This window comes from Arachis stenosperma, chromosome 1 (genome assembly GCF_014773155.1).
Source record: "Arachis stenosperma cultivar V10309 chromosome 1, arast.V10309.gnm1.PFL2, whole genome shotgun sequence".
Taxonomy (NCBI): domain Eukaryota; kingdom Viridiplantae; phylum Streptophyta; class Magnoliopsida; order Fabales; family Fabaceae; genus Arachis; species Arachis stenosperma.
The window spans coordinates 11,424,610-11,496,698 of NC_080377.1; the positions used below are offsets into that span (position 1 = coordinate 11,424,610).

At 31.7% G+C, this 72,089-nt stretch overlaps 2 protein-coding genes across 2 annotated transcripts; one reads left to right on the forward strand and one right to left on the reverse strand.

Annotated features, from left to right (window-relative positions):
* The first annotated feature begins 31,156 nt into the window (after positions 1-31,156).
* LOC130967997 (uncharacterized) lies at positions 31,157-36,610 on the forward strand. The gene is made up of 21 exons (XM_057893072.1): positions 31,157-31,420; positions 31,585-31,664; positions 31,914-32,000; positions 32,573-32,623; positions 32,713-32,830; positions 32,944-33,000; positions 33,233-33,297; positions 33,416-33,499; positions 33,873-33,923; positions 34,027-34,089; positions 34,180-34,226; positions 34,347-34,416; positions 34,500-34,562; positions 34,695-34,784; positions 34,884-34,922; positions 35,014-35,241; positions 35,328-35,413; positions 35,574-35,622; positions 35,707-35,787; positions 35,877-35,970; positions 36,120-36,610. The coding sequence occupies exons 1-21, from the start codon at positions 31,303-31,305 to the stop codon at positions 36,296-36,298; spliced, it is 1,800 nt and encodes a 599-aa protein (XP_057749055.1). The 5' UTR covers positions 31,157-31,302; the 3' UTR covers positions 36,299-36,610.
* An 11,715-nt stretch (positions 36,611-48,325) lies between these two features.
* On the reverse strand, positions 48,326-58,236 carry LOC130965113 (phototropin-2). The gene is made up of 23 exons (XM_057889922.1): positions 58,121-58,236; positions 57,080-57,778; positions 56,676-56,858; positions 56,340-56,431; positions 55,973-56,258; positions 55,551-55,764; positions 55,100-55,170; positions 54,528-54,634; positions 54,282-54,331; positions 54,080-54,184; positions 53,681-53,740; positions 53,483-53,572; positions 53,120-53,196; positions 52,598-52,682; positions 52,290-52,370; positions 51,772-51,875; positions 51,291-51,340; positions 50,803-50,909; positions 50,498-50,620; positions 50,262-50,313; positions 49,921-50,033; positions 49,513-49,653; positions 48,326-48,846 (listed from the first exon to the last, which is right to left on the reverse strand). Exons 2-23 carry the CDS (start codon positions 57,730-57,732, stop codon positions 48,727-48,729), a joined length of 2,964 nt encoding a protein of 987 aa, XP_057745905.1. The 5' UTR covers positions 57,733-57,778; positions 58,121-58,236; the 3' UTR covers positions 48,326-48,726.
* Positions 58,237-72,089: the final 13,853 nt, after the last annotated feature.

The window sequence follows — 72,089 nt, forward strand, 5'->3', positions numbered from 1 at the left end:
GGTTGAGGAGTTAGAGGGGAGGATTCTTATTTATGAAAAGCATGAGAAGGAGTTGAAGGAGGAGAGGGATAAATTGAGGAAGGAGAGGGATCACCTGAAGGAGGAGGAGGGTAAGCTGCGGGCCCAATGCACTTTGGAGGCGAATCTGAGGAAAACGGCGCAAGAAAGCTACCACAGCTTATTTCAAGATATTGTGGCCGTGAGGAAGGATTTGCTGAATTCTCGGAACGCCTACGCCGAGTTGGAGGACTCTATCGCCGATGGTGCCGAGGAGTCTTGGAGAATTTTCTTGGAACAAGTCAGAGTTATTGCTCCCGACTTGGACCTTTCTCCACTACATCCTGACAAAGTAGTTATTGATGGCGCCATTGTTGATCCTCCTGTTCCCGAGGTCGTTTCCGAATCAGACCTGAAGACTCGGGGACAGAGGATTATTGCGTCTCCTCCTCGTCCCCAAGATGCTCCGAGTTCTTCAATCCTCACTCTGACTTCCTCTTTAGCTCCTCCTCCCGGTCCTGGTGGTGTTCCTCCTGGTGATTCCTCTACTCCGTCCAAGAAATGACTTTTTTATTTTTGTGGCTATATGGGGGCCCGGCCTGTGGGTCCCCCCTTTTTTAAACTTCTATTTATTTGCTGGTGGTTGTGAACAATTTGCTTCTGGCCTTTCAAGGCCGTAAACAAAATATTCTGTTTGTTGCCCTTTTTTGGATAAGGGTTTTAAACAAAATAAATGCCTTTTTTGGATAAGGGTTTTCTAATCGAAGTAGGTGCCCTTTTTTGGATAAGGGTTTAAGTTACTTTGCGCGTGCACATGCTTTTCTATTTTGAAATATGTTTGATCTTTTTCGAAAAACCTTCTGCTAGCCTGCATTATTTTCTCGAGCCTTTTTCGTGGAAAGGCTTGTATGCAAGCTTTAAACTTTTCAGGTTGTCATATCTCTTTTGTTATCCTTTATACTCGACTTTGCTTTAGTGAGTTTTTATGACTTAGGTTATTTCTGCGATGCGTTTTTCTTCTACTCGGTGTTATACTCCGATCTGTGGATCAAAGTTTTCCAAGTTTTCCTACTCGGGATCTCTTTCCGACTTATGAGTCGGGTTGGTTCCCGAGTTTTTACGATCGACTTGTATAACCTCTTTACACCGACTTGTACCTCGTCGTTTTATCCTGACGACCATCTAGGTCGATTCATGGGATTTTCACGCTTTGTCGAGCTTAAGTCGGCGCGTTTCGTAGAAAGACTTATATAAAAATAGAGAAGGATATTTAAGAGAAATATATTAATGAAAAAGATCTTTATTAATCGGGAAGGTACCTTTTTGCTACTAAGGGTCTTGACAGTATATTTCCCTTAGCCTCTACTACGATGCCTCGTTAAAAACCCCTCTCCAGAAAAACCCTTTTTTGGGAAAAATCATGAAGCTGGGAAAAGAGTACATCAGGGAGTAGAGTTCGCTTCTAGCTGTAGTACCTTTTCATATTACAAGCATGCCACGACCTTGGTAACTCAGTGCCATCCAGGTCGGTTACTTTATAATAACCTTTCCCTAACACTTCTTTGATTTTGTATGGCCCTTTCCAATTGGCGGCGAGCTTTCCTTCCCCCGACTTGTTGACTCCAATGTCGTTTCTGATTAGGACCAAGTCGTCTTTAGCAAATGTTCTTCGAATGACTTTTTTGTTGTATCTGGTAGCCATTCTTTGCTTTAATGCTGCTTCTCTTATCTGGGCGTTCTCTCGGACTTCGGGGAGCAAGTCGAGCTACTCTTTGTGCCCCTGTACATTTCCGACCTCATCATGGAGAATTACTCTTGGGCTTTGCTCACTGATTTCTATAGGAATCATGGCTTCTACGCCGTAGACTAGTCGGAAGGGTGTTTCTCCTGTGGCGGATTGGGGGGTCGTCCTATAAGCCCATAGCACTTGGGGGAGCTCGTCCGCCCAAGCTCCCTTTGCTTCCTGTAATCTCTTCTTCAGTCCTGCCAGTATGACTTTGTTAGCTGCCTCGGCTTGCCCATTAGCTTGTGGGTGTTCTACCGAGGTGAACTGGTGTTTGATTTTCATACTGGCTACCAAACTTCTGAAGGAGGCGTCGGTGAACTGAGTCCCATTATCTGTGGTGATGGAATAAGGTATTCCATACCTTGTGATAATGTTTTTGTAGAGGAACCTGCGACTTCTTTGAGCGGTGATAGTAGCTAGTGGTTCTGCTTCTATCCACTTTGTGAAGTAATCTATTCCCACGATCAGGTATTTGACTTGCCCTGGTGCTTGGGGAAAAGGACCTAACAGATCCATTCCCCATTTTGTAAAAGGCCAGGGGGAAGTTATACTAATGAGCTCTTCTGGTGGAGCCACGTGGAAATTTGCATGCATCTGACATGGCTGGCATTTTTTCACAAAGTCTATTGCATCTTTCTGCAAGGTCGGCCAATAGAATCCTGCTCGGATCACTTTTCTGGCCAATGACCTCGCTCCGAGATGGTTTCCGCAGATCCCACTATGTACTTCCTCCAACACCTCGGTGGTTCTTGAGGTCGGTACGCACTTTAGTAATGGCGTTGATATTCCTCTTCTGTAAAGGACATTTCTCACCAAAGTATAATGTTGTGCTTCCCTTCGGATCTTTTTAGCCTCTTTCTCCTCTTTGGGGAGGATGTCGAACTTCAGGTATTCGACGAGGGGGTTCATCCATCCGAGGTTTAGGCCGACTACCTCAAGTACCTTTTGTTGATCCTCTGTTTTTGATACCGAGGGCTCTTGGAGGGTTTCCTGGATCAGGCTTCTATTGTTCCCTCCGGGTTTGGTACTTGCTAATTTGGATAGGGCGTCAGCTCTGCTATTTAGGTCCCGAGTTATGTGCTTAACCTCGGTTTCCGCAAAGCGCCCGAGGTGTTCCAAGGTTTTTTCCAAGTATTTCTTCATATTGGGGTCCTTTGCCTGATACTCTCCACTTATTTGGGAAGTCACCACTTGTGAGTCGCTGTAGATCATCACCTTTGTAGCGCCAACTTCTTCTGCTAATTTTAATCCGGCAATCAAGGCTTCATATTCTGCCTGATTGTTTGAGGCCGGAAATTCAAATTTTAAGGAGACCTCTATCTGGGTCCCTTTTCCATCTACCAATATTATGCCTGCGCCGCTCCCTGTCTTGTTGGAGGATCCGTCTATATAGAGTTCCCATGTAGTCAGTTTTTCCTCTTGTTCACCGGCGTATTCTGCGATGAAGTCGGCGAGGCACTGGGCTTTAATTGCAGTCCGAGCTTCGTATCTCAAATCGAACTCGGAGAGCTCTATCGCCCATTGAACCATTCTCCCTGCAACATCCGTCTTTTGAAGGATTTGCTTCATGGGCTGGTTCGTACGGACTCTTATCGTGTGAGCCTGGAAGTAAGGTCTTAGCCTTCTTGAGGCTATTACTAAGGAGTAAGCAAACTTCTCTAGTTTGTGGTACCTTAGTTCAGGACCTTGTAGAACCTTGCTGGTAAAATAGACCGGGTGTTGCCCGACCTCGTCTTCTCTGATCAGGGCTGATGAGACAGCCCTGTTTGCGACGGATAAGTATAGGACGAGGTCTTTTCCCGGTATTGGTCGGGTCAAGATAGGAGGTTGGCTCAAGAATTTTTTGAATTCTTGGAACGCCTCCTCACATTCCGGAGTCCATTCAAACTGACATCCCTTCCTTAACAGGGAGAATAGTGGAAGGGATTTTAGTGCCGATCCTGCCATAAATCTGGAGAGGGCTGCAAGTCGGCCATTGAGCTGTTGGACCTCTCTTAAACAAGTCGGGCTCTTCATTTCTAGGATGGCTCTGCACTTGTCGGGATTGGCCTCAATCCCTCTTTGTGTTAGCATGAAGCCTAGAAATTTCCCTGCTTCTACTGCGAAGGCGCATTTTGCGGGATTTAATCTCATCCCATGCAACCTTATAGTGTCGAAGACTTGTGAGAGGTCGGTTAAGGGGTCGACTTCTTGCTTGGTTTTTACTAACATGTCGTCGACGTATACCTCCATTAGGCTCCCTAAATGGGAGGAAAACATTTTGTTCATCAGCCTTTGGTACGTGGCTCCTGCATTCTTTAGTCCGAATGGCATGACCACGTAGCAATAGTTGGCTTTTGGTGTGATGAACGATGTTTTCTTGGTCGGGTTCATGCATCGGGATTTGGTTATATCCCGAGTAGGCGTCCATGAATGATAGGTATTGGTACCCTGAGCTGGAGTCCACCAGGGTATCAATACTTGGTAAGGGATAAGGGTCCTTAGGACAGGCCTTATTCAGGTCGGTATAGTCGACGCACATCCTCCATTTACCATTTTGTTTTTTGACTAGCACTACATTGGCTAGCCATGTTGGGTATTTGACCTCTCTGATAAAGCCGGCTTCCAGGAGCGCCTGTACTTGCTCTTCTACTATGGAGGCCCTCTCTGGGCCGAGCTTGCGTCTTCTTTGCTGTACAGGTCGGGACCCTGTGTAAACCGAGAGCCTGTGAGACATGAGCTCGGGATCAATCCCGGGCATGTCGGAAGCCTTCCAGGCGAAGAGGTCGGAATTATCTCTTAGGAGTTCACCCAACCTTTGTTTCAGGGCTTCCCCTAGGTTGGCTCCTATGTAAGTGTTTTTTCCTTCCTCCTCGCCGACTTGTATCCCCTCGGTTTTTCCACCCGGCTGGGGTCGTAGCTCTTCTCTGGTTCTTGCTCCACCCAACTCTATGGTGTGGACTTCTTTGCCCTTTCCTCTCAGATTTAGGCTTTCGTTATAGCACTTCCTTGCCAATTTTTGATCTCCTCTCACCGTTGCTATTCCTCCTGGAGTCGGGAATTTCATGCAGAGGTGAGGAGTTGATACCACTGCTCCGAGTCGATTAAGGGTAGTCCTGCCAATTAAGGCATTATAGGCTGACCCTTCATCGATGACTATGAAATCTATGCTCAGAGTCCTCGATTTTCCCCCTTTTCCGAAAGTTGTGTGAAGGGGTAAAAATCCCAGTGGTTTTATTGGCGTATCCCCTAACCCGTATAGGGTGTCGGGGTAAGCTCTCAACTCTTTTTCATCTAACCCTAGTTTGTCGAAGGCGGGCTTGAAAAGGATGTCCGCCGAGCTTCCCTGGTCTACTAGGGTTCTGTGGAGATGGGCGTTAGCTAGGATCATGGTTATTACCACGGGATCATCATGCCCGGGGATTATTCCTTGCCCATCTTCTTTGGTGAATGAGATAGTGGGGAGGTCGGGCGTCTCATCCCCGACCTGATAGACTCTTTTGAGATGTCTTTTGCGAGAAGATTTGGTGATTCCACCTCCCGCAAAACCTCCTGAGATCATGTGAATGTGTCTCTCAGGGGTCTGTGGTGGAGGATCTTTCCTGTCCGTATCATCTCGCTTCCTCTTTCCATGGGTGTCCGACCTCTCCATGAGATATCTGTTAAGCCGACCTTCTCTAGCCAGCTTTTCTATCACATTTTTGAGGTCGTAACAGTCGTTGGTGGAGTGACCATATATTTTATGGTACTCGCAATACTCGCTGCGACTTCCCCCTTTTTTATTTTTAATGGGTCTTGGGGGCGGCAGTCTTTCAGTGTTGCAAATTTCTCTGTATACGTCCACTATAGAAGTCCTTAGAGGAGTATAAGAGTGATACTTTCTGGGCCTTTCGAGACCGGGTTCTTCCTTCTTCCTGACTTCCCTTTCCCTTTCCCTAGAGGAGGAAGTAGGTCGTGAACTCAGGTCTCTTAATTTGGCATTCTCTTCCATGTTGATGTACTTTTCGGCCCTTTCTTGTACATCACTTAGAGAAACGGGGTGCCTTTTAGATATGGACTGTGAGAAGGGGCCTTCTCTAAGTCCGTTGACTAACCCCATTATTACTGCCTCTGTGGGCAGGTCTTGGATCTCTAAACATGCCTTATTGAACCTTTCCATGTAGGCTCGTAGAGACTCTCCGACCTCCTGTTTTACTCCCAGGAGGCTCGGTGCATGTTTTACTTTATCCTTCTGAATTGAGAACCTCATCAAGAATTTCCTGGAGAGGTCTTCAAAACTAGTAATGGATCTCGGGGGAGGCTATCGAACCACTTCATCGCTGCTTTCGATAAAGTGGTCGGGAAAGCCTTGCATCTCGTAGCGTCGGAGGCATCAGCTAGATACATCCGGCTTTTGAAGTTGCTAAGATGATGCTTTGGATCCGTAGTTCCATCATAGAGGTCCATATCAGGGCTTTTGAAGTTCGTTGGAACTTTTGCCCTCATTATGTCCTCGCTGAAAGGATCTTCTCCGCCTGGGAGTTGATCTTCTCCTTCGTCGCGGGAGTTCTTGAGAGAGGATTCTAGCTGCAAGAGTTTTCTTTCTAACTCTTTTCGCCGTTCCATCTCTTCCTTAAGGTACCTTTCGGTTTTCTTTTGCCTCTCCCGCTCTTGTTCCAATTGCTCCAGGCGGCTATGGACTAGTCCCATCAATTCAGTTACGTGGGATGGTCCACCCTTTTCTGATTCACGACCATCTGAGGAGTTTACCTTTGGATTCTTCATTCCAGAGGTACCCTCTCTGTGTTGGTCATTATCTTGATGTTGGGCTGTGTCTTCATTGTCATTGCCCATGCCTAGATTCTCTTGCTCAGAATCTGTTTCGACATGGCCTTCTTCATGGGATCTTTCTGCCATCGAGGGATGATCTCTCGGGTCCCCGGCAACGGCGCCAATGTTACGGTGGGTAACCGGAGATTAGTCCAATGGATGGCGTTCGGCGGCCCAAGTGAGTGATGGAGGAGGACTTCAGGTAGGTCCGCAACTTGGGAGACTCCGTCCGACTTGTGCTCGCGTGTGAATGGGGGGTGGTACCTGCAAAGACACTCCGATGCCTAAGTTAGCAAGAGTGTAAGCAGGTCTTAGAGAGTATTGGACTTAGAGATACCTGAGGGGATGTCAGTGTATTTATAGAGGTGAGCCAATAACCACCGTTGGTGTAGTGCCGTATCTTTAGGGTGATAACCGTCCCCATTATCTTGGGGAGGTTAAGATATGGCTTTATGAGGTGGTTAGAGAGATTTTAGGGGCGGTTACTCATTTGAATGAGTATTTATCTGCCAGCTAATTTCACATCCGACCTCTTCATACCAAGTCGTGGTTGACACCGACTTCTTATGTGAAAGTCAGTATTTTGTAAGGCTTATCCTATTGGATTAGGCCTTTCGGTTGGACCTGGGCCCTTATCATTGGGCCAGGGTATGAACAACTATAAATGTCAAAAATGATATTCAAAATTAATTTATTGGAGTTTCTCTAACTAATAATACAAGTAAAAATTCACATAAAAAAAGGAAAAAATGTTACATACATAAAAAATCAACCAACATATATTTATATTATTTAATTTATTTTAAATTTATATTTTATATTTCTACATATATTTTATATAAATAACTAATTTTTAATATACACTACCAAAATTTAAAAAGAAAGCATAAGAAAAGAACTTCGATTTTATTTTATTTTGTTGATTTTTTAGTTTTTATCGTCCTTTCATGCACCCTTCTAGGTGCATTATTGCATTTTATTAATACATGCTTTATTTATTAATAAAATATTAAATTTCGCTAATATATATCTTAATAACATATATTCAGATTATCAGTTAAAATAATTTTTATATAAAAATATAAAATTTAAGTTTTCAAGTTATTATATTTTTATTAAAATAAAAAATTTAAAATTTTTTATTAATAATAATTATATATAATTATGTGAAATATATACTAAAATTAATTATATAGTATAAAATATAAAATATATATTAAAAAATTAATTAAATAATACATATATAGTAATTGATTAGATGACTAACTTTAATGTATAAATAATATTATATATATGTGTAATTGTGTATGTATGTATAAAATCCATTATTTATGCTAGATGAACCCAAAAATAAGAGCAAAATACACGTCTCTCATACTTTAGAAAATTTGAGAGTAGTTATCAATGTAGCATTGTCACATAAAAACAAAGGCGTATATGATTTGTTTATAATTAATCACATTAAATATCCTATAATCCCTAAAAATAAAAGCCGAGTTGTCCCATCGGAGCTTCTAAAAGCTTGTGAAACAATTTTTATTTATTTGTATAAAACATGGTGTACAAAAGATTATATTATCATTATTTTATTCATAAAAATTCAAAATGCCTGATAAATTATATAAATGAACCAATTAATTTTGTATCGATTAAAATTGCAGTTTTTGTTTAACAAAAATATTCAAATTTTGGTTTCATTTATAGATAAATTTGCCAATATTTTAAATTTTTGTAAATAAAAATATTTATACTTTACAAAATTTATTTTATTCATTTATGACTAAATTTATCTGTATTTTAAATTTTTATAAATAAAAAGAATCAGTTATTTTTCTTTTTATTGCAAATGAACGATCTAAACCTAAAGGTTAGGGAAGATCTTGGTTCGTGTGACAAGATTTCGTTATTAGATTATTATTGTTATCATAGCTAGATTTGTCTAGAAATTCAATCTTTGACGTGACTATGATGAACATATATCTTGATATTAAGAATGAAAGTTTGTTATGGACTATACAACTTAATTAATTAATTAGGATATTGTTACTTCATTTTTGTTTATAAGCTAAGGTTATATCTCACTTCTTAGATTAAGACAATTGTCTTCTTTTATACGGTTGCAAGTTATAATAAGTGACCAAAACCATGAACAGATGGAAGAGACAAAAGACATACAATTAGTTAATAATAAGGTAAGTGTTGGTTAAAAAGTTTGGATAAATTTATAGAAAGGTACGTAATTCATAAACTTTAGTGTGATATGCTGAGGTGTGTATGTATATACTGATGTACACTTGTATTGCACTACAAAAACGTATATTTATTGGATGTTCATAAAATAGTTTTTCTAAAATTATGTTAAATTATTTAATTTTTTCTTATAACATATATATATATATATATATATATATATATATATGTATATATAATATAATATTAAATATATTTTTTTATTCACGATAATTGATAGTATATATAACACAGCTATATTTTATTAAACTCAAGAGAAAATAATAGATAAATTACTAATTTTTAATTCAAAAATACATAAATTTCTGATTAATTAAAAATACAAAAATGTTTATGATTTTTTAAAATATGAGCATTTAAATTTTTTATCTAAAATATATATTATATAAGAATAAATCGATTTTTCATAAAGAGTTAGATGTTAGATGTCTCACATTTTAAAAAGTGAAATATACTTTTATATTTTTAATTAATTTAAGATTCATTTACACAGTTAATTAGGTTGTTTGGATATATAAGACAGTTTTGTTTTAAAAAAAAAATGGTTTACGAACTGAATTAAAATAATACTTTTTTTAGTATCTTTTATAAAAAATTTATTTTTTTAATTGTAAGTGTAATGGACGCGGATAATAATCTTTATTATTTTTTTAAAAATAAAAATGATTTATATAATAATTTAATGTTAAATTACGTTGTAGGCAGTTGGTTGGTCGTTAGGTGGTTTGCTTTCGGTTGAAGGATTCTTTCTTTGTTTTCGTCGGTTGCTTGACTGACTTATTCATATCTCTCTTTGGTCCCTTTCCTCTCTCTCAGGTTTGACCAATAATTATATTATCTCCTTCTTTTTTCTTTTTATCTTTTGTTCTTAATTATATCCTATTTTCAAGAACTTTCTGAAAAGAAGCCAAATGAATCACACCCCTTTTTGTGAATACCATTTGCTTCAACATGGAATATCCTTTTCTTCCACACCACACTTTGAACAATTGCTGTGGGGAGAGATATCTAGTCATCCCCACTTCTATTCATGCTTCATATATTATTATTACGATAAAAATTCAGCTGGAGTCAACTTAATGTAAAATTTATATTTAAAAATAGTTAAATAATTTAATTAATTTAATTAAATTTTTATTTAATAATTTTTTATTATTAATTTTATATAAAATTAATTGTACTTAAATTTTTATCTATTATTATTATTATTATTATTATTATTATTATTATTATTATTATTATTATTTGATGTGTATTGTTATTGTGAAAATTGTATAAATATGAAGTTGTTTGAATAAATTTATTATTTTAAAAGTATTATAAAAGACAAAAATTAAATGTAAAAATTTATGCACAATTATTTTCATGTGAAATTAATATTTAATAACTGTCAGATAATTTGACAAATTTAATTAAATTATTATCTAATAATTTTTAATTATTAGTTTTACTTTTACATAAAAACAACTGTACGCGTATTTTTGCAAAAATTAAATTATTATTAGATCAACTATATTATATATTATATAAATTGAAAAAATCAACAATCAATTAGTCACCGTATAAAAAAATATTAAATATTTATGAAAAAGTTTGATTATTATGAAATGATATATATAGGTTTGATTATTGTTATATATGACGGATTTCATTAAGAAAAAATGTGTAAAACATATATAAAAATGGTAATTGATCGATTTATTGATAGATATTTTTTTGTTCTTGGAGATTTTTGTTATTCGGTAACATGTTATATTATATATATATATTATATATATATATATATATATATATATATATATATATATATATATATATATTATATATATATATAGGTTACATTTGTGTCCTTTGGTTTGCTTAAAGCATTTAAATTAACTTGTTTAGTTTGCTTAATTTAATTGGGTTGATTAGTAATATATTATTATATTACTACTATTATACATATACGATTTTTCACACAAAAACGAAATAATGATAATAAAAAAACATTAGTAACGGTGACATTTGCTGCATTCGAGTTTTAGTTAAAAGAATGTTGAAATAAAATATTAAAATGATATAATATTTGAAAGTATATGTATATGTGAGATCTGAAAGCTAAAGGTCACAAACCACATTGAAAAGTAGTCAACTTAAGGGGAAAAAAAAAAGAATACATGATTTTAATATTTATTTTATTTAAATTAATTATATCAAATATTTATTAGATTTTGTCTATTTGACGTTTTAAGTGAAGAGTAGCCAGCAATGGAAATAAAAGTCTCTTTCAATATATTTTTTAATTAGTAGCAAAAAATAAATAAATGAATAATTAGATATTAGAAAAATAACTTCTTCCTCTTTATTCATTTTTTTATTTATTGTCAAATAAACTTAATAATAGTTATTTGATTAGATATACAAATATTAATGGTGTATGTATTTGGTTATTGTATTTATATTTTTTTTTATTTTTAATATTTTTTAGTTTTAGAATTTTTTGAAAAGAAAATGAAGATAGATAACATGATTATATTATTTTTTACTATTTCTCTTTTTTTCAAGGTTTTAAAAATTGAACCAATGATCGAACTAGTACAATTAATGGTTCAAAGATTTAAATTTCAATTAAAATTTAAGAATTGAATTAAATATAATAAAATAATATATTCATGTATAAAATATATAATTTTTAAAAAAATTGATTTTTTAGTATTTTATTATTTTAAATAGGTTAATTACTAAAAAATTAACCGATTATTTGATCGATTTTTTCAGTTTTTAACTGATTTATTATTGATCGGTTTTTATTTTAAACCGAACTGATGATCCAATAATTAATTCTCAATCAAATTTTTAAAACTGTATTTTTTTTATTATAAAATTTAAAAATATTAAAAATAAAAATACAAACTAAATACATTCCAGCTCGTCCCCTTCAAATCAAATGGAGTGGAAAACATTTAAAAAACAGAAATGAATTATTGAAAAAATAAAATAAAAAATGGTGGTTTGTGATAGGTAGAGATGGAGCATATGAATATGTTGTGATGATGCATGTTGAAGTTGGGGAAGTGAGGGACCGCATGTGTATCAATGTTCATAAAATAAATAGAAAGTGGGGTCCCTTTCTTATTCACAAGTTGTTGGGTGGTTAATTTGGCTGAAAAGAGGTTGTTGGGTAGTTAGATCTCATAAAACAAACAAACAACACATCACAACATCATATATAATGGATTATTATTATTTCTTCCGAAATCTTGAGGATGTGAGATAAGCTATATAGGAATCCATATTAATTAGAGTATCTACTTAATAAAAAAATTTAAGAAATTAAAATGTTGTCCTATATATATTTCATAAAATAAAAATATTACGTGTAACATAAAAAATATCCACAAATTTAATTATCATGTATTTATATATATAAAAATATATATTATTTTATATATTTTGAAGGAAAAGTCTAGGAAACCAGCAATTTTTATTAAATTCTGGGCAGCATGTAACCAGCAAAAAAAAAGTGAACCATTGGATAAAATCTCACACCATTAAAATTATCATTGATGACTATTTAATGGCTACAAGTCACAAAAGTTACTAGCCTCTAATATTCCTCTATTTTTAATATATATTTTATACGTATAATTAATTTAATAATTAATTTTTTATATACGTGTAACATTATTACTATAAAAAAATTAGATGAAATATATGGTAAAGATGTTGTTTTAAAGATATGCTTATGTGGCAAAATCTAAACCACACATTCTAAAACCACACTTTTAACTTAAAACCGTAACCCTTCACAAAGAAAAGCGTCACCTAATGGAAAAAAGTAAATTAGAAGATTTAAGAGAAGAAATAATTAATTATCAAAACTAATAGATCAAAAATAATGATTTTAACCAATGTTAATTGTAATGACACTGAATTCTTTAAATCAATACAAAATGATTTTCTCAAAATCTTTATTTACTATAAGTTTTATTGAGGGACTTCAAAACCTGAAAAACTTATTTTCACATGGAATTTCTAAAAAATGCTACCATGGAAATGATTCCCCCATCTTCATCATACTTTTAACCCACAATTAAATTCTATAGTAGATATGCTTGAAGAAATATTAGTATCTATAAAATTTAAAGAATAAGGAAAAGAGATCCCAAAGAAAAATTCAAATATAATCAACATAACAGACTTAAAAGTAAAACCACCATGAAATTATGAATATTGAAGAAAAATTAGAAGAAGTTACAATGCTTTTTAAACAATTAAAAATGGCTCAAGAAAATATTATGGAACATGGTTTTCAAATAGAAAAAGAATTAGTAAATGATGAAAATATAGAAAATGAAGAACATATTCTAGACTATTCAAGTGACGAAGAACCAGCAATTCCAATACAAGTAAAAAATGAAGCTGGAACACTAAGGATAATCAATCTCAATTTAAATGGGAAACAGGTTTTGATAATTATGCTTTTAAAAAGGATTTATAAATAAAGATTCAAAATATACAAAAATACCATCAAAATACGTTCCTAAAATCCAGGAAATGGAAGGAGAAAGAATGCTCGATTTAGACTGCAAAAGAACGAAAAGAAATTTTCGAAAACTGGTTGAATTCCTTCTTATTAGAAGCCTTTACTAATCCAAAACTTAGTGAATATCTGGAAGAGACATTTGGAATTACATAGGATTTCATACTAAAGGAACTATAAGAGATTATATGACATCATAGAAAACCAAATAATAGAAAACTAGAACAAAAACAACAGCTTATGATAAGATATTATATAATGATGATTCTATATAAAGAATTTTTGGAAAAAATTATAGATCATAGACAGAAGTCTATAATAAGGAATCAAGAAAAAAAACCATTTAGCTAATATTCAGATATATTAATGGAGTCTTATATGATATAGAATACATTATTACAAATTAAAAGAAGAAGATAAAAATCATTATCTCAGTATGTATATAACAAAACTTCATATCCTAATGAATTTATAATGGGAAGATTTATAGAGAAATAAATAGAGGAACAATTGAAAATAATTTTGGTGGAGCAACCTCTGCAATAAGAGAGGAATAAAAGAACGTTGTATGCAAGAAGCAACTCAAAAAGATTTGCAAATATAATTAGAATTTGCTGTCAGGATAATGAAGATACCTCAAAAATATGGTATTAATAAAAATTTTCAAAGAAAAGAAAATATCAATTTAGAAGAAGAAAATACTATCCAAACTGGAGAAAAAAGAGATATTTTAGGAAAGAAAATAACAATAAAAATAAAAGACAAAGAAATAACTATTGCCCGAATAAAAAGAAAATTGTAAATGTTGGTATTGCCAAGAAGAAGGACACTACACAATGAATGCCCAAAAAAGAAGGATAAAAAGGATCTTACTAAACAAATAGAAATTGCTAAGTCTTGTTTCATGGAACCATTAGAAGAATCTGATGATAACTTAGACTATATTTTTGAATATGTCTCAGAAACAGACTCAGAGACTGAGTAAATAATGCTACATTTATTACTATAAAAATAACAGAAAAATTTATAAATGCTTTCATAGATTCTGGAGCAACACAATGCTTTGCTAGTTCAAATATAAAACTTGATTGGAAAAAATTAAAGAAACCATTAAGAGTTAGAATAGCTGACAAATCAATACAAAATTGACCAAAAGCAGAGATGGTTGAAATTTTTATTCAAAATTATAGATTCATTGTTCCATCTATATATATGTTAGATTCTGGAATGGATTTTATCATAGGAAATAACTTTTAAAGCTATCATCCATTCATTCAAAAATTAACATATATAGTTTTAAAAGCTCACACGATTCTTCAATAAATCAAAAATCAAAACGTATAAAAATACCAACTACTACTATAGATAAGATCTTAAAATTTAAATATTTTCTATATTAGAAACATGTTATTTAAATCTATACTTTCAGATAAATATTCCAAAAAATAATCTTGAAATAAAGATAGAAGAACTTTTGAATGAAATTTGTGCTGAAAATCCTTTAGATATTAAAAATACAAATAACGAATTAGTAAGCATTAAATTAAAAGATCCCACAAAAGAGATAAATGTTCCAAATAAAATTCCTTATTCCGCAAGAGATAGAGAAGAGTTCTCACTAGAATGTAAAGATCTTTTGGAAAAAGGAATTATAAGATTAAGTAAAAGTCCTCATGCGGCTCCAGCTTTTTACGTTGAAAACAATAATGAAATTAAAAGGAGAAAACGAAGAATGGTAATAAGCTATAAGAAAATAAATGAAGCAACTATTGGTGATGCTCATAAACTTCCAAGAAAAGATTCTATTTTAGAAAAAATCAAAGGAGCAACTTGGTTTTCATCTCTTGATGCAAAATCAGGATATTGGCAACTTCGTTTAGACGAAGAAACAAAGAAATTAACTGATTTTACTTGCCCAACAAAAGAATCAACAAGTGTGTTGCTCTATGAATGGAATGTATTACCATTCGGATTAAAACAAGCCCCATGTATTTATCAAAGATTTATGGAAGAAAATCTAAAGGAGTTAAATGAATTTGTTTTAGTGTACATTGATGATATACTAATTTTTACAAAACAGGATAAAGAAGATCATCTTCAAAAATTATTAATAGTTTTAGAAAGATGTAAAGAAAAAGGATTAGTTCTTAGCAAAAAGAAAGTAAGAATAGCAAAACAAGAAATAGAGTTTCTTGGATTAATTCTATCCACTGAAGGAAAGCTAAAACTACAACCAAATGTTCTAGAAAAAGTAAATTTATTTCCTAATAAAATAGAAGATAGAAAACAATTACAAAGATTTTTAGGGTGTATAAATTATATTTCTGATCAAGATTTTTAAAGAATATAACAGAATACACTAAAAGCTTATTTCCAAAAATAAGTACTAAAAAAGAATGGAAATGGGATGAAAAGATAGTATGCAAATTCAAAGAATTAAAGAATTATGTGAAAAACTTCCAGAACTTTATATTCCAGAAGAAAATGACTACTTAATAGTAGAAACAGATGCCTCAGATATAACCTGGTCAGGATGTCTAAAAGCTAAGAAAGCTATAAAAAGCTTAGAACAAGAAAAAGAATCACTAGATTCTAAATATCCCCCAAAGGAATTACTTTGCAGGTATATTTCAGGAACTTTACTCCAACAGAACAGAGATATACCACTCATGAAAAGGAAACTCTGGCAGCAATTAAATCTCTTAAGAAATGGAAAATCGATTTACTACCCAAAGAATTTACATTAAGGACAGATTCAAGTTACCTAACAGGTTTTATACGATATAATTTAAAAGTTGATTATAATCATGGACGATTGGTAAGAATCATGGACGATTGGTAAGATGGCAATTATTTTGTTACAATATCCAATAAAATTGAATATATTAAGGGTGACAAAAATGTTATTGCAGATACATTAACAAGAGAATGGACTTCGTCTACAACGCATTAGATCAAGAAATTCAAAAATACGAACAGAACTCGAAAAATGCAAGCATGTCAGCAAATAAGGATACAGATCCAATCCTTCAAGAAGGCCATCGAAGCAATGAAATCAACACAACAACCAAACCATCAGAGTTCAGCCAGCTAAGCGTGGTGGACAAATTAGGTGAAGAAAAAATTCCAGAAAACAAACAATTGCTGAAATTATCAAAAATCCATCTAAGAAAAATATTATGTAATTTATAATGGCTCCATGAAAGGAGTATGATGCCTAGGAAAAAGCAGCACCATTTACACATCAATCAAGGATAATTCATAAGAGGGTTTTTAACACTGGAAGAAGCAAAAGAATCCTTCAGGGAATATGAAGCTCTTCATCCAGAGCAAACCCTAAAAGAGCAGATAAAGCTCCAATTCAAACCCAGAGAACAGGGATAATAAGAAACATTCCTACAAGGGTTGAAATCAAGGAAAAGAAAAGGGTCTGTAGATCAAATCTCAGAGAAACCCTTAACATAGTCCTAAATTGGACTGAAAAAAGGGCAATCTTGGGATATTATCCTATTGCCAAAGAACAGCTAACAAAGCTGGTTATATTTCCAGATGCTTCCCCATCTGACACCTATCAGTTTTTCCAGTATGGATTAATTGATACAATTTTAATTTTTAATGATTTAAAAATTATTAGTGAGTTTCCTGCAGGATTCGTTGATGCAGTAAAAAGATTTAAAAATATGATTGACAACGTAAATCCAAGGGATATATCTCTAAAATTTACGAATAGTCAACCTATTTTTAATGAAGAAGAAGAATGCTTGGTTCCAGCACATCAAGTAATCTTCATGTCCGTATTCCCAGAAAATTTTCAACCAATTGATCAAGTTCAAGATTTAACAATCTACAGTCATGAAGGAAGACTAGCCAGCACACTAGCAAGGGTCTTCGAAAGAACTCAAAGGATAACAAGAGAATCTCACACAAGAATCAATTATAAAAGCAGAAATACTTTGCTTGTATCCAGTAAAAGGAATGAAATTGAAGAAAGAGAGATGAGACTCTTAGTGGAATTTGAATCAACATTCTACAACTTATCTGGGCTCTTAGAAAAGCTCCCCGAAGGGATAAAAAGGAATCTCTGCTATTTGATAAAAGACAGAGAAGACCACAAGTGCCAGCTATGTGTCTCAGAGTTATCTGAAAAAAGCAATAATGAAACGGAATCAACCCACATGATAAAGGAGGAGACACGCATCTGAAGGCCACATAATGAAAGAGGAGGACAGCACATCTGAAGCATCTCTCAACATTATTGCATAATGACGTAAGCGCTTAGGTCATAGAGCACCAACAATGTAGCTGGTGCAAGATAAAAACAAGACGTAAGCAATGACGTCATAAGAAGGGTAAGGATGGGAATTGTCCATCAGACCCAACCATTATAAATAGGTTGCTTAGGCAATTGTAGAGATCATCAAACCATAGAAAGCAGGAGGCTAAGAGTCATATGCTAGGAGAGCAAGGAGGAAGCTGCCGAGGCGATTCTATAGTTTGAAGAAGAATTTCCTTAGGAAAAACCAATTCTAAACTCCCCTCTGGAGTTAGTATCTACAATCTCCCCTCTGGAGAAGAAAAACATCTTATGTAAAATATTCTAAATAAAAGAAGTTTTTCTCCAGAAAGGTACGCCTTTATCCTAATCTCTTAGTTATGAATTATTTAGAAAGTTTAGAATTAACGGAAGAATCTGACTATTATAGATTATCTGCATTATTAGATAATGAAAAACAGGCTGTTCTAAAAACAGAATTAAATCTCAAATCAAATGAAAATTTTAATAAACAAAATCTTTTAAAAGAAGTTTTTAATAGGAAAAATATAATATACTATGAAAAAATTCAACTTGAAGCCCCTATAAAGATAAAATCTGCCAATGGAGAACTTGAAATAGCTTTGATAAATGATGAAGAATTGAGTAAACAGATTGAGAAAATTAAGGATCAACAAAAAAGATCTAAAATTAGATGGATCCATATTAGTACTATACAAGTCTTAATCAAATCTACATATATGAAAGGAATTAATTCACCAATAAGCTTAGCAATCTGTGACAAAAGGATTACTGATGACCCAATAGATCAAATAATTGGAATTGTTCATGGAAACTTGGCAAATGTAAATGTTAAATTCAATGCCCATCTTGGATATGCTATACCTTTGTCAACTGAAAATCTTGGAAGATCTATAAGTTTGGCTTATAAATTTCACAGAAAGAATCTAATGGAACAAGATGATGAACCATTTTCAATTACATATGCAATAAATTATGCTTTAACAAATAGCCATCATAGTATAATATTTAAAAACAGAGAAAGAATTTATGTTGATGAATTATTTCAGAAAATTGTAAAGACAGAAATACCAAAATATAAAGCTATTGAAAACCCAGTTCTTTTACTAAAAGAACCATCAGGAAAATTAGTTTCATCGAATTTTCAAATAAGAGAATCCAAAATTAATAGCCCTTTAAGTTTATCCAAGTTAAAGTCTAAAGAAGAATTCTGAAATAAAGAATTAACAAAAAAGGTCGAAAAATTAAATGAAACCCTAAACACTAAGTTATGACAATAAATAAAGAAAAAATATATGTAACCTATCAAGACAAGAAACAAGAGCTCTTTGAAAGAGAAAATCGGTTGAATTATTTACAGTTTTCTGATATAAATCAAGGAGCATTTAAAGCTCTAAAAATAATCTATGACAATTTAAAAGGAGAAGTTGAAGAGTTAGAAAAAATAATAGAATCTCTAGAAAATAGTGATGAATCGATGATAGAATTTGCAGAAATTCTAAGATAAATAATGAAGTTTACAAAGATTGAAAAACCAGAAAACAAAATAAAAAGAAAAAGAGCGAAAAAATTAAAAAGTAAAATAAAGGAGTATAAAAAGGAATTAAATAATCTTCAATTCGAAATTAATGACCTTATAATAAAAAGGATAGAAATAAGAACAAATATAAACAAGTTAGAGCTAAACTTAAAAAAATTATAAATGCCCGGAAAACCATATTATGACTTAAAAGAATTAAAGCTGTTGAAAGAAAAAATGGAAAATGAAGTTGAAAAATTAAAAAGATATTTAGAAACAACAGAAAGTGTAGAAATAAAAGAAGTTTTTGAGGATTTGAAAAATTATATTAAAGAAAAGGACAAACAGATAAAAGATCTTATATACAATAATCCATGCAAAAAAGAATATTATAAATTAAAACAAGATTGAAAAACTATAAAAATCAGAATTAGTAATAGTAGAAATGGTCAATACTTTTGATTATGAAACTGCAAATTATAAAGTACCACCAACCAAATCTATACAAATTATAAAAGCAAAATACGAAGAGTTAATAGAAATTTTGAAAAAAAAATTACATTTTAAAATTTTACGAAAATTTAATAGAAATTACATTTTAAAAATTGGTATCAGAACCAAGTTAATGATTAAGGGTAACACTTTCTCTTTAAGCAACACTTTTAGTGATACGCTTTTAAAAACAACAAATAACCATAAAAGACAAACATCTTTACAAATGCATCTGTACACTAGATGCCCCAAAAAATTAACATATGCAATTACAATTTATATTTATTAGATAAGTCAAATTAACAAACCAACTTTTGGTATCCAATTTCAGTTAAACTTTTTGTGAAATTTATTTATATTTTTTATTCGCAATCTCTCTTGTTATTTTTTTCTATTAATGCCACTCTCGACAACAACTTCATTTCTTGTTATCATCCGTAATTTTAAATCATAAATTTTAAATTTTAAATCATAAATTTTAAATTCTAAACCTAAAATTTTAATATTATTTTAAGGTATTATTTGAAACGAAAGTAAATTTAGATTCGAACGTACAGTTCAAGTGTCTTTGGATGAGCTTCGATTTGTTTATCGGGCCGACAGAAGATTTCGACAACCTCGCCTAAAAGGTGATAAAAGTATTTTGCAAAAAAATTTTGATACATAAGTTAATAAGAATTTAAGTAAGATTGGATTAGAAAAAATATTTGAGTGTTGAGTTATTAACTGTTTATAAAATAATATCAATATAGAATTGAAGTATTTATAGAACATCAATGTAAGATTTAGTCTTTTTTTGGAGATGGTTATTCTTGGAGAGAGTGGGAGTTAATCCCTGTTCAGGTTAGTTATTAGTATCACCTAAGTGATAATGACAATAATAGGAGAGTATCTGACTTATTTCTTAAGTCGGGTTAATTACATTATTACAGGTCTCACAGACATGTATCTAAGCTAATCCGATCTATGCGGATAAGACCGTCCGGGTTGTATTTGATCCTATTAGGTTGATTTTGTGTGGCTTGTTTTTAAATATAACTTGACTGTTGGTCGATCAATGTGGATAAAGACAAATAGGTTAAATTTGATCTTTAGGTTAATTTTGTGTGACCCATTTTTAAATATAATTTGTCTATTGATATAAACAGATATTAAATTCTAAACTTTTTAAAAAATGAGAGTTAAAAAGTAATGTTAACACAGACAAAAATTGACTAATGCCGATTAACATATAAATTAATTAGTTTCCAATATATTTTTTTATTTATTTTTTTCTGGTGGAACAAATTAAATCGAAAATTAAGAAGGGTGTTGTAACTGCTTGTTCGGCTGTGCTATGCCAAACTAAGAAAAGCTATCATTACGTATAGTATTTAAGTTTGTAGCTTATAGATAGAAAGAGTTAAATTATTTACTTTGGAGACTATATATGCATGGCAAAAGAGGAACAAATTTTGATTTCTTAATAAAAATGGTTTTCAGAGATTGAATGTTAATCTATTTTATAATAATCATAGTTAAGGAGGTACCTTTTTATTTTCACAAAAAAGTCATGTTTTAAATAAAAGATTACTAACATGAATTGATATAATAGTTTAGATGCTATATTTTGTTGGTTATTCTCTCATTAATTAGAAAATAATAATAATAATAATAATAATAATAAAAAGTATACATGAATGTAACAAGGTGATAAACTACTTTTTAATAATAGTGTTATACATGGATGTAATATTTCTTATACCCCATAAAAAATAATTAATAAAAACTTGTGACGGTTTTATTTTATTTGCTACAACAAAAACTTAGTATGTACAATTATATCATCAATAAATATAATTTTTATTCAAATACAATAAAAAAATTTGACAGAAAGAATTAAATTAGTTAAAGTGATTTTTTTTATTGTACCAAAAAGTTTCATAGCCAAAAAAAAATATTATATACACTCTAAAGCTTATTTATACAATATTATAGTAAAGTTTAGAGGAGTTTAATTACATAATTTCTCCATTTTAATATTATAGTATTCTCGTATTTATATGGTATGGTATATTTACATCTATCTACATACACATACAATTATTTTAAAAAAAAATATCTATCTACACATACATTCCTACTGTAAATATGCTTTTAAGCAAAGGAAAAATGCATATATTGAAAGTTTGATAATTATATTTTTAGAATCATCATTATTGTCGGGAAAAAAAAAAGCATTAGCATTATTGATGATGACTCTCCCCTGAAAAATTTAAATAACTGTTTATTTCTTTCTAATTTCACTATCTTAATTAAAAAAAATATTTTTTATGAAAAAATATTTAATTTTCACAAAACTCTATTCTACTCGATGTTATTTGTGTTATTTATATGAAATCTTAAATAATAATAATAATACCATGACCCAAAAGAATAAAATAATTAAAAATAAAAAATTTTGGTTATTTCATATATAGTTGTGTATGCTCCTTTGGAAATGGAAAATTTTGGTTATCAGAGGCCATTATTAACTTTTTTTTGTAAAATTTCGTTAAATTAGTTAAATTCTAATTATACTATCAAATAATAACCTTTGTGCTGATAGTGAAATAAACACAAATTCCTTACAAAAACGAAAAATCAGTTAGTTGATGTCGATGCAATATGCGAGATTAATATTAAATGAATTAACATATAATTAGTGGGTATGTAGTGTATTATAATTAATCTTAATAATTTTTCACTTTTAGAATATAATTAAAAAATATTGTGTACACTACTGATCGATATACATACTAGATGATGTATCTTGTACGATACAACATGATATTTAATAATGGTCTCTTCAATATAAAGAAAATCCTCAAATTAAAGTAGTTCTTCTCTAATTTTGTACTTTTAACTTTAGCCTTTTCGGTGTTTCCAAAAAAACCATATGACTTAAAAGTTAAAATAGTAGTTATCCTTAAATTAAGAAACAAAATTTATAATCATTCCCCACTTATTTTCTTTATCAATTTTTTTTTAGCTCTATACTACTTAGAAGAATATATAAGGAGAATGAAAGAAGTAATCATTATAATATTTATTTAATTAATTACAATTTATCTCTTTTAAAATATTGAGTAAAACCATATAAATGTTGAGGGTCCTATAATTATGAGTAAATATCTTTTTCACCTCTTGATTATTTGTTTAAAAAATAAAATGCGTCTTCACAATTAAAAAATTAACTTATTTCTAATTATCCAAAAAATTAGTCTAAGCAATTTTTGTTATTGGGTTTACCGATTTAATGACCTCTATTACTAGATTAAGTAATTCTTGACAAATCAATAATTTATCATTTAAACCAATCACTTAAATTATTAAGAGTAAAGTATCGTTTTTATCTCTAACGTTTGAGGATAAGTTTCAAAGTTGTCCCTAACGTTTTAATAGTTTTATTTAAGTCCCTAACGTTTTAAAATTGACTCAATGTTATCTTGCCATTAGGATTCCGTTAACAAAATTGACGACGAAACAAAATTGAGATAATTTTAAAACTTTAGGGACTTAAACAGAACGAAAACGTTGGGGACAAAAACGATATATAGAAATAAATTATAGTTTTATCCTTCAATAATATCAATTTTTTATTGTACACAGTATTCAATTATTTTTTAATCACATGTAAGTAAATTACACTTAATCACATTATTTTCATTCTAAATAAATTTATTTTTTTATAATTTTACACTTAAAGTTATAAGTTAATATAAAAATATAAAAAAATTTATTTAGAATAAAAGTAGTGTGATTAAGTGTAATTTACTTAGATGTGATTAAAAAATAATTGAATATTATATACAGTAAAAAATTGATATTATTGAAGGTTAAAATTAAAATGTATTTCTATGTATCGTTTTTGTTCCCAATATTTTTGTTCTATTTAAGTCCCAAACGTTTCAAAATCGTCTCAATTTTGTCATGCCTTTAATTCGGTTTACGGATCCCTAATGGTAGGATAACATTGAGTCAATTTTAAAATATTAGAGACTTAAATAAGACGATTAAAACGTTAGGAACAACTTTAAGACTTACTTAAACGTTAATGACAAAAATAATACTTTACTTAATTATTAAAAATTAATTATACATTTTCAAATTCTATAAAAATATTTTATCTTTTAAATAAATAGTCAAAAATAAAAAAGAGTATTTACTCATACTATTAGTACCGGTCAAATATATATGTATAATATGAAAAAACATATGTTTGGAAAAATATTTGGATAAAATGTATGTGTGTATAACACATATTATTGGGTGGAACATTGAGATTGCAATGAGCCCCAAAAATTTGACAAATTAGCAGAATGGCCCCACCAACATTGGAGTCCTTTTTTGCTGCCGCCCTCCACACCAACCAAGTTTTAGAAATTCTTATGAATCAGTGTTTTAAAACAAACATCTAGATAAATAAAAAATAAAATATGAGTAAACATGAATACTTTTAGACAATTGATGAGTTCATAATTTATTGATTAAGTTCTTCACATCTCTCATTTAAATTAATAATTATGTTTTTGATTCATCCTTTTTTTTTCCCTTCATTACCTTTGATGATAAACATATATATATAGAACATGTATTAAATAAATTTAAATAACCTACAAAAATTTATATGGCAGGTATGTCTTGTGGTCCTAAAAATTTCGTTTTCTCTTTCCTAATTTCCTACATGGAGCTGACACGATGATATGTTTGAGTTTCAAGGGCAAGATTTCATTTTCTATAATAATAAAATATCAATTTTAGATGAATTTGTCATCTATTATCACTTCATTGGTCAGAGTTTTCTCTCAAATTAATATTTTTAGATTGTCTAATACTGGAATTAATATAATATTTTTATGAAATATTGCTAAAAACAAGAGATTAAATTGGAAAAAAAATTTGTATATTATTGAGTGTATTTAAGTTGTCTGCTTGAATTATCTAAAATGATTCAATATAAAATGATATTTATAAGTACTAAGAGAATCGTAATAATAAAGACATAATCTCCCATAATAAATATTCAGATATACCAAATAATACTAATTGATCCTAATTATATTCTAACATCCCCTCTCAAACTCAAGTGACAACTTGAGTTTGAAACTTATTTAAAACAACGAAATAAAGAGAAAAAAACTGCATAAACTGATAAAATGGGTGCAGACGGAACTGCTGGAAGAAAGCACAGATGAAATTGCCGCTTGTCTGAAGGAAGCGCAAATGGAACTGCTGCTTGTCTGAAGGAAGCGCAGATAGAACTGCCTCTAGTCTGAAGGAAGCACAAACGAAACCGCCGCTTGTCTAAAGGAAGCGCAGACGGAACTGCTACTTGTCTAAAGGAAGCGCAGACGGAACTGCCGCTTGTCTGAAGGAAGTGCAGATGGAACTGCCGCTATCTGAAGGAAGTGCAGACGAAATTTTCGGAAAGAAATGCAGACGGAACTGCCACAAGAAAACACAGACGAAACGCAGACGAAAACTACCACGAGAAAATGCAGACGGAAATGTCACGAGAGAACGCAAACTGAACTGTCACGAGAGAGCGTTTAACTGCCACGAGAGAGCGCAAACGGAACTGCCATGAAAGAACGCAGACGGAACTGCCACGAAAGAACGCAAACGGAATTACCGAAAGAGAGCAAAAACTATATGATTTCTTCATGAGAATAGGTAAGCAGCGGATGACAATGGTGTTTGATCATTCAACTCAAAATAGGCTAGTCGGTGATGTGAAAGAGTATCAAAGGAGTGACAAAAGAGAAAGAAGAATGACATCGAAAAAAAGTGCAAAAACTACGGTGATTTCACCGCAAGGAAAACAACCTATCCTATTCAACGAGGATACTATGTTAGAAACAAGAGATTAAACTGAAGAAAGAATTTATGTATTATTGAGTGTATTCAAGTTGTCTGCTCAAGTTGTCTGGAATAATACAATATAAAAGGGTATTTATATGTACTAAAAAAATCGTAATAATAAAGACGTAATCTCTTATAATAAATATCCAGATATACTAAATAATACTAATTGATCCTAATTATATTCTAACAAATATGTTTCGGTCTTTATCACTTTGTATCGTATTTGACATATATTTTTTTCAATCACAATTAATATTTATTTGTGTTCTATACGGAATATTTTTGAATTTTTTAAATAAAAATATGCATAGTATTTTTTATTATAATTTTTTTTAAAGTTAATTAAATTTAAAATTTAGCTATGTTAATATTGAAAGTAATGAAAACAATGAGTAATAATTATACTTGTTTTTTAAGATATAACAATTATTTATTAATAATAATATATAGTTTGTAATTAAATTATAATAGTTATATTAGAAATCTATTTTTTAAGATTTTTCTTTAAAAAACATTAGTGATTGAATTTATAGATATTTTTTATAATTTATGAATAAAATTTTTAAATATTCTCAATCTTATATTAAATTTGATTTGAAGAAGTAAAATCTAATATGAAACAAAATTTGTCTTTAAATTACTTTATTTTTTTAATATCATAGCAAAAGAAAATATATATTATAATTTTTTTTATTAAAATTTATCTAGAACTGTTTTATATTTTAATATTATATTCATTTTTGAAATCAAAGTAATATGACCAATGTTATTACCTAATGAACTTTATCAAAATAATATTTTATTTATTCTTGAGTTAAAATAGTTATATTTGTACTTAAAAATGATTTTATATCTTTTTATTAGTCTAAACACCTATTAAAACTACTAAAAATAAGATGAATGTACAATTCAATGCATAATATATTATCACAACCATAACAAATTTATTGGTTGAAAATAATTTACAATGTTTTTCCTATTTTAAGATAGATAATAAAAATTTTACCAAGATAAGATATGATATAAGTTATACTTATCATTTGTGCATATATAAGCACCATTGTATATAAATTACTCATGATGCCTAAAACAAAGAGATAAGCTAAAAAGACAAAGAAGAGGAGGCACGAACATTCATCCATGTTATTTTATCACTTAATCTTTTGATTAAAAATAAAATTAAACATATAAAGAATATAATTTAAATATTGAGAATTTTCAGTATGTAAAGAATTATGATAAATTACTTTATATAGATAAAAATGATAAAACCTATAATGAAAAATAGAATAATTTAAATAAATAAAAATAAAATAAAAAAATAGAAGAGATAGAGTGTAATAACGATTGATAATGATTTATAGTTTACAAAAAAAAATATAGAGTAAAAATAATGAATTGTAGGAGGAAAAAAATATTATCGAATAGAAAAATAATTAATAAAAAAAATATTTTTTTAGTATAAATAACTTTTTATATTGAATAAGTTATGAAATATAGAAATAAGTAAAATAAAAGAAAACGAATGAAATTATATTTTTTTAATAAATTGAATAAATATTTATGACCATATATTGATGGTGGGCATATAATGATTATACAATAATTGTAAGAAAACACTAATAAAAATATTAGATTTGATATTAAAATAAATTATAAAAAAATATAGACGATGAATAAAAATCTGAAAATATATAAAAATATTTAAAATTAAAGAAGGAAATAAAAATAACTTTTAATAAATAACGACTCAAACATTAACGTGACAATCAATTAAATAAAATAATATATATTTAAATTAAATAAATTAAATAATTGATATAATAAATTAATTATAATTATTTGTCTTAATGAAATAAATTAAATAAATAAAAAATATTTTATAAATATGTCATGTAAAAATTATAACAATTTTAATAATCATCAATCAAAATACATAAGATAAAAAAATCAATACAAATTAAAACAAAATAAATTTATTTATCTCAGTCAAATCAAATAATTAATATAATTAATTAGTTATAGTTAATGTAATCAAGTAAAATATTAAATAATCTGACATCTAACTCAATTAAATTAAATAAATAATTAATTATAATACTCTTAAAAATTATTAATCAAATTACACAAAATAAGAAATTGATGTAAATTAAAATAAAATCAAATTATTTATTTCAATCAATTCAAATAATTTATGTAATTAATTAATTATAATTAATATGGTAAAAAAATATTAAATAATTGATATATTTTTTTCAATCACAATTGCATTTATCGGTGTGGACCGTTCTTGTTTAACAAAAACATTTTGAGATGGGGTTTTAGAGTATATTTTTTATTTTTATTTTTAAAAGAAAGACAGTTTTACAACTATTCTAGTAAGATTATTTAATTTAAGTAGGATTCCTTTTAATAATAATAAAAAAGTAGACATGATTTGAAAAATAAATAAATAAAAAGAAAAAAAACTATTTTCTCCATACAGAAAGTGTGATCATCCAGATGTTTATAATAACTAATGAAATCTAAATTGAGTACATAAAACTAAAAGATATCTTCGTCATCAGTTTTTGTTGTTATTTCATTATAACTTATAAGATCATGCATGCATGTCGCTTGTTTATTAATTAAAAATGGAGAGTTGAGAATAGAATAGTGATGTTGTTTAATTTATTTATTTTCTTCTTTATGGAGCATAAATTAAACTATTCTTATTTGGTAGCTGAATCCTGCATGGATCTGATGATGAGCTGAGTCAGTTTAATTCAGCCAAAATACTTGGATCCAACTTTGGAACAACCAATTTTGGTCCTCACTCTCATTCAATTTTATACCAAATTAAAGATTAAATTCGTCTGTGACCACAATTTTTACCTAATTAAACCAGCTTGATGTTGATTTTTTTTACAAAAATATTTTATATATGCTAAAAATTATTAATTATTAAATTATTTATTATATAATTATATATTTTATATTTATATATAAATATATTTTTAATATATATTATTTTTAATATATTATATATTAATATAATTGTTTTTTTTAATTTTAAGATAAGATAACTTATTGAATTTGAATATACATTAATTAATTTGTGAGGCAGAAGCATTCTACATTCAAAAATATTTAATAACAAAAAATATTAACTAAAAATAGTCAAAATTTATTTTATTTAGTATTTATTAATTACTGTATCAATTAATAAATAATAAATAAAACATATTTTAAGATTTTTATTGTCTCCCTAATATTTCTGTTTTACATTATATATACATATTAATCTTAATAAGTAATGTTAGTAAGAATTAGAATAATATTATACATCTAAATTTTTTTATTAACCAAATTTAATTAAATTAACATAATATAACAAAAATTAATTATGATTAGCATTATTTTAAGTCCTATTGTTTAATTTAGTTAGACTTTATTCATAAAAAAAATTATATTTATAACACTACTTTTTTTTTTTTTATAATGCTTTATAGTTTCTAACACGTGAGATTTATTATTTACCAGAATAGAATTCAGATATCATTAAATTAGGTAGTTGTACTCTTGTAAGATCTTATATATTGTAGCTATAAAATCTATCTAGATTAATCTATATATATATATATATATATATATATATATATATATATATGTTATTGAAATCTGGTTAATTGAGTTTCTTCAATTAATAATGTAGCTGATATATCATATTTTAAGGGTATTTTTAATTAATTTTATTTAATTCATTTAAATGTGTTAATTAATTATTTATTTATTTGATTTAACAAAGAAAAATATAAAATTATTTAATATTTTGTTTGACCATGTTCTGTAACTAATCAATTAACATTATTTAATTAATTTTTTATCAATTATTTTTTTTCGGTAATATTTTTTCCTCCTAGAATTCAGATATCATTAAATTAGGTAGTTGTACTGTTGTAAGATCTTAAATATTGTAGTTATAAAATCTAGATTAATTATTATCAAATTAAAATATACACTAATAATCCTACTACAAAGATAATTGCAAATATAGAATATTGTGGTAATATATGATAAGAATATTTAAATAATATTAATATTAAAAATATCATAAAATACTAAAATGTATGTAATGTTATATAAAAATAGATTTAAAAGAGTCATGTATAAAATACTATGATTTTACTTTAATAAATTTTAAAGTATGAACTTTATTTGTTTGTCATAGATAGTACAGTCAGCATAAGTCAGTTTATAAATTCAATGGTCAAATTCAAATTTAAGGACCTACATTAAAAATTGATAACTTTGTTCTATCCATTTTTGGATATGTGGCGTTTTCTAATAAAACTATGGAGGAAAAAAAAAAAACCTTGTATATATTGTAAAGAAAAATGTAACACAAATAATTGGTTTCAAGTATTCAACAACTATATAAAAATAAGAGACGTATATGTACTATCTATTATGACAATTAATTTAATTTTGTTACTTTATAAACACATCAATAAACAGGACAATTATTTTAAAATATTAAAAATTTCCTATATCTAAAATAAAAATAAAGATCGAATTGTTGACATTTAATTAAGGAAATATGAATTTCTTTAGCTCAATTAAATTATGAAACATAGCATTTATTCGGATATAAATGTTTTATGCCTATAAAATATACATTTTCCTGTTTTACTTTGGTAAATTCCAATATTTTCTTTTTAATTATTTTAATGTAAAATTATATCTATTTTAACTCTTTATCCACCCTTTTGTCTCTAATATGACATTGTTGTTTAATTTTTATCTTTTTGAACTCATCTTTAAACATTTTTTTATTCAATAAAAAATAATTTTAATACACAAATAATATAAAATATTTTATAAAATTATTCAACTGCAGCTAAAGTTTTTTAGCTAATCATTTAGATAAACAAAGTAAAAAATAATTAACTTCAGTAATATAATTAAATAATTAAATGTTAGTATAAAATTGGGATATGAAAATCGTTTTTTAGATGAAAATTAAATTTTGAACAAAAATAATTACATTTTATATAATTTTAAGAACAAATTTTAATACATTTTATACAAGTATTTAAAAAAATAAAAATAAAAGTGAGACTCGAACTCACACTCTTTAGGTAAATATAAAAAAAAGAAAATATAGGAAGCCAATGAAATATCTGTACAATATATACAATAGGGTTTAGGGATATCAGATATTTATTATTCCTACTATTCGAATAGTTATTTTGAACAATATAAGTGTATTGTATTTAAAAAATTAATAATATTTTATCTTAAATGTTTATTTTTAATTCTTATTAAACTAAATAAACAGCATATTATACACATTATATAAATATTCTATTAATTTTTTAAAAAAATTAAAAAAATTATACCATTTAAATTATAATTTATTGATAATTTTATACGAATATTTAATTACTTAGTTTATTCGCCCGTGCATCAAAATTAAACTTACAATAAATTTATAAAAAATTGCAGTGCTTATTTTGTCTCCTCCCTCTTTCTGTGTGTGAAGAGAAATTAGAAAATATATGTCTTTGTCAATGGAATCATGAGAATTGAGAAGGAGCAATGCTAAGTGTGTGTGTATATAAAGCAATCCATTGCTACCACTTTCCTTCCACCTTCCATCTTTTCCGTTTTCCGTTTCCCTTTCTCTTCCCTCTCTCTGTTCTCTTCTTACCTTCTTCACTCACTCACATTCAATTATTGGAAACCTAACAGCACAACGAATTCAATCGAAACAAGAAACAAAAATGAAATATGTTTTGGTAACCGGTGGAGTTGTGAGTGGACTTGGAAAGGGAGTAACTGCCAGTAGTATTGGCTTGCTTCTCAAAGCTTGTGGACTTCGAGTAACTGCTATCAAAATTGGCATGTTTTTCTTTTCCTTCAACTATTTAACCATGCACGCGCGATAATTGTTACTTTCTTTTCGGATTTAGATTTACAAAGTGTTCAACTCTTTCTTTCAATTTTGGAATGGAGCGAGCTGGTACGTTAAATTCAAGTCTCACATTCTGAATTTTGATTTACAGATCCTTACTTGAACACAGATGCCGGAACAATGTCACCATTCGAGCATGGAGAAGTGTTTGTGTTGGATGACGGAGGCGAGGTACACAATTTCTCGCTAATTATGAATTATCCATCTACAATTTTCAATTTGACGCTAGATTCTCCCAAAAATGAAAAGGAAAAGCATGTTTGTTTGTTTGAAGAGAAAATGAAGGGAAAAGAAAAGTTAGTTAGGTAGCAACTTTAGGCAAAATTTTCCGGAGTGAATAGATCAAAAGCACATGGTGTTTGTTAATTTCTTACTTTTTTTAAGTAGAATTATAAAAAGAGAAATGATGAATCTTGATAGGTGGACCTGGATCTTGGAAACTATGAGCGCTTTATGGATATCAAGTTGACTCGTGATAATAACATAACCACTGGGAAGATTTACCAGGCAAGTTTCTTTTTTTCTTTCTTTCTTCACACTCCAACATGTTTTCAATAATATATGATGTTGTTTACTTGTTTCAGTTCAGTGTTTTCTCCTCTTTTAGATTCTGAAAAAAAAAAAAAAGAAATTGCAAATTTACAAAAGAACCCCCCCTTGTTTATGTTTATCTCCTTCAGTTTTGGATTTTTTAAACCAGTCAAGAGTTAACAATATTCAACTCATACAATGAAAATTTGTGGTTGTGATTGCTGATGCAGCACACATTAAGATTAAGACTCTGTTTGGATATTGTCACTGGAGATAACAAAATTCTTCTGTATTTTTGAAACAAAAATGCTATCCAAACACTAAAAATCAGCTACCAAATATGTTTAACTCATTTTTAATGTATATTTTGTACTACGACGTATATTCTATACGACCGACTGATGTTCTGTCTACGCGTGAAAATAGAAATAGAAAATATCTGTTTCTATGGTTTCTCCTTTTTTTTAAAAAAAAGGCTCAGCTGAGCTGAATGTTTTATTTTATTTTATTTTAATTTTAATTTTAATTTGTTTATTTATTTTTTGCAGTCTGTAATTGAAAAGGAGAGAAGAGGAGACTATTTGGGAAAGACTGTTCAGGTTCCACAGCTTAATTTTGTGATTTTCTTTTTAATTCTTTTTTCAATGTTTGTGGTGTCTAATGATGTTTTTGTATTTCATCTTTTTAGGTTGTCCCTCATATCACGGATGCAATTCAAGAGTGGATAGAAAGGGTGGCCCACATACCAGTAGATGGAAAACCAGGTTCAGCTGATGTCTGTGTCATTGAATTGGGTGGAACCATAGGTAACACACTTACGCTCTTCTAAACAATCTTTTCTTTTTCTTCTTCTTTTTTAATACATTTTTTAATGTCTTAGATAACATTATTACTAAATCCTTGGTTTTATTATATGCAGGTGATATTGAGTCCATGCCATTTATTCAGGCATTAGGACAATTCTCATATAAAGTAGGTAAGAATGATACAAAATTTTATGGCAAAGATTGTTTCTCTGATGAATACCTGATGTACAAATTGAAGTATGTGTATCTGTATCCGTATGGAGCACTTATATACTACTAATTTTATGGCAAAGATTGTTTCTCTGATAATACTTGATGTACAAATTGAAGTATGTGCATCGTATTTGTATCTGTATCCCTATCCATATCGAGTACTTAATGTGTGTGTATGTATGTATGCAGGTGCTGGCAACTTCTGTTTAGTTCATGTCAGCCTTGTTCCTGTTTTGAACTGTGTTGGTGAACAGGTAAGAATAATAACACACGTCTTTTGAACAATTCTTCAAGGACTATGTATGATTCATGTAGAAGATTTGGTTGGTTTCATCTGAGCGTGGCAAATTTTGATTTTGATTTTGGTTTCAGAAAACAAAACCAACCCAGCATAGTGTTAGAGGACTAAGAGGTCAAGGACTGGCTCCACATATCTTAGCATGCCGCAGCACAATGGTTCCTTTCTCCTTCCCTCTCTCACATGCGTGCATGCATGCACACACAAAATATATATAAATCAATCTTATCCATGACAAAAAAAACATACTGGTGACAAATTAGTCATTCAGGATTTTGAAAGGCGACGAATTTGTCTCTCACTAGTTCTTTAGTGGACAAGTTCGTCCTTACTCATCTCAATACATGCACAAATTTTGTATGAAATGACTAACCTGTCGCTTTTTATATCCGTAATGATGGAAGCCAAATTTTTTTTTTTAAAGCCCGAGAGTCGGGTTTATACCTCTTATTGGTGAACAAATGTGCACAAAACACACAAGGATTTTGATGTATATTTTCATTTTAGGGGTCTAACACAATTGCTTCTCAGGTTCTGGATGAAGCTGCTAAAGGAAAACTCTCTCAGTTTTGCCTGATTCCGGTATGTGGTTTTAAGGATTAAAGATATTTAGATGATCTTAAGTTTTGAAATGATTATCAGTTTTCTAAATTGAAATTATGTATGTATCTATGTATGTTTCCAGGGAGAAAACATAATTACTCTGTATGATGTTCCCAATATCTGGCACATTCCTTTGCTTCTAAGAGTAAGTTTCTTCCTAAAACTGCTGAACTTCACAAATCATATCTTAGTTTTAGGTACCAATTTCACAAAATTTTCTTATTCTGGTCTATAGGATCAGAAGGCTCATGAAGCAATATTTAAAGTGCTGAACCTTAATTGGTTAGTTTCACAAACTCCCTCAAGAATTTTTCTATTTCTTGTCCTTGAATTAATGGAAATTGATTTTTTTTGTCCTTTTGATCTTTCTTGACGGCTTAATTTGTGGTTTTGTATATACAGTGTAATTAAGGAGCCTAGATTAGATGAATGGACTAACAGAGCTGAGGCTTGCGATTTGCTGCATGAACCAGTGAGTTTCTGCTCGAAATCCAACCTTGTTCGTTGTTTGTGATTATTGGCAATAGTTTTAATGTTATGTCTTGCAAATTTCAGGTTCGTATAGCCTTGGTGGGAAAATATACAGAGCTTTCGGATGCCTACCTCTCTGTTCTTAAGGTCGAGTTAGCTATATAAACTCTTGCTGCATCATTATTATGATTTTCTCAAGATTCATTCTGCTATGAACTTGCAAAGCTTATTTAGATTTTCTTAGAAATAACATTGTTACTTACAATATCGACTTTTCAGGCCTTAGTGCATGCTTCTGTTGATTGCCGAAAGAAACTTTTTGTCGACTGGATTCCTGCAAGCAACCTTGAAGATGCAACTGCAAAGGAGGTAACATCAATTTTTGATTCATTTACATTGCATGAGCATGTTATTTATTTTTTTAATCATCGCAGCTTCTTCTCATTGTTCCTTTTTTTAATTTTGCAGAATCCAGATGCTTATAAGGCTGCATGGAAGTTGTTGAAGGTTTGAATTGCAGTCTTTTAATATCAATTACCTTCTCTTTAATTCCAAGAAATTTCAGTGTTCATTATCTAACTAGTGTCTTTATATTCAGGGTGCTGAAGGTATTCTTGTTCCCGGAGGATTCGGGGATAGAGGAGTGCAAGGAAAAATTCTCGCAGTTAAATATGCCCGCGAAAACAGAATTCCATTCCTTGGCATCTGTCTTGGAATGCAGATTGCTGTCGTAGAGTTTGCACGATCTGTTCTGGGTGTAAAAGATGCTACAAGCACTGAATTCGATCCGAATACCAAGAGTCCATATGTTATATTCATGCCTGAGGTGTCTATTCTTGTGTCAACTATGTTCAGTGCTAAGAAAAGTGTCTGTTATTCCTATGTGTGATTTTCTTAAACCGATTTTTTTAGGGATCGAAAACACATATGGGGGGTACCATGCGTCTCGGATCGAGGAGGACATATTTCCAAACCAAAGAATGCAAATCTGCAAAACTGTAAGTATTAATACTCCACAGAATTATTTGTTGAAGACCATTTTTGTGATCATGCAGGACAATATGATCATTTTTAATTTTGCATTCAATAAGTAGATAAACATATACATATACATATATACTGTTATTAGGATTTTAACCTTTAGACCCTCCCTCTTAGATATGGCTGCAGAAGCTTCATTGATGAGAGACATCGGCATAGATATGAGGTATTGCATTGCCATGCATGAGAAATTATTACTCTGTAAAATTTGTGTATCGGACAGAAAATGATCGTCACCATATATATGCAGGTGAATCCTGATTTTGTATCTCGCCTCGAAAATGCTGGTCTTTCGTTTACTGGGAAGGACGAAACCGGCCAGCGCATGGAGGTTAATACATTCTGATGGAACTTACGCTTAGTATAAGTCTATAATCATATGCTTTAAATCTAAATTCTTGTTGTTTATTCATGCTGCAGATTGCTGAACTACCTAATCATCCATACTTTGTTGGTGTTCAATTCCATCCTGAATTTAAATCAAGACCAGGAAAACCTTCTCCTTTATTCTTAGGTAATTCTTTGATTCTTGTCATCCAAGTTAAATTTCAAGTTTATCATCTATTGCATTCTGGTACTAAGACTAGATTGAGACTTGCGCGATGCATAGACAGAAAAAATGGATAGTAAAAATTTCTGTTTACATGATCTTGTCGTGCACAGGGTTTATTGCAGCAGCATGCGGCCAACTGGATGTGGTCTTACAGCGCTGTTCAAACGTTGACAGCAATGGTCTTCTAAAAGTCCCACCAATCAAAACATACCAAAAAAAAAGTTCACTAAAGCCAAGTTATAGGCCCCCAGAATATGTTTTGGAAAGTGTCAAGGGTTTGAATTTCTAAGTTGGCTATGCTGGTCTTTTGTTTCTTGTGAATTGGTGAAATTACTGTGGAGGGCTTTTCAGTTATTGCTGTTGTCTCTGAGAACCAAGTCTTGTACAGTCAATTGAACCTTGGTGGTAGGGTATATAGTGTTTCAGAGGATACAAAGAGAGAGAGAAAGAAAGAAAGAGCTTGGGATCCCTTTCTTTTTAATGGGGGCAAGCTTGTTTTATGTTTTTATTATAATTGTGTCAGCAGGGTGAGGAACTCTCTTTTAGCTTCCTTTTTATCTTATGTTTTAGTGCAATGGCAAAGCTTTGGTTTTTGCATAGATTTTCATGATGTCTATAGAGTGCAAAGAAATTTCTTGTGGACTTTAATGTTTTATTTCTATATTATTGACTGAATGACTGTAATGTTAAGCTTCTTTTTCCTTTAGGTTGTCATGTACTAATTATTTCAAAACCAGCATATATGTATCACAAATTTACAAAGATTAAGAAATGATTTAACCAAACCATATTATATTTAATGTCTTAGATTCTTAACCATCAAAGTAAAAAAATTGGTGCATCAACAGAACTTGTCATAAAGTTTGGTCCCCTCTCTTTTTGGTTCCCTAAGTGAAAGCTGAGGTGATATCCACATCAACTTTTTATTTTAACTTGTAAGGGGAAAGTGGAACCAATGCATGTGATGTTTTTCCAAATTGACAATGAATCCCTAAGTTGAGAAGGGTCCTCCTACTTACCCCCAACAAAGATGAGGTAAACAACTAAACATACCACAACATCAGTCAACCAACAATTCAAGGGGGTTTGATATTTTTCGTTTGCCATTGCTCGAGTCTAACTGTCTAAGTTACACTCATGCCTTGAGCACCTTAAAAAGAAGAAACATTTTAGTTTATTAACTAAAGATGTAAAGCTCACTTGAATTATTATATATTTTTTCTCACCTTATCCTAATCTGACAAACCAAAAATTAATCCGCTTTAAATCTAAACTACATTTAAGGATTGTTATTGACCAATAGGTTACTGCGTATACAAAACATGATTCAAATATCCCGACACATGATTAAACAGACGAGTGAACTGAACACTCGTCCAACTCAAATTTGTTAGCTCACTTGAATTATAAAATTTAGTCCCACATTATAACATGAAGCATTTTTTTTTTTCTCTTTTTTGGATGAAACAACTAACATTTGGGTTTTATTACTTGGAAGTAAAATCCTAACTAGTTCTGCCTGACCCAACGGAGTTCTCACAAAGGGATAGAAAATTTTCAGCCATTTTTTAAAAAATTATTATTTATTTCTAAGGATCAAAGCTGTTAAGTTTGAAAAACTAATATGATCAAACATTTTTTTTATGATATGAGGGGCCATAGGCCCAAGAAAGGTAAAAAAAACAAAAGAAAAACCAAAGAAAGTACACTAGCGCCTACGGGGAAGCATTATTAATTAATTGATTTGTTTGATGAATTTGGTGAGTGTGCAGAAGAACAACTCAGTTTTTATAATGGGCCAAAAGCCAAACAAGCCCAAACTGATCATTGAATTAATTTAGCCTGGTACAAATTAATAATGGTTGAAACCTTGAAATTAAAAGAAAAGAAATCCTAGGCCCAAATTAAACAAGTCACATATCAAATTGGTCCAACATTAGTGGCTGCAGAAACAAAGAGAAATCAAAATGGGCTAAACAAATGGAACCAAGCCCAATTAAAGAAAACAACCCAAGAGTCAAGAATGATAATTCAAAACAAAAGAAAAGAAGAAAATGACCCAAGGATTTTAAAGCATGCTTCGGTTACTCATGATTTGGAACTGGAAGTAAAAATTCAATTGAGTTTAATTTCATTAAAAGCATGCTTCGGTTACTACACCTCTTCGTAAGTGTAACTCCAAATTCAATTGAGTTTAATTTACATTGAAAGCTTCACACGTTACTTTATGTATTGGGTAATGGAAGTGAGAATTCAGTTTAGTTTAATTTCATTTAATGCTTCCATCAAAAGTTTCTTTTTTCTCTCTTATCTCTTCTCTCTCCTTCGGTCACGTCTATCATCAGAAAAGAAGATAGAAAAAAAAATGAAGCCTCAGAAAAATGGCTATGAAGAAAGGCTCAGAAAGATATTTTTTACAGAAGGAAAGATTTGAAAAAAGGCTTCAAGATTTTGTTGCCAAGAAAAGAAAAGGATCGACTTCGGTCAGGAAGTAGGTCTACCTTGATAAAAAGTTTATTTTTGCTTTTTGTTCTACCAAGAAGAAGATAGCCTCTCTAGAGGGAAAGAAGCAAAAATGGAAAGCTTGAAACCAGTCTGGATCAGAACTACATCAACGCTCATAATCAAATCTTGGGGCCAAAGTCAAGTTCTAGGGTCCAGATTGAAGAAGATGGATGAAAAATGATGAGAGAGATGCATGCAACAGATTCGGGTGATCTCTCTCTCTCTCTCCTCTGGTGAAGCCGCCGCTACTCTGATGTTGGAGAAGAAGACGGTGGTAGGGTTGAACATGATTCAACCTTGGAAGTTTCACTCTTCTATATTAAGGGTGAACGGCCAAGGGTTGAAGGTAAGGAGTGAGAGCACACATTTGGGTTCCCATAGCTCTTTGAGCTGTTTATTCTTCTCCTTCATGGCTTTCATTGAATATTTCTTTTTTTTCAGTTTAGTCTGTCTGTGTTTCATTGGTAAAAGAAAAAATGTGAGGTTTTGTAAGAAAAAGCCAATGAGTAGAAAAAAGTAGAGAGTTAAAGAAAAAGTCATAGTTATTTTAGAAATTTTTTGTATGTATTTCTATTTTATTGTTATGAACCTGAGGGGATTCTCTTGCAAGTTGGGTTAGCACTTTGCGGTTAAAAGCTAGGTTTGAGTCCTAGTCAAGTTCAGGTTGGGTTAGAATCTGGACTTGTTTTCTTACAAGTTGGGTGAGCACTTTGCTGTTAAAAGCTAAGGTGAGTCCTAGTCAAGTTCAGATTGGGTTAGAATCTGGACTTGTCCCAGATAGGATTGGGTAGATCCTAGAGAGAATTGGTGAATATAATTTTGTTGAAGATAGTGAAATTCTGTCACTGTTGTGATGGAGACTGGATGTAGACTGCATTGCACTTAGCACCTGAATCAGGATACATCTTGGTGTGATTCTCTCTTCTCTGCTTTGTTTCTGCTTCTGGCACTCAGGAGACAAAATAAAAAATGTCTCTCAATCTATTACGAGACAAAATAAAAATGTCTCTTAACTTTTTATGAGACAAAAGTAAAAATATCTTCTGAAATTTTTTTACAAGGGCAAAAGTAATATTCTGCAAAAAGGGTAGCTAAGATTCAATCCCCCTTCTCTTAGTCACAGATTACCATCAATTGGTATCATAGCTTGTTCTCAAAGAGATCAAGTTTCACAGCTTAGAGGAAAGATCTTGATGGTGAACTACATGGGTTCCAACACAGTGGCTTATATTCTGACAGAAGGACAGTCCAACAACAGACCTACATTCTTCAACAAAAAAAAGGAACTACAACTATGAGAAAGAAAGAATGAAGATCCTTATTCAGTCAGTTGATTACAACCTATGGAAGATAATCATAAATGGTCCTCAAGTCCCTACAAAGGCTGGCACTAGTGGTGTTGTCTCTCCCAAAGCCAAAGCAGAATGGAATGAAAATGACAAAAAGAAGGGAAAACTAAATGCTAATGCTGTCAACATGCTGAACTATGCAATCAGCTTTAAGGAATACCGGAAGGTTTCAAGATACAAAACAGTAAAGAAAACCTTGGATAATCTTCAAGTCACACATGAGGGCACTATACAAGTAAAAGAAATCAGAATTAACATGCTGAGTAAAGAGTATGAGATGTTCTCTATGAAGGAAGGAGAATCAAGTGATGACATGTTCAAGAGATTCTCTATCATCATTAATAGTTTGGATGCTATGTGGATTACTCATTCCGAACAGATGTTAATGAGAAAAGTCTTGAGAAACTTGACAAGGGAGTGAAAAACTAAGGCCACTGTTATCTTATCTATGAAAGCAGTAACCTAAGACAAATGATCTATAATGAGTTGAGAGGAAAAAAATCACTCACAAAAAAATGATATAAAAAAAGAAAAAAAGTGGCTCTTAAATCTTGCACTGAATCATTGGATGATGAATCCAGTGACTGTTTATAAGATGACGAGTTTGTATGTTTTGCTAGGAAACTTAAAAGGATGATGGGATTCAAAAGAAGAAGCAGAAGTGACAACTCAAAGAAATTAAAAAGGAAGGGACTTATGTCTTCTTGGGAGGATCTCAAGACTGACTCAGATGAGGAAGAAGACTCCAAAGATAGAGCACAAATATGTTTCATGGTTGATGAAGATCAACAAAAAGAGGTAAATTACTATGACTTATCTCTTGATGATTTGCATGTGACTATTGATGATCTCACTCACTATTATGAAATATTGCTGAATAAATATAATAAATACAAATCTAAAAATGAAGTTTTAAAAACTGAAAATGAGTTTTTGAAAGAAAAAGGTGAAGGAGACCAAATGTGCTTTTGATCTCTTTGAGAAAAATAGATTCTTAAAATCTGAAATGAAAAAGTTCAAAGGAAAGCACATTATTGATCCCTCTCAAGAACTTGTTGCTGAAAATAAAAGATTAAATGATATGATCAAAAGTTTGAATAATGATTTAGCAAAATGTGCACATAGTTCAAGCAATTTGGACAAATTACTTGCTAATTAAAGACCTTTGTTTGAGAAATCAGATTTAGGATTCGTAACAAAAAATTATGCAAATTTTGAAAAAAATCACTTGCAAAATTCACAGAATCATCTTCAAAATAAAATCATCATTTGATAAATCTGGTCTTGGATATTCATCTCACATTGATGTTGACTTTAAAAAAATCATATTTTAAAAAAATGCATCTTATTCAAAATTTGAACCTGCTTCAAATAACTCTGGTCTGGGTTACATCTCTAACAATGAGGCCGTTTTTAGAAAACTCTTCTTTCACAAAAGAGCCTCAAGTTCTAGAAATTCATATGTGGCAAGAAATTCTAGATTAAAATTTTTTTGCAAGAGGAGGTACTAATGTTAGAGATGAATTTTTCAAAAAATACACCATTTTTCAAATACCAGAAAATTCAAATCATTTGATCACCATCAGCATCATATCTTAAATTGTTCTCAGCAACATGCTCACACAAATCTCTCTTTTAATTGCAACAAATATGGTCATTCTTCTTCTTAATGCTTTATTGATAAAAGAAGAGTAGAAAACAAAATATACAAGGTTGTTTGTAATTTTAATGCATTTGGGCAATCAAGAAGGATTAACTTCAAAGAATCCAAATTATTTTGGATACCTAAAAAATTTGTGCAGTTTTACTTAGCATCCAAGAAGAAGAAAGACATGTGATACTTGAATAGGGGATGCTCTAGGCACATGACCGAAAAGTCCACTTTCTTCATCAGGCTTGATATATATACGATGGAAGCTTTGTGACTTTCGGTTACAATAAAAAATTGTGGCCGTAGGTAAGGTTGGTAAGAATTTCTCAACTTTCATTGATGTTGTATTTTGAGTTGATGGGTTGAAACACAATCTTCTAGACATTAGCCAATTGTGTGATTTATATTATTTGTTTATTTTCAAGAAATTGGAATGTTTGGTGGTAAAAAAAATTTGAAAATAGTGTTTGAAGCTAAAAGATGCAATAATGTGTACGGACTAACCTTAGAGGAACTAAAAGAACAAAATGTAGCTTGTTTTACTTCTATGAAATCTGAAAAATGGTTATGGCACAAGAAACTGGAACATGCAAACATACTTTAAATTTCTAAGCTTGTGAAAAAGAATGTGGTTAGAGGTCTTCTTAAAATAAAATTTGACAAAGACATCATTTATGATGATTGTCAATTGGGTAAACAAGCTAAAAAATTTTTTAAACCCAAAGATGACATCTCAACCAAAAGAACAGTGAAAATGCTATATATTGATCTTTTTGGTCCTATAAGGACTCAAAGTCTTGGTGGTAAGCACTATAGCTTAGTGATGTTTCATGACTATATTAAGTTTGGATGGATTATTTTCTTAACTCATAAGAATGATGTCTTTCTTGCTTTTTCAACTCTATGCAAAAAGATCCAAAATAATTTTTTTTAAAATTATTTTTTTAAGAAGTGATCATGAAAATGAGTTTGGAAATCAATACTTTGATGAATTTGGTATTTCATATAATTTTTCATGTCCTAAAATACCTCAATAAAATAGAGTTGTTGAAAGGAGAAATAGAGGCCTTCAAGAAATGACTAGGGATATATATGTTTTGGTGAAAATGAAATTCCAAAATTCTTTTGAACTGAAGCTATATTTTGAACAAAATGAGATTAGAAAAGTTTTAAAGAAAACACCATGTGAGCTTTGAAAAGGAGTACCACCCAATCTTAAGTACTTTCATACTTTTGGATGTAAATATTTTGTGTTAAACTCTAAAGATAATCTTAGAAAATTTGATCCAAAATCTTATGCAGGTATCTTTGTTGGATATTCAACCTCTAGTAAAGCTTATAGAATTTATATCAAGAAACATAGAATAATTGAGGAGTCCATACATATCATTTTCTTATGATTCTAACTCTATTTCAAGTGTTGTTGAGAAAATTGATGCAGAAACTGAAATTGTACAAAATTCAGATAGAATTCAAGAAAAAGACAAATCTGAACTTACAATAAAAGATGTTGTTCACAATTCTACAGACCAGAATCTAGGAGATGATTCTATTTTGTCTCCTCCTGACATAGAAATTTATGAAAATCTCAATGGAACTGATCATGTTCATACTCAACCTGAGATCACCTCACTAAAATCAAGAATGAAAGTTCTTAAAGAACTATCTACATGAAGAAAATACTTGAAGATCTCTCTTGGATAAAAGCGATGGAGGAAGAGCTGGTCCAATTTGAGAAAAATAAAGTTTGAACTCTAATGCCTTATCCGAATGCTGGGTATTGTGATGCAGATTTTGCTGAGATCGTGTGAATAGAAGCAGTACTTCAAGAATTTGTTACTTTCTTGGACAATCCTTGAATGTGTGGTCAAGCAAGAAGCAAGTTACTGTTGCTCTGTCAACGGCTGAGGCCGAATATATCTCGACTTCCTCTTGTTCTCAATTGACTTGGTTTAAAACACAACTTGCACATTACAAATTACAAGTCAATAGTATCTCTATGTTTTATGACAACTTGAGTGCAATAATTTTTTTTTAAAAAAATCCTATTTTATACTCAAGAACTAAGCACATTGAAATAAGATTTCATTCGATAAAAGAACATGTACAAAAGAGAACAATTGACATACAATTTGTGAAATATGAGGATCAATTGGTTGATATTTTTACAAAACCTCTATGTGAAGATAGATTTTGTAAATTGAGAACTACTCTAGGGACTGTTGATTGATGAGTCTTTTGAAATAAATATTCTTAAAGATTTTTCTGGTTATTTTTGTCTCGCAGATTACAGGGAGACAAAACCGGGCAGATGATGACTCCCTCTAAGTTCCATGAAGTTCAGACTATGTGTTGATAATTTTAAATGAATTTAGATCTGAACTAAATCCTTGGTGGTCAAATGTGCTTCTTTAAAATCACCACTAAGCATAAGAAAAAGTTGTTTTATTTTATGAAGTGGGTCTCATTGTTTGTTTTGATCACATACAACAAAAAAAGAAGTATTTGCATTCATCATTTTTCAAGTCAAATAAGTTTCGAATTCTTTTTCAATTTTTATTTGACTTGTCATTTTAAAACTGCCTGTATTGTTTTTTAAAATTCAAAATTCTTTGAATCTCGTTTATTAAATTGGTTTGTGTTTTCAAAGGATTTTTAAACATTTAAAGCAGTTATTTTGATAATTTCTCATCTTCTCCACTATTTTCATTTTTCTTTACATATAAAATATTTTTAACTTATATTTTTTAGTATTTTGGTGTCGATATGAGTAATGAAATCCAAGACATAATTTTATATCTTAAGGGTAGTGGTGCTGTAAAGAAATCTAAGAAAAAGGGCACAAAGGACACGATTTTGAAAGAAGAGGAAGATCCTCTTACAACCAAGGATGAGGGATCTGACGTCTAGTCCTATTTGATGCAACTGTTTTCTTACAATTTGCTTTTTGATGATACATTTTACAACTTCTGTTGACACTAACACTATTATCTATTTTGTACTTGTGGTTTGCATATTGAACTATTTTCTGTGCAGGTTTACTATCCTTGATAACAACAGGGGGAGTAAGTAATGTGTGAAAATAATTTGAAATAGTTGAACTTATGATACGTGAGACTGGCTGTAATTTTTTTTTGTTTTAAACTATTATTTCATGTAGCTATGATTATGCATATTGCTCTATTGTGAATATTGCTTTGTTTTGTTATCTGAGTTTATTTTAGGCTGCTTGCTGCTGAAAAACTGTTTCTGAAATATTGGTTTATCATTAATTTTTGTTCTATTTTTAGATTTTAGTTGTTGAATTCTGTTAGGTGATTGTAACTTAGCTTTTACTTCTTTACATGATCTACACTTTTTGCATATGTGTTGAACTGTCTCTCCATACAGGTATCCCTCCTTAATGAAAATAGGAGAAAAAAGAAAATGAATTGAAAGGCTGCTGTTTGCTTTTATCTATGATGATAATGTTTGAAGCTACTGTTTTTTATTTGAATTTATTTTTACAAATATGCAGTTTGATATGCTATTTTCATTTGAATTTGTTTTTTTATAGCTTAGCATCTGAACTCTTGAATAAATAGCTTTTAATTAATATTTGGTTTAGCTCTGATTGATGCATGTTTTAAGGTTGGCCAATGATTTTTGTGAATTGATAAGAGTCTTGCAAATTTTGATATATGATGTGTCCCTCCTTGATGACAAAAGGGGGAGAAAAACAAAAAAACGAAAAAAAAGGATGAATTGAAACTGTTTAGTTTCCTTGATTAAAATTGTTTTTGCCTTGTTTTGCTCTGTGTTATGATCTGATTTTGCTTTATTTTGAGTATTCTGATTTTTGTAGATATATGTCAACTTGAGTCTTGATTATTTTGATAAATGTGATGTTTGGATTATAGAATTTTATTAGGGTATTTGATAAACATTTTTGTTGTGAAAAACTGGCTCGGCCTTAAAGGTTCCAATCCTTGAATTTTTTATTTCTTGGAACCCATTGAAGCTTGTATACAATTTTTTTTTTGCTTTCTTGAATATCTTGTTGAACCAGGCACATATTAATGGGGAGCTTATTGAACAAAAAGAAAGGGGAAGATTTCGGCAAATCTTCAAAGAGAAGTTATTTATTCTAACTCTTTCAATTCAGTTTAATAATGTTCGTCATAAAAAAAAAAAATTGTTGAGTTTAAAAAATTAATATGATGATCAAATATTATTAATTAATTATTTTGTTTGATAAATTTGGTGAGTGTGCAGGAAAACAACTCAGTTTTCATAATGGGCCAAAAGCCAAACAAGTCCAAGCTGATAATTGAATTAATTTAGCCTTGTGCAAATTAATAATGGCTAAAACCTTGAAATTAAAGAAAAGAAATCCTAGGCTCAAATTAAACAAGCCACATATCAAATTGGTCCAACATTAGTGGCCTAAGAAATAAAGAGAAATCAAAATGGGCTAAACAAATGGAACCAACCCCAATTAAAGGAAACAACCCAAGAGTCAAGAATGATAATTCAAAACAAAAGAAAAGAAGAAAATGATCCAAGGATTTCAAGGCATGCTTCGGTTACTCCATGACTTGGGATTGAAAAGTAAAAATTCAATTGAGTTTAATTTCATTAAAAACAGGCTTCGGTTACGACACTCCTTGGTAACTGCAATTTCAGATTCAATTGAGTTCAATTTACATTGAAAGCTTCACACGTTACTTTATGTTTTGGGTAATAGAAGTGAGAATTCATTTTGGTTTAATTTCATTTAATGCTTCCATCAAAAGTTTCTTTTTTCTCTCTTCTCTCTCCTCTCTTTTTCAGTCACGTCTATCATAAAAAAAAAGATAAAAGAAAAATGAAGCCTCAAAGAAAAAGCTATGAAGAAAGATTCAGAAAGATATTTTTTACAGAAGAAAAGATTTGAAAAAAGGCTTCAAGATTTTGTTGCCAAGAAAAGGAAAGGATCGACTTCGGTCAGAAAGCAGATTTACCTTGATAAAAAGTTTATTTCCGTTTTTGTTCTACCAAAAAGAAGATAGCTTTTGAGTCTCTAGAGGGGAAGAAGCAAAAATGAAAAGCTTGAAGCCAGCTTGGGTCAGAACCACATCAACGCTCAGAATCAAATTTTTGGGCCAAAGCTAAGTTCAAGGGTCCAGATTGAAGAAGATGGATGAAAAAGGATGAGAGAGATGCATGCAACAAATTCGAGCAATCTCTCTCTCTGTTCTCTGGTGAAGCCGCCGCTAATCTGATGTTGGAGAAGAAGACAGTGCTAGGGTTAAACGTGATTCAACCTTGAAAGCTTCACTCTTTTATATTAAGGGTGAACGACCAAGGGTTGAAGATAAGGAGTGAGAGCACACGTTTGGGTTTCCATAGCTCTTTGAGCTGTTTATTCTTTTCCTTCATAGCTTTCATTGAATATTTTTTTTCTCATTTTAGTCTGTCTGTGTTTCATTGGTAAAAGGCAAAATATGAGAATTTGTAAGAAAAATCTAATGAGTGAAAAAAGGTAGAGAGTTAAAAAAAAATCATAGTTATTTCAGAAATTTTTTGTATGTATTTCTATTTTGTTGTCATGATCTTGAGGAGATTCCCTTATAAGTTGGGTTAGCACTTTGCAGTTAAAAGTTAGGTTTGAGTCCTAGTCAAGTTCAGGTTAGGTTAGAATTTGGACTTGTTGTCTTGCAAGTTGGGTGAGCACTTTGCTGTTCAAAGCTAGGGTGAGTCCTAATTAAGTTCAGGTTAGGTTAGAATTTGAATTTGTTCCAGATAGGATTGGGTAGATCCTAGGGAGAATTGGTGAATATAATTTTGTTGAAAGATAGTGAAATTCTGTCACTGTTGTGATGGAGACTGGATGTAAGTTGCATTGCATTTAGTAGTTGAACTAGGATACATCTTGGTGTAATTCTCTCTTTTCTGCTTCTTTTCTGCTTTTGGCACTCAGAAGATAAAATGAAAAATGTCTCTTAATCTATTACGAGACAGAATGAAAATGTCTCTCAACTTTTTATGAGGCAAAAGTAGAAATATCTCTTGAAGTTTCTTTACAATAGCAAAAGTAATATTCTACAAAAAGGATAGTTAAGATTCAACCCTCCTTTTAGCCAATGATTACCATCAAAAGCAAAGACCATTAGTTAGGGTGTTAAGATGATAGTATAATCTTTTTAAGAATTATTTCATTAAAAAAAGTAGAATTGTCAAAATAATATTTTAATATAAAATTAAATACTAGTCTATATTATATTTGATATCTTTGATACTTAGCCAAAAAAGAATATATATTGTTTTTTCCTTATAAGCAAAACTGTAAGAGATATTGCTATTCAATTCCAATAGGTGGCCAAAGATATTGGTACTTAGTTAGAAGAAGAAAATATTTCTGATAATTTGATATTCCTTATGATTAATAATAACCGTCAAACTATAGTAGTGTATAATATAGACACCCAAAAAATAAATAGTAGTGTAATATAAAATTATAGAGAACCCTATATTATATTTTAAATATTTGGGGGTTTTTCTATTACCAAATATATATTGGTACTTAGTCAAGCGAAGAAAAGTTTCTCTAATTAATTTGATTCACTATAATTCATTTGGTATTCATGGAGCATTTTTCTTAAATGTATGAAGTTTTTGATTTGTGATATACCACTTTTTTTACAAACACTTATTACTCGTTAAACCAAAGAAGCAATAACTTGCACAAGGAAAAACCATCCCTTATTGGTGGTCCAAACCAATCTAATTTTGTGTTTGAATGGATTTTTTTTCCCCATTCTTTGACAGAAATTTAAGACACATTCAAGGGTACTAATTTTAACAACTGTATTCACTAAATTTAAATTACAACAGAAACTCATCATTTTTTTACAATGGTGGCACTGATACAAACTAGATTACAACAAACAAGTTATACAAAGTGACTAGCAACATATATGATATTTTTTAACTCTACAAAACATATTATTGAAAAAACTATGGCTTTATTCAATGTACATAATACTTTCATGCTGATCCTTCACAAATTTGTTTGGATAATTGTATTTGGTTTTGCTCTTCTATTGTAAGATCAAAAGTTGCAACTGGATTCAACGCACAACCATAGACAAACTTTTTGTGCTTGAAGTCTCCATTGATTGATTCTTGAAGGATGGATCAGACATGGTTCTAAACAAAGCATCTTGATGAGTAACTTGTGTTTAACCCTTTTCAGAAAATATTATCCATATCAATTGAGGTAGAAAGAACACCATCATCTTCCCACTTTATATCCTTGGCCACTGGAACTTTTTCTATCAATTTTAGAGGAGCCTCTAATGGAGGTGGATTCTGCATGAAAATAAGCAACTCAAAGGTTGTCAGTATAATAAACCTGCTACAAGGGTTAGATTCGAAAAATTGATCTTGAGTTGAGGGGTTAGTAATTTATTTTTCACTTCGTTTTATCTAATAATTGAAGAGGAGCCTTGAAGTAATGATTGAGTTGTTTCCGTGTGAACTCAAGGTCATGGGGTTTAAACCGTATAATCAGTCACTGATGTAAGATTAGGTTAGGCTGTCAACATTACACCCTTTGGGTGTGACCCTTCCCCGGACCTTGCGTTAATGCAGGATGGTTATGCACCAGCCTTTCCTTTGTCTTATCTAATAATTAACCACTCTAATTCTGTTAAAGATTGAGGCTATATTTTTCTGACTATGTTATAGCATGACTTTATTAACAAAAGAAGGAAAAAGAAGGGAGGTTTCCCATTTTAAGGTAATAACATCTACTCGAATAATACTGATAAATTCATATTTTACGATGATTTTTATATTGAAAGGAGTGGAATTTATCAACTTAACTTGCACATATTCCTTGTAAATGCATGCTTTCGTGAATTTTCTCCTAATTATGCTTAATTGATTGAAACATACTTTTTAGGCTTTTAGAATTGTCTGATTCGATGCCTTGATATGTTCGTTTAAGTTGTTTAAGGTTTAGGAGGCAACTACCATGTTGCGGATTAAAGGCCAGTTGATTCCACGGAAGAATGGATGTTGTTTGATCTCATTGGCACCAGTGGTTGAGCCTAGACGACTGGCCGGATCTCTTTGCAGTAGTGCATTGATCAACTGCCTTGCTGCAAGGCTTGCCTGGAAATTTGCAGAAAGCTATCAATTGATGCATGATCATAGTATCCGGTGTGTGAACCGTTTATACATTTAGGTGTATAATTTAAATCTAGATATATAAAGTGATGAATACTGATGTTTCAATGCAAAATAATAATTTTGGTACCAAATAGAAATTTGAGAGCAAATTTCATACATGTTCATGCTTATGCTTAATTATATGCATTGTGTATTTCACTTTACTCAGAATTGAGAATTGCATGATGCAATAACTTATTAGTATTTTACCGGGATGCTGCTTGGAAAGGTAAGATCCTTGTGTAAGATGTTGGAAAATGTCCTCTGTCTATTCTTTCCTCGAAACGGTGTACGGCCGTAGAGCATCTCATACAACAAGATACCTATATTTAGAAAATCAAAAACATAATTTGTAGATATTAGAAAAACGGGTACATATTTGTTATTAAGAATTTGATTTGATGCATTGTTAGTATAAATATATACTTGAAGTTGAACAGTTTTCAACTGGAAAGTACACTAACAATATAATTTAATTATGAAATTATGATAATATAGCAATGAATGCTCCTCCATAATTTGTGTACAAGCACAAGGATGAAAGAACTTACCAAGGGTCCACCAATCAATAGCACTACTATGCCCAGCTCCAGTAATAATTTCCTGTTATATAAGCACTTTAGAAACCTTGTACATGACAATGATAATGATGATGATAATACATAAACAACAGAATAATGCATTGACACTAGTCTTCTCCCTGGTTCGATTTTTTAACATAACAAACCTAATCTTTGTAGTGTACTAAGGTACTATAAAGAAAATACTGAACAGAAATCCACCATACAGGAGCTATGTATTCTTCAGTTCCAACAAATGAATTTGATTGTGTAACTGGCTCTGCAACAAATGTCGGAGGTGGTTGACTTCTCGATCTTCTTCTATTGCTAGGGGGAGGATGCTTAACAACCTGTAGGAATAACTTCCAATTTGAGTGTTCTAAATATTTCAAAGTACAACTCTAACATGTTGATCCATTTAAATTCTCCTATGAAATGGTAGTAAAGGTAAATGGTTTTATCAAAATGAATTCAATATGGCACAAGGATTTAAATAAGTAAGCCTATGTTTACAGAGAATAAGGATGCATACCTGGGGTTTACAATTTGTCATAAATGATAGATCAAAGTCAGTCAATACAACATGGCCTTCCTTGTTAAGTAATATATTTTCGGGCTTTAAATCTCGATAAATTATACCTAGACAGATGAAGTAAAAGAAAGCATTATTCATATTATTTAAGAACTAGAATTTTTTTTCTCTTCTCTTTCTTATCATCATTGAGCATAGTGACAATGTCGATGATTATATGCGAGCCATGTAGAACACACAAGCACAAAAGATATTATATAGAAGAAACAACCAGAAACAATGCCGAAATTTATGGAAAGCTTGGAAATTGGGAGAAAGAAAACATGCCTATCTCAGTTGATGTGTCAGAAATCTTGGACTTAAGATTCTAAAATATGTCCAAAGGTACCATAGCAAATAGCAACACACAGATTGAGGATGTATTGAACACCAAACTGCCTAAGCAGGTGATACAAACCGATGAAAGGAGGAGATAATGATCAGCATACCTAAACAGTGCAGATATTCCAAACCAATCACAACCTCTGCTGCATAAAATCTGGAGATATGATATAAGTTAACATCATATAGAAGGGTCTACAATATGAATTTATAATAATATAGACATATATCTTTAATAATATTTAGAAAGATTATATAATTAGGTGAAGTGAGTATAATGATTTAGTAGCTGTAATTAGGCCTCCCAAGCTATAGCTTGATTTCTTATATGGTTAGTATATATTCAGCTCCATGTAACTGATTAAGGCACACAGTTAATATAGGAGTAATTAGGAACTACTCGTAATTAGATCATAATAACCAGTAGTTAACTAATTATAACTTGGCTATGTATTCTAACACAAATGTTAATTACTATTTTGATTACTCAATTGTTTAACTTTTAATAAAACTATAAGTTGTTAAGGGCATGAGATGATAGATTCCAATACTAGCAACCAAATAATGAAAAATGGAAACAAAAAGTACCTTGCTGAATCCTCTTTGAAAATCTTCATAGGTTGCTTGTCGAGCAATGCAAACAACTCTCCCCCGGCACAGAAGTCAGTAATCAAACATACATGGGTGGACGTCTGTAGAGACAAAGGAAACATTAGAACCATTAGTCAACAGCCTAATGTGTGTATGCCGGTCGTTTGATCCTCCACTATAGACCACCTTTCTACTCTACTATCAAGTGAATGAAGTAGATGGTTCTGATCGTAGACCTTACGAGATGGATAGAACGATGATGACAGAGAAAGTGTTGAATAGAAGTTTATAAACTAACTACTCCCTACCACTTTGGAAGGATCCTATGTCAATCGTACTCATTAACATATTTTTTATGTAATTTTGTATGTAATACTTAATGGACTTTGTCATAAGTTTTGTCATGTTTTTTCAATAGATTCATCCTAAGTTCAACTGACATGTTTATAGCACTGAAGGGTTTCTGGATTTTAAAAAGGATCCATGACATTTATACACGAAAAAAGAAAAGTTACCTCAAATGAAGTGTACAATGTTGGAAGAAAAGGATGATCTAGTAATGATATAATCTCTCTCTCAATACATGCTCGGTGAACCTGTAATAGCAATTACAGAAATTTATTATAACTAAACAAAAGATAGGCAAGAAAGATAACAATAACAGGATAGAGATTGGTAATTTGATATGGTGTGTTGAAAACAAAAATGTGAAATTATAACTACACTTGAGTCAGGTACTAGTTAATTAGTACAAAACAAAGCCACAAATTCATATAAATGGTATATATCAATCAAAATTTTCCCCACTTGTATTTCCAGAGACCTTGTTACGGTTTAACATTATAGACTTTTCCATTGCCTTCATTGCATATAGTTCGTCGGTACCTTGGAGTTCCACCAGATGAACACTGTCGCATAAATGAAAACACCAAGGTTTCAGTGAATTTAAGTCCTTGTAAATTTTAGTTTGTTGCTTATGTAGATTGTCAAGCACCAACTTTCTATAAAGCTTGAGCTACTAGATAAAGATACAAGAAGGCCTTTAGGCTTGAAGCACTAATAATGCATAATACTCTCTACTTAAATGTTGAAATTCAAATTAATTTGAAGTATGATGAAAACAAGGATTGAACTATTGACCACTTGATCAAAGAGGCCTTGATATTATGTCAATAATAAATAATCTTCTGTTAAAAGCTTTATCTACAAGAAATTACATTCAAATAGCAACATAGCCTTTTCAATGAAAAGGAAAAGATGGGAAGGAAATCTGTTTAGAGAAGATATCCATAGTATGCATGCTACATATACAATTTATTCAGCCAAAGCATCTGAAAATTGTTACCTGCCAGTGTCTCCACAACCCAATGGCCTAATAGGCGAAAAATGATGCAGGCTGATTTTCTCACCCCTTGCGGCAATCTAAAATATTCAAACAAATAAATTCATAGAAAAAAATTGTAAATCTCACTAAACAATGTCTATAAATTTAAAAACATCACACATTTCAGATGTAAAAATTTGTGTTACTATAACAAGACTTATATTTCAAATAAGATAATTTTATAGAATGGATCAAGTATTTGTCTGTCTTTACACCATCAAGGAACATTGCTGGTACAAGTTACATGAAACAAAGTTTGATAAGAGAATACATATTATTTGTGTAACTTTGATGACAAAGGAAGTAAAATATATACATTGGTACCTTTTTTATTGCTACCCAAGAAGGATTATCCTTCTTGTGAGGTAGTGGAAAGACAGGTTGAGAATGAATTGCCCATAAATCTTCTGGTCTCTTCAATATAAACACCCATAAAATGTCAGTCTCAAAAAAAAAAAAAAAAATTCAAATGAAAAAACAATCTGCTAAGGAACCGTAGAATTCAGGCAGAAAATCCTTTACCAAGTTGGCATCAGGAAGTTCTCGAACAGCTTCGTCAACATTTTCTGCAGTGGCTTTTACCTGGAGGAAAAAAAGAATTATTCAAGCAAAATCTAATGTTGAGCAAGGTTCTTTGGGAAAAGAAAATGCATACTAAACTAATAACTTCAGTAGCATCAGAGTCACCTATGAGTTCATGGTACTTGCTGCTATTACCTTCACAAAAATAACATTTTCACATATCTTTCATTTAACAATACAAGTTAATATTTTCACTAATTTTAAATATTTAATATAATTCTTAGATATATTGCATGCACAAAATATTTAGATTTTACAGAACTAGAAATCAACAGGAAAATCTACAGAGTTTGAACAATTGAGCTAAAGGAGCATTTCTTAGAATTACACAACACTCACCAACTTAGCACTTTGTAGCTCAGCATTCTCAGACAGGCGATTTTTTAAGGGTTCGACATGATCACTTCCATCTAACTGAACACCAATGAAGTATTGAAGTTCACCCTAAACACAAAATAGAGAAAATAATATTAATAAATGATAACAGATATTGACTTTTCAATATCAAAATTTATTTGTTTTCTAGGAGCATTGCAATCACCTTTTGGTCACGCATAGGTTGCAAGTGAAATAAATTCCAGAACTTCTTTCCTACAGATTAAAAAAAGAAAAAACAAGAACAAGAGGGGGTTAGATTTAGAATACAAAAGCTGCAATGCACACATTAACCTGTTGATATATTATTCAAAGCTTTTAGGCATCCTTAAAAATGCAACTTTTTGTTTTCAGTTACTTATGCACACACACACAAAAGTGAAAATACTCAACAATTTGATCAAATGCTAACCACTCTTAGTATAATTGATCAACTGAACAGTAATTTCCCTCTGCTCTCTGATGGCATCTCTAATCTTTTGGACAGTTGCTTGATCTGTTTCTGGTCCTTGAAGAAACCTACACAATGGAACAAGGACATTACAGTTTCAAAATCCGAATTTAATGAAGTATATATCAATTTAAACTTTAAAGATCTAAGGAAAAGGACCTTATATCCAAACCGCATATCATTTATCAGTCACTCATTTATCTTTTTAATTTACAAATAGTAAAAATTGATTACCATAGAATTGAAAATGATAAAGTTTAAAGACTAGCTAACTCTAGTATAAAATAAACATCCAACAACCATAGAGGTTATTAAAAAAATCTCAACATTTGAAAGCATTCATATTTCTTTCTATTATCACATGTTATTTCATATCTCATGTTGTACATTTGTCTCTAATACTAGAACATTCGGTTCAAAGAAAAACTACTAGCAAGTGGTAGAGGACAACTAAATCAGGAAACACTGAAACTATATGCCTTGTAGTTAATAGAATAAATTTAACTTTTATGTAGATAGAGTAAAATTTGTACCGACAATTTCTTCCCAAAATTTCTTCTCGAGTATATTCGGTAAGTTCGAGGAAGCTATCAGATGCAAATATCTGCACAGGGATCAATATTAATCACTTGAGGCAATGTTAGCAAACGCCAAAAATTAGTCACATTAAAGACGTCTGTTAAGTATATGCATGCATGTAGAACAATATAACAGTAACCAATTCAAGCTAAGATAATAAGATATTACAAATACAATACCAGCTCCAATGTCATAAAGAAGAGAAGAAAAGACAATGTCATAGATCACAGTATGAAGAGTTTGATTAACATAACAATTGAACTTGTATATCTGATATGTTTTCTGATCTCATAAAGGATGTAGAAGAATTAAGACTTCCATGATAATGTAGCTTAAACTTTATTTGTTATGACAATCTTATTAGAGAAGAACATAAGCAAGTGTCAATATAAAACTTCATCTTACAATTGGGCAATCTGGAAGTCTAGGATCAGAAATCACAAAATTCTTTTCTATCCGCTCCAATGTGGTTGCTAGATCTATTCCCTGCCTTATATCCCTCTCTCTTTCAGCGCGCTCCCAACTTTCGGTCCGGGTTATTTCCTGGGTCATCAATACCTCTGGCTCAATGATGGGTGTCTCCTCATCTCTCCCAGTAGAACTTGATCTCCCTTTAAAACTGGAAAAGGTTGGAAAACAAATTAAGCACATTTTCTGAACCCCACAAAGAACTCATACTCCCAAGCTAAACATTCATCCATAACATTGGATACAGTAAATAAAACATGTAGTTACAAAGCACAAAAGTTCACTTTCTTTTTGTTTTTCAGTTAAATACTATTGAGAAAAGAGCTGAATTTTGAGAGAAATTTAAAGAAAATAAGTACCCCTTTAAAGAAACTCGTGCAGATTTTCTTGAAGCCTTGCTTCTCTCCTCATAAGAACTCAAGCGTGATGCATCAGTTTCAGAATTCTTGGGAGGAGTTTGTTTGCTAAATTTACTTGTATTCCCAGCTTCAACAGACTTTGGCAAAACAAATTCAAAATCAAACTTCTCTTTCTCTTCATGCTTGGTAGCATTTTCTTCAATCATAGGCTTACTAGAGGATTTTGGATCCTTCACAGTTTGGACAACCTCAGTGATGGAACCTAAAGCCCTCTCCTTCTGACGAGCTGATAAATGAAATTAGATGATTAGATGATTACACATAAACTCAAAATCACACATAATGCTAAAAGGGTTCAATATTTTACCATCATAACGAATCAACGATGTAGGTAATCCATTCGGTCGTAACGCCTTTTCACTCAATCCTTCTGTGTACTTGCTCACCTCAACCTGCATTCTGTAGTAACAGTTGTATAAGACCAACCCTCTTGAAGCCTTAAGCTATTGAATAAATTTCCAAGGATGGTTATATTTCTCTAGAATCATGTTGCTTCAAACCTTTGGTTAGGTAAATATAAAATCAAACCACATTTGCAATTAGTCAATGGAAGTTTCCATTAAGTTTTTACTAAAAATGCCAAGAGATCATTCTAATTAAAGCTTCTAAAGTAAGAAAACCAGGTAGGTAAGCCTGGACTAACCCGATGAATTTGATAGTGTTGCCATTGTCATCTTTAATGGGGGTAATAGTGAGAAGATTCCAGAATGGAGTTCCATTTTTCTTGTAGTTTAAAAGCCTGCCACAATAACTTTTCCCATTTCTAGTTGCATCCCGAATTCTCGCCACTTCATTCATGTCTGTATCGGGCCCCTGAAGAAATCGACTGAAACCAGAAAATTGCTGGTTTGATTAAAAAGATAACAATATTTTCTAGCTCAAAACCTACTAAGAACCACTCTCACAATTTAACCCCAACCCTCACTGAAAATCACTAGAAAAGTTTTCCATTCATTGTTTAGTAAACAGGTTTTGGTTGAGATCCGAAACTAAAGATGCAAGTAGACTCCAACAGCATATATATATAGAAGCAGCACACATGCTCACCAATTCCTTCCAATAACCTCCTTTGAAGAATAACCAGTCATATTGAAAAAGCCACTGCTGGCATACATGATAGGACAGTCTGGCTTGGTTGCATCCGAGACAACGAAAGTTTGTTGCAGCGTCGCCAATGCTTCTTTCAACTCTTGTGAGACTCTTGGGAACACCCCTGATGATGATTCGGATCCATAGTTCGAGTCTCCGGATGTCCTTGTTGATTCAACAAATCTATCTGATAAGTTTTTGGTTCTGTCACCATCAAAAGAGGAGCTTGTTTTCTCTGCTATTGCCTTTACACTACTTGAGTTCATTGGAAGACCCCATTCAGCAGTTCTCTCAGCTATGCTTGCTTCGGTTAAAGTTTGATGATTCGTGGAGTCATTGACTTTTGCTGCACTTTTAGCCCCTGAAAGATTGTTCATTGCAGAGTTACCATCATTGTTGAAACCAGAATCTCTGGAAAATGCCATCCACTTGTTCATAGTTTCTCTATTGCCGGAAGAATTAGAGGGTGCAATCGCCGGTACAGAACCCACGCCGTATTCCTCTCTTCTAAGATCTTCACTCACAGGAAGTTTAAATATTGGAAATGAATCTGGATGATCACTGCCAGAAGAATCAGGATCACACTTAACAGGTAATTTGAGTTTCTCCATTTATGAATTTCCTCAGTCACTTGGTGTGCAAACTAAAGGGTACCACCTAAATCATAATGGAAAAAAATAAATACATCAATATATAAACATATAAACATGTTCTTCAGTCTAATGGTCTTTGAATAACTGGAAACAACAACAATCATTGGAAGTCACACAAAAAACTTGTGAGTTATATTAAATGTAAAATGATGAATGCAGATACATACTTTATCATAATTGCATGGTGCTAATGGAATGCAAAGACATTAATTTCATACAACATATCACACATTGCATAATCAGAAGCTATAAACTATAATAAGGAGTTTCTTAAAGGGAAAGTAAACTCTAAAAATGGCAAAGCCTTTTGAAACTAAGCTGAGGGATTAGTTGGAGGATGAGTAACCTGGACTGTGTCAGAGCTCAAGCTCCAAACAGAAAGGATAATGTTTCAGAGTTCACATAATAAATACAAGAACTTTGTCCTCAATAAAACATTATATGTATCTTCATAAATAATAATAATAATAATGTCTAAGACACAGTTATGTCTAGTTAACCACTATTTTTATTCAATTTTTTTTTTTTTGATTGTTGACCAGGACTTGGATGAATTACTATGATCTCTTTTGTGGTTAGGTGATATTAAATATAATAATATTTTAATTTTTAATATTGAGTTTAATTTAATTACATTAGTTTTTTAGACCATTAATCGCGTGGTTAATATAAAATGTCGTTGTTTTTTATGATGTGGTATTATATAATTGGATGTACGTGTAAAACGATTTCACAACGATAGTGCATTAAAATTAATTTTTTTAGAAAATAGAAAATTATATAATGTAATATCACCCAAACTTCAGGTGATATTAATGTCATATTTTATAAATTTATGTAATATAATTGTTAATTATATTTATATATCACTGAAAATTTTACTAGAATCAAAATTAAATAATTTTCTTACAATAAACCAAATTGGCCAAAAGTAGATTAATAAATTCAAGTATTATGGATAAAAACACAACTAACATGAAGAAATATCTTTTCCAGTATAATACAAAGTGTATATTATATGTGTACCATTTACTACCATTTATTTATCCCATATTTCTTGGTTGGAGGAAAAGCACAAGAACAAAGCATTAAAAATCATATAAAAAAATGTAAATTTTTTAATAAAAATAAAATAAAATTGAGGAGGTAAAGGGCTAAATATTTGTGAGGTCACAAAGGAATTGGCGTGGCATGTCGTTAAAGATAAATTTCACTATCATGTATTTAATATCTGGGTTCCCTTCTGAAAAATGACAAAGGAAAACGATATATACATATATTTAATATTTAGCATATAATATTAAACAAAATAATATTGGTATTTGCTATATGAGGTTAAGGAAGGTTGTGTTTAAATGGTGGTGGCAATTGGTGGTGTGGTGCTTAGAAGTTCCACGTGCATGGTTTCAACTTTCAATGGAAGAAGCTTCAATGGCTTGTCATCAATCACAAATGATCAAATATAATATGTATTGTATTATTTTTTTATTATTACTATTACTATTATAAGAAGGACATACATATAGATCTCACCATATTAATTTATTTATGGATTTAAATTTTCTAAGGTAAGTATTATTGTGAAGTTAATTCCCATTTTAATATCTGAGATCGGTGAATTACACTTATTTAATTTTAGATCCTAATTGTGATAATTTAATTTTTAAATTTAAAAAAGTATATTACATTAATTTTTTGTGTATTTTTTGTTACCAAAATTCAACGTTATTAGTGACTTAATCCTTACCACGCCAGACATAGTCAAATGATGTCCTATGTGTTTTGGCGTTAAATAAAGATTGAAATAACACCGTTTGAAATTTTTCTCATATTAAAACATTACTCTTTTGTATTCTCCTTTTCTACTGAATTTCACAAAAAAAAAAAAAATTCATGAGTCAAACGCAATAAAGATTGGTGGAAATTGAGTGTTTGTGGTGACATTTTTGTTTATCATAAAGTGTTTATTGGCAAGCTTGGAGGTTGAGAACGGATATAAGAGTTCTTTTATAATTTTTTGGTAAGGATTAGACTACATCACTAATGATGATGAGTTCTGATCAACCAGGGACTAAATTATAACAATTGGAATATCAAAAATAAAGGATTAAAATAGGACTTAACTCATTGTTGTGTGAAGTTTAATGAAAAATAAGAATAATATGTTTGGTTTGTGTTTTTGTTTTTTATTTTTATTATTTAAAAAAATTTATATACAAAAAAGGTAAAAAAAAATTAAAATAGTAATTTTTTTCTGTTTTTTTTGTACAAAATTTTGATAATAAATAATATTAAAAATAAAAATACAAACTAAATACATTTTAAAAGTTGACCAAATCCATTTTTCATTTGACTTTATTATATATGATTACTAAGTATTCATTTAAAAAGTGAGATTGAAACTAAATAAGTGATATAAGAGAATAAATCATATATATGATATTGTAATGAGATCACTGAAAATAGTTGCATCTCTCCTAAGAAAACCTTATATAATATACCTAAAATTAAAGTTTTAACAAATCATCAAAAGGACTTATATTTAACAATGGGTTAGTTTGTTGTACTTATTTTTCATAGTATATAAACTTCAATAACATTAATATCTCACAAATGTTATATATAAATAATTAAGTCATGTATAATTTAATATAGTTTGATATGATTTTAGAAATACATTAAATACACAATTTCAATCATTTGTGATAACATCTTATCACATGTACATGTAGCAAAGTATGTTTGTTGCATTATTAATTTTATTACTATTATTATCATCCAAGACAAAGACCATGTGAGAAGTCCCTTTTACATGTTGTGCTTTAATGTATTGACTATGGAGGCATGACCCAAGAATTAGGGCAAGAAGGAAATCCATGAATTGATTATGGAATTGACAATTGCTTGATTCATAGAACAACGTCGGTGAAAGATTTGGTTTTGGTAAGGGTAAAAGACTAATTGTCCCCTTCTTGTTTTTTCTTCATTAATTAAATAAATAATATTATATAACTAATAAAATTTATTATTTTTAACCAATAATTGATCGATATTCCAAGTTCTCAGTATTATAAAAATAAAGTTTAATTATTCTGTCGGTTCCTATAATTTTATTGAATTTTCAATTAGGTCTCTGTATTTTTTTTCTTTTCAATTGGATCTCTATATCATATCAGATTTTATAATTAAGTCTCTACCGTGACAAAAATATTGAAATTAACGGAATATTCTGTTAAATTATACAAAATATTCAGTCAAATGTTTGGTATATGAGCAATGCTAGGGAACCAAAAGGGTATTAAAAAAAAATCAGCCAAATACCTTTGAGTGAATCCAAAATTTCTACGAGTTAATATATATGGATGTTTCTTCTGCTAAGTATCGGAATGTTTCTTTTTCATACTAAATGGATGTTCTTTTATATATTTTTCGAATTTTTTTGTATTGCAAATGTGAATGTCTCTATTTCTTTAAGAATTTCATATTTTTTTTAAATTTTATAGATATTTAATTATTTTTGCTAAAATATAATTAGATGTTTCTTTTGTTAAGTATTAGGATGTTTTTTTTCATACTAAATGAATGTTTTTTTTATATTTCTATAATTATTCAATTTTAGCTAAGATCAAGTGTGTAGTTTATAGTCTCTTTAATCATCAAAACGACACCTAAATATCCACCAAACTATAGGAGAACGAAATGCGCATTCCCCCTACTCATCATCAATAAGATCTGAGGAATATCAACACCCTTCATGAACCACAAGAAATCCGACACGTTGAACTTCCCGCTCAGCTCCACCGTGTCCTCCCCCACCTTTCTCAGCGCCTCCGCTTCTCCTCCCCTTTCAGAACAACTCTTCTGCCTCCTCGTCATCATCGATATCACGTTGTTGGTCAGCATCATGAGTTCTGCCCCAATATCCACGGCCTCACCGGCCAACCCTTTCTTCGCCAAATCGCTAAGGAACCTCTTCCTCTCTTGCTACCTCACGTGGAGGAGCTGGTGGAGCATTTTGCCGCCCAGGAGCTCCAACATGCACACCTTCTTCATGAACTTCCAATAGGATCCATACGGGGCGAACACGAAGTCCTTGAATCCATATGGCAGGCTCTTTGCGGCTACGGTTTATGTGTTGGGGGGTCGGAGAAGGAGGTTTCGTGGATTTTGAGGAACTCTCTGGCGGCTTCAGCGGTGGAAGCCATGACGCAAGGCAGAGAGGGTTGAGAGAGAGAGAGGGGGTCTGTGTGATTGTTGGAGGTAGGTAGGTTAATGTGAAAGAGGAGAGGAAGGTTTTTATAGGTTTTAATTAGGTTTACCTAATCAATTTTAAATTTTTTAAATTTTGAATTTAAAAAATTTAAAATTAATTAATTATTAATATAAATTAATGTGGTTTTGTTTAATTTTTGGCTGGTAAGCTTTTGGTTCCATATACTTTTTCTTGGTATATTTGTTTTGTTTAACGAAATATTCCGTTAATTCCAACGTTTTTGTCACGATAGGGACTTAATTACAAAATCTGATATGGTATAGAGATTCGATCGAAACGAAAAAAAAAATATAGGACCTAATTAAAAACTCAATAAAACTATAGAGACCAATAGAATAATTAAACCTAAAAATAAAATGTTGACTAAAAGTATTAGCTAATATTGGTAAAATGTGTTGGCCTTTTAATAATTTTCTAATTAAATTAAGTCTAGTACATATTTGTAACTACATTAAATGATTTTTTACAATTAACATTGATCAACAATTAAGTTTAAATTAAACTTATATTTTTAATTAAATAAAATCTTTTTTTTTTTTTTTTTGGTCATGAATTAAATAAAATCTATACAAGTTTTTAGTACTTCAGACGGCACCATGAGTCTATGATATTGCATCACATTACAACGATCAAGTGAGTAGTGACTAATGAATTTTTTATTTTTTTGGCCTTGAGTGAATAATGAATATGAACTTATATGTGATCTTGATAATGAAGCCCATTTCAAGCCCTTCTTTTCTCTCTGGGGTTTGGGCTTTTTTCAACATGCATGGACTAACAAAATTTTTTAATGTTGTAAGAAAAAGTTTTTGGCAAAAAATTCTTCAACTAATGTATTATAAGTTATAACCAATTCCCATATTAGATAACTCTTGGTCAAAGTCTTCAACCATCAAGATCCCAATGGGTCGTGTGCTGAAGGCCCAAGATCAACATAAAACACACTTTTGAGTTAATATTCCTTGAACAAAAAAAAAAAAAACGAGAGTTAATATTCATTAACAAAAAAAAAAAAAAAAGAGTTAATATTCATTCATACAAGACTATGGTCTAGTGATTATTATTTATGTTTTGCAATAAGTGTATCTTAGTTCAAAAATTAGCTGAGGGTATAAGAGATTAAGTAGTAGATAAAATTCTTACGTATCCTGTGTATGAATGTGGTATGAGTAAATTTATAATACTTAGAATTAGGAGATGTGTAATCCATCAATTTTCATCTAAGACTAGATGTAGTTAACCATAATATGTGTAAGTAGATGTGTGTGTGAGTAGTGTATAATGACATTAAAAAAAAAGGTTAACATTCATTACAAGGATGTTAGTCTTTACTCATTTGCTCTTACAACATGATTAAGGTACCAAGTACCAACCTAACCACATACCAAAACTAAAAGAAAAAACCAACCCAATCTTTATTTTTATGAAGGTCAATGCGACTACTCACGAAAAAAAAAAACTACACCCTATTTTTTATTTTCATAAGACAACCTAATACTTTAATCATTTTTATAATCATAATTAGACTCATGTCTAATTTTTTTTTGTTCACGGTAGTTTTTATTTCGATAAGTCAAAGCGGATCTAAACTTTATTTAAGGATTTATCATTGGTTAATGAGTTGTTGTATGCACAAGATAGAATTCGAATTCCCAATACTTACGTGAACGAGTGAGATCACTTGAACAACCCAAATTAAATTCTCTGATCCAATACTAACATTCTAGGCTGGCACTTAAAATCTAATTAATGATAATTCAATGATCTCTGTTAGCAAATAACGATAAAATTATCAGAAAAATGTATTTTTTCACAATTCGCAAAGATTACTAACAATTAACGTGACATTTTTTTCCGAAAAATTGCATTGACTAGGGGTGTGCATAGTCCAGCTCAACCCGATCTCAAATCTTTTAGGGACTAATTTGATGTGATTTCACCGGGTTTAGGGCCGGATAAGGGTCTCAAAAATAGACCCGGTCATTATTTTGGGTCGGTCTGGGTCATAACTCGAAACACCCGAATTCGGTCCGGTGGCCCGATCATCATACACAATTCATATTTTGTTATTAGTGATGGATGATGGTTATTCTTATATGGAATTTAATTATTGTAAATTTTAATATTTTGTGTTATTAGTCATTATAAGATTATAAGTTAATGTTTTATGTTTAAAATGCATAAGATTTTAGACTAATGCATAATATTGTGTTATTTGTATTGATTTAAATATTTGGTGTTATTAGACAATATTAGTATTGATTGGGGGTTATACTTTAATTTTAGAGAAGTGTTGATTCTTGTTATATTTTTCTAAGTAAATTTTACCATGTCAAATAATAGTTGGAGTATTGAAAATTTGGATATTTTCACATGCTAGTTTACAAAAAGGTATCAAGGTAATTAATATTAACGGCCCGGTTTTCAACCGGTTTTTACGTGGCCCGAAAGTATACAAATTCCATCGGATCTAGGGTCGGGTTCGAGTCTAACAAATAGGCCCAATATATATTTCGGACCGAATCTGGGTCACATCAAACCCGATTTCACCCGACCCATGAACACCCCTACGTTGACCTTTATGAAAACAGAGAGCGATCAAATTGGCACTTCACTCCTTACAACATCTAAAATTTTCAGAATTTGATGCTTTTTAATTTAGAGTAAATACCCTTTTCGGCCCCTGTCCTTTTTTAAATTTGACTACATGCCCCCTAACCTTTATAAAATATAAGATTGGCCCCTATCCATATATTCCGTGATACCAATAAGTCCTTCCGTTGGTTTCTCCGTTCATAGTCGTCGAAAAACGTTGAGGTGTAACGTGCAGCCCGTGACATGGCCTTGGCACATCATACATGGAATGGTATGTGTTCATTGAGACCATTAAGCCCCATGTACAGTCAGCAAAGCGACATCGTTTTGCCCCGAAGCCTTTTTGCGTGTTATTGTGCAATCTCATTCTCCCTCTTTTCTGAATCCTAACACTAAGGGCTCAAGCATGAGCGATCCAAAGCAATCTTCAACCTCTCACACACACCGTGTCTGGAGAAAGACTATGGTGGGTTTGAGTAGCAATGCAAGTGAGGGAAGAAGGCCAAGTTCCAGCACCCTAAATGCAAATGTGGAACGTATGCAATCATGCAAGAATCTAGGACATCGAAGAATCCAGACAGAATCTTCCTCGGTTGTTCCTACTATTGCGTTAGTATGCCTCCATCTTCCATTTATGTAATCAACTTCTTCTATGGTTTAACAAGTTGTATTCACTATAATGACAATTGTAGACGAGCAACGTCACTGCAACTATTTTGTTTGGCTAGACGAACTGATTTTTAAATGTTTTGGGCATGAAGATGACAATGATGTTGAAGGAATAATGATGATGCTGGAGAATAGATTGGAGCAACTGGAATATAAGATTGAGCATGAATATGAAGGAAAATAAAAAAAATGTAGTAATAACTATGGTGTATTTGTTATGTTGGCAATGTTAATTCTATTAACAGCATTGTGTTTGTAGTGTTTTAGGGTATACTGTGTTGCTGTAAGTGATCCATGGACAAGGTTAAGAGATGGGTTAATTTGCTCTGTAATTGCAGATTCTATATGAATTGAATATGAATTTATTTTGTAAGAATGTTAAGTCTGAAACCATGATAAGTCTGCACAATATTGTATAAGCTAAAAGCATAATATTTATATTCATACTACTAAGCACAAAGGCCTAATTTAGTTTGTTGATGTATCAAACAAAAACATCAGCATATGTTTGAATTCACAAAACAAAAAACATGTTCCAGTAGTCTGCAAAATTCCATAATTGTAGCCTTAAGTCTATTACATATTGTAACTTGACAACCAAAAAACTTGACACCAAAATATTTATAACTATGACTACGAGTAGGTCATTTCTAAAGTCTTGGTGGCCTAAAACCATATGTTTGCTTGAATCTGTGGGGTGCATTTAGACCTGGTGTGGGGATAAACTTGAAGGGAGTTGTGGCAGTCTCTGAGCTAGTTGTTCCTTCAGTTGGAAGTTGCTGCTGAGTTAGTGGTTGTGTGGTTAGGGCTGTTGCCTGCTATAGAGGGGGCTGAAGTATTGGGGCTATGGCCTGCTGTATATGTTGGTGAGCTGTTGGGGCTGTGGTCTGCTGTTGAGGGTAGTGAAGTGTAGGTGCTGGTGGCCTAGTTATTGCTTGCTTGGGTCTGAAATTTGGCCCCTAATTGAATGTAGTTGGAGTAGTAGGGGTTGAGTACTCAGTGTTGAAGTTCACACCCTAAACCACATGAAAACAACAGAATTCAGGGTCTATGCTCTTGGGCTAAAATATGTTGTAGTTGCTGGACATGAATCTGTAAAATAAAATTACCTCTGTTGGTGGTGGGGCAGACTGTGAAGATTAGATCTTAACTCTTGCCTCTTCGACTGAAATAGGGGTGGATCTCTTTGGAACCTTTTTCTTTTGCTTTTTTGCTTTAGCCTGTGAAAGACACAAGAGAAGCAACATTGTTCATCCAAATCGAAAAAAAAAACTTAGTAACTATAGGATGTAAGACAGTGGGCTACCACTAGATCAAGTGGTGTGGCAATAACATTCTGGGGGATATTTGGTTGAACTCCTTCCCTGGCCTGTGCAAATGAAAAATAACATCTCAGCTACTTTCATGCATATGGTGGTATAACTATTCTGCTCAATTAATGGAAATAACAATAACTACAATGTAACAAAAACATGTAGAACTCCTTTAACCTGTGCTTGCTGCTAATCTACAGGTGTCTGTGATGATTGGTTTCCATTTTGTTGTTGCTTTGCCTTCTTTTGTTTTGGCTACCAATTCGGATTTGAAAGTGCGCCTTTGTCCTATGGTAGTCCCACATTTACTGCATTTTACTTGGAATGACTTCCTCACCTTGTGACCTTGTGGCGGCATTTGAGACTCAGCCACCACATCAGCAGCCCTTTTTTTGGTTGGTCTCCCAGGGGGTCTCTTAATTATTGGTGCTTCTGGACGCAGCCTGTTGGTTTCCTCCCAAAACTCCTTAGAGTTCACTGGCTTTATGGAGTCCCCATAAGTAGCCCTTACGGCTTCCATTGTAAGTCATTTGTGTTCAAAATCCTCTAGCCTCAGTTGTTGTTTCCTTAACCTTGATATAGCAGCTACTGCATGTTTACATGGCAACCCTGGTAGGAAAGATACATGAATCAACATTACTGAATTCATATTACTACATTGCTAGACACTAAGTAAATGATTAAACCTGTTAGTTGCCAAACATTGCAAGCATATGTTTGTCTTTGCAAATTGATAGCCACTCTTGTTTGATATCTCTGGACTTCAAATAATACCCTGGCTTCATCCCCAGCCCACTCTGCCGTCCACTTGTTGTTCTCAGGGATGATGTACTCATTCAGTTTTAATTGTGGAAATGGAGCCATTTTACCCTTGTACTTGCTTAACCTATGCTTATACCCTGCCATCTTTCGCATAATGTAGCTTCGAAGCTCCTCGCACATAGTTAAAATTAGTTTGTCCTTGTACTCCATGATCTTGGCATTCCAAACTTCGCACATATTGTTGGTTATATTGTCACACTTGGGGCCGTGGCTAAAGTAAGCATTGGTCCATGCACCAGGATCAAATTTCCGTAGATGCTCCCAAGCATCCTTATTCACCTTCTTCACAAGCTCTATTAAGTCCTTGAATTCTCTCATTGTTGTGCTCTTAGCAGCCTTCCAAACTAGTCCTTTTGTTTGCTTGTCCTTGAAGTATTTGATGAAGTTTTTCCATATGTGTAGAACACAATTTCTATGATGAGCTTGTGGCATTACCTCATGCAAAGCCTTAGCCAATCCCTTCAATGACATGTCAACCGCAAATTGAATTAACAAGTCAAAACAACACACAAGCTAACACAAAAACAAACACAACAAATGAATGCATGTTATCTTCTGCTGATCGGACATGAAGTTCCACCCATTGGCAGCCACTGGACCAAGATCATCGTGCAGGATTGAAAGAAACCATTTTCAGGAATTAGTGTTCTCAGCTTCAACTACAACAAATGCTATTACAAAGAAACTGTTATTGGCATCCTTCCCCACAGCCGACAAAGATGACCACCGAAATACCCTTTTAGGAAGCATCCATCCAATCCGATCAGAGGGCGACAGCCAGCCTTGAAGCCCTTCTTGCAAGCATCCAGGGAAATGTACAACCTATTGAATAGTGGATGACCCTCCGGTTGAGGAGTTACGTCAATCATCCCAGTGGAACCTGGATTGCTTCTGTGAATTTCATTTAGGTAGTCATGGAGCTTTCCATATTGTTCTCGCTTGTTTCCAATTGTTTACTCTCTAGCAGCTTTCAAAGCTCTGTAAATCATCATGTAATGTATATGGACATTATAGTCCTGTTTCATGTGGTTGAGTGCCTCTTTGGGAGTCATTAGAGGTTGAGTTAGCAACCTTTTTACCAATTTACTTGTTACCCAAGCTATACCAACTATGTTATTGCTCAAAGTCCTGCCACAGTTGTGCTCTCCAATGAATGTTTTGATTTGAAAACACAGAGACTATTATGAGAGCAAAACACTAGCCATGGACAACCCTCCTCAGCACACCTTGCTTTAATCCTCTTCGGCTCATTCTTCAAATACATCAGCTCTTTACCCTCATAGACAAAGTAGTCCTTAAGTGCTTGCTTGAACATTGCCATGGTCTCAAATTGTTGTCCTACCTGAAACTGAACCTCACCATATTTGGCATCCTCATTGAAGTCAGGATATCTTACCTTATGCTCCTCATCTGAACTGGATATTGGAGAGTTAAATGCCTTAGATTCATATTAATATGGCTTATCCCGGTCTGAGTCCAATTCCTCACCCACTGGATCTGAATTGGGCTTATCCCTTGCCTCATCAGTTGGGTCAACCTCACATAGCCAATTACCTTGTTCTCCACTAGGCCCATTGTTTGGCACATTGTCTCTTTCTTGTTAAGATAGGACATGTTTTCTTTTTCTTCCAACATACCTTTTTGCCTTTTTCTTCTTAGTCCTAGGAGACATGTCCTTATCATCACCTCTACCAAGTGACACATTCTTCTTTTGGTTAGGTGTTTCTTGTCTAACACAACTCTTCTTCTTCGTACACTTTTGTCCAGTACCCATTGCCTCTTTCATCCTCACACTAGGCAGCTTCTTCCTCACACTCTTCCTCTTTATATTAACTTCCTCATCACTACTACTGTAAGAACTGCGACTAATTACCCGTCTAATTAAATAATTAATATTGCCTAAAAGAGAATCTGAAAATTTAGAATGAGAATTAGAGGATTTAAACATGATTTTTGGACTCAGTAGATTTTTTTAAGTCATAAAATATATTTTTTTGCGAAAAACCACAAACTGACAGCCAAACCAGTCGAACCGGTATAAGTCTGCCCGGTACTGTGCGAGAAAAATTTAAAACAGTCAAAAATCTTAGAAAACTATTAGAAATGAAAAATCGGGTATTAATTTTAAAGGTTTGGCCCAAAGTTGGGCCAAACGGGCTAAAAACACTGACAAAGTTGGACCGGGCCCAAGTCCAACATATATAAACCACCATTAATGAACCCTTCAGCCATAACACAACACATTCATGTTGAAAGGGGAAGAAGGAGAGAAGACTCTATTGTCACTATTCACATAAAACTTCCCAAGCTCATAACTTGAGCTACGGAGCTTCGATCGCCGCACTGTTTCCGGTCACGCGATCCTTGTGAAGAGCTCTACAAAACCCACCCAAGAAACTGGTAAGAAAATCACGAAATTCCTCTCAGTTCTTCCTTCCAAAATTTCTAAATTCAAAGATTTTTTATTAAGTAAAATTTTGTGATTTTGAGTGTTTAGGTATACTCTAGCACTTGATTAACGTTGGTTTTGGCTTCCAAAACTGTTGGACAAGGTAAGAGGTCTTGAACTCTTGTGAAATTTTAATTATGATGAGCCCTAGGTTAATTAGTTATAATTTGTGTGTATATAGCTTGATTATTGTGAGTTTGGAAGCCTTTGGAATTGAGTTGATGCTTGTTGGAGTTGATTGGTGCTTTGGCTTGTGGTTGGAAGCATAATTTGTGCTCAATTAGGTTTTTGGCATATTGGAAATCGGCCAAAGTATGGTTTCAGTTTTCTTTATGTAATATATAATATTTCTGGACACTTAGGCTAGTGACCAATAGGATAGGTTTGAATTGAATTGGTTGTTGAGTTGTCGAAGGATGATTAATGATGAATTATGATGAATTGATGATTTGGATTGTTGATGAATTGTAATGTTAATGTTGATAAAATGATGTTGAAGAATGAGATTGGGGTTGAATTAGCTTAATCATGATGATGGTTAGTGATATGATGATGATGAATGATTGTGTGAATTGAAAAAGGTTGTAGTGTGATATATTTGATGTTGAGATTGATGATATTGTAATATGGGTTGAGAAATTGGTATGAAGGGTGAAGTATGACACAAAAGGGTAGATTTAATGTAAAATTGGAGTTTGGAATGGTTTGATTTGGTTTTGGCTACATGTTTCAAGGAAAAGTTGAGAACTTGTGACATTTTGATAAAAAAGGATTTTTGGTGAATTTTGACGGATCATAACTTGTGCCTCAGTTTTCAAAATTTGTTGAAATTTATTTAGAATTAAATTTTATTGAAAGATCTTCAAATGGATATAAATTTTGTAAAATTTGGATTTTTGTAGAGGAAATTATGATCATTCAAAGTTTGGTGTCAAAATATAAAGTTTTGCAATGTTGCAGAATTTTGTGATTTCTGGTTTGTGTGCGCACGCACACCCCATGAATTTTAAAACATGTGCGCACGCACAGTTTTGTGCGTACGCACACACGGGGACATGGCTACTGGTGAGAGCGCTAGCACGCCCTGTGCGCGCACATAACCAACTAAGTTTTGCAAGCCGTGCGCACGCACATGTTGGAAGGTGCATTCTGTTGAGGTTGCTTGCACGCCTTGTGCGAGTGAACAGAATTGTAAATTTTGGTACTTCTGCATACGCACACCTCTATGCATACGCACACCTTTTAAAAATCTCCCTGGACGTGCGTACGCACAGCCTGTTCTTCAACATAAAATTTGTTTGTAAACTATTTCACCTTCCTAACAAGTTTGTATACTTCTGTGACACCTAATTTAAGACTCTTTGGCTTGTTTTCGGGTATTAGAACATGGAAAAGGTCTTATGAGATTTTATTTGGTATTATTTTGAAAAGTTAGAGAACGGAGACTTAGGTTTTTGGTGTTCTGAGGATGGGTTTGGTGGAGTGAGAAAGAAGAATGGTATATGAATTGAGAAACTGATGAACTAATGAATACAGAATATAAATGTTGAATTGACAGCGATTGAGATGAGTCGAGGACTCAGAATGAAATGATAGATCCATGCTATACTGAAAAGTGTTTTCTGAAGATCACTAAACTACTATTTTATGTTGAGATTATTGAGACGTTATGCGCCCGGCAGGGACGGCAGTTGGATCCCGCCTATCGAGGTAGCGACGGTGGTGTAAGGGCGGTGGTTCGTCCCGCCTGCATTGAGATGTGAGGTTTGTGACAAGAGTATCTCACTCGCATCCCTTCGGATCACTAGCGTGTGCAGGCACAAAATCCTAGATGATGTTCCGAGCACCATATCTCGGGGGTTCCCAATTATGATTCCGAAGGGTGACATTTCCATGGAGATGTGTCGGATTGGCAGTTGAACCGACAATGTGATATCACAACCAATAGGACAGGCATTCATCATGTGCATCTTCTATCTGTTTGTTTGCTTTGTCGACTTGTAATTGCTTGTCTAATTGTATAACATGCCTAATTGCCTACTTGAATTATTTGCCATATATGCCTATACTTGTCTATTACTTGCATTGATATTATGTGTGCTTTCTACTGGGATTGAGGAGGATAGTAAGGTGGTAGCGATGGGATCGCATGGAGGGTAGGTTGGTGAAGGCTGTGGGACAATGGAGAACTGTT

Coding starts and splice junctions, on each gene's coding strand:
- LOC130965113 (XM_057889922.1), bottom strand. CDS start 57,732: ATGGAGAAACTCAAATTACCTGTTAAGTGTGATCCTGATTCTTCTGGC. Junction 54,635..55,099: donor ATTTTGGGAAGAAATTGTCG/GTACAAATTTTA, acceptor TCCATTGTGTAG/GTTTCTTCAAGGACCAGAAA. Junction 54,332..54,527: donor GATCAATTATACTAAGAGTG/GTTAGCATTTGA, acceptor TTTAATCTGTAG/GAAAGAAGTTCTGGAATTTA.
- LOC130967997 (XM_057893072.1), top strand. CDS start 31,303: ATGAAATATGTTTTGGTAACCGGTGGAGTTGTGAGTGGACTTGGAAAG. Junction 32,624..32,712: donor ATTTGGGAAAGACTGTTCAG/GTTCCACAGCTT, acceptor TCATCTTTTTAG/GTTGTCCCTCATATCACGGA. Junction 34,090..34,179: donor ACATTCCTTTGCTTCTAAGA/GTAAGTTTCTTC, acceptor TCTGGTCTATAG/GATCAGAAGGCTCATGAAGC.